This window comes from Diprion similis, chromosome 6, assembly GCF_021155765.1.
Source record: "Diprion similis isolate iyDipSimi1 chromosome 6, iyDipSimi1.1, whole genome shotgun sequence".
NCBI lineage: Eukaryota > Metazoa > Arthropoda > Insecta > Hymenoptera > Diprionidae > Diprion > Diprion similis.
Window position 1 is genome coordinate 4,281,552 of NC_060110.1, and position 72,089 is coordinate 4,353,640.

The 72,089-nt window shown below is 35.3% G+C and overlaps 5 protein-coding genes across 6 annotated transcripts in view; 1 reads left to right on the forward strand and 4 right to left on the reverse strand.

The window, feature by feature from the left end:
- The window catches only part of LOC124407633 (kielin/chordin-like protein), a 7,115-nt gene extending 2,572 nt beyond the window's left edge, over positions 1 to 4,543 (reverse strand). For both annotated transcript variants that reach the window (XM_046883945.1, XM_046883944.1), the window contains exons 1-3: positions 4,400 to 4,543; positions 739 to 979; positions 510 to 613 (exon numbers count right to left, since the gene is read on the reverse strand). In XM_046883945.1, the coding sequence (XP_046739901.1) occupies positions 510 to 613; positions 739 to 979; positions 4,400 to 4,478 (424 nt within the window). In that variant the 5' untranslated portion in view covers positions 4,479 to 4,543. The remainder of the gene's footprint in view (positions 1 to 509; positions 614 to 738; positions 980 to 4,399) is intronic.
- Positions 4,544 to 12,472: 7,929 nt separating this feature from the next.
- Positions 12,473 to 13,912, reverse strand: LOC124407634 (peptidyl-prolyl cis-trans isomerase-like 1). Its single transcript, XM_046883946.1, has 5 exons — positions 13,735 to 13,912; positions 13,497 to 13,630; positions 13,309 to 13,398; positions 13,124 to 13,231; positions 12,473 to 12,675 (listed from the first exon to the last, which is right to left on the reverse strand). Exons 1-5 carry the CDS (start codon positions 13,803 to 13,805, stop codon positions 12,560 to 12,562), a joined length of 519 nt encoding a protein of 172 aa, XP_046739902.1. The 5' UTR covers positions 13,806 to 13,912; the 3' UTR covers positions 12,473 to 12,559.
- A 9,785-nt stretch (positions 13,913 to 23,697) lies between these two features.
- LOC124406473 (SCY1-like protein 2) lies at positions 23,698 to 34,828 on the reverse strand. Its single transcript, XM_046881900.1, has 17 exons — positions 34,757 to 34,828; positions 34,011 to 34,145; positions 33,188 to 33,400; positions 31,937 to 32,057; positions 31,654 to 31,749; positions 30,521 to 30,666; positions 29,135 to 29,265; positions 28,908 to 29,022; positions 28,678 to 28,823; positions 28,414 to 28,567; positions 28,094 to 28,343; positions 27,438 to 27,606; positions 27,134 to 27,315; positions 26,765 to 26,821; positions 26,341 to 26,588; positions 25,469 to 25,615; positions 23,698 to 24,132 (listed from the first exon to the last, which is right to left on the reverse strand). Exons 1-17 carry the CDS (start codon positions 34,826 to 34,828, stop codon positions 24,106 to 24,108), a joined length of 2,409 nt encoding a protein of 802 aa, XP_046737856.1. The 3' UTR covers positions 23,698 to 24,105.
- Positions 34,829 to 62,474: 27,646 nt separating this feature from the next.
- Positions 62,475 to 66,201, forward strand: LOC124406730 (endothelial differentiation-related factor 1 homolog). Its single transcript, XM_046882286.1, has 4 exons — positions 62,475 to 62,716; positions 62,802 to 62,853; positions 64,192 to 64,352; positions 65,486 to 66,201. The coding sequence occupies exons 1-4, from the start codon at positions 62,642 to 62,644 to the stop codon at positions 65,639 to 65,641; spliced, it is 444 nt and encodes a 147-aa protein (XP_046738242.1). The 5' UTR covers positions 62,475 to 62,641; the 3' UTR covers positions 65,642 to 66,201.
- Positions 66,202 to 67,412: 1,211 nt separating this feature from the next.
- LOC124406729 (proteasome subunit beta type-1) lies at positions 67,413 to 69,437 on the reverse strand. Its single transcript, XM_046882285.1, has 4 exons — positions 69,251 to 69,437; positions 68,770 to 68,959; positions 67,834 to 68,070; positions 67,413 to 67,661 (listed from the first exon to the last, which is right to left on the reverse strand). Exons 1-4 carry the CDS (start codon positions 69,346 to 69,348, stop codon positions 67,476 to 67,478), a joined length of 711 nt encoding a protein of 236 aa, XP_046738241.1. The 5' UTR covers positions 69,349 to 69,437; the 3' UTR covers positions 67,413 to 67,475.
- Between the last annotated feature and the right edge of the window lie 2,652 nt (positions 69,438 to 72,089).

The window sequence follows — 72,089 nt, forward strand, 5'->3', positions numbered from 1 at the left end:
TTCGTGTATATCAAGTTTATCCAGAGTGTATCAAAAAGGACTGGACCTCTAAATATCACGAACAAACAACGTTTTACCAAAGATTACTGGCAATAAAATATTCAGGACTTAAGATTAGATATCAATTCTTAACATTACGTCTCAAGTCACCTTCCTTAAAATTATTGCCATTCAATATATTTAGGGCAAGTGTGCATTTCCATGTGACCTGAATGGAATTACAAAGCTGTAACGCAAGAAGGGATAATCACCCAACGACAGTTCTGCTACATCTAGCGGTGATTCTCGAAAAGTTTCTCGACAATCTCTCAAAGGTTCAAACATCTTCGTGACATATCATCTAGATACCTTCTGCTAATTGTATGGTTTTCTATAATGTGAATGGTTTTTGTAGAGTCAAGTGTATGGACACACCTGAGGTACTTCGTGCTCGTAAACTTTATACGTCTAACTTTTTGATTGTGTTCGCATCGGTATCGACGTTGTGTGTTTCGAAAATATCTACTCACGGCATACTTGAGGTCCGGGACAGCATTGATCATGCGAGTGTTTTAGATAACATCCGGGTGCCCCTCTATTGAAACAATCGACTATGGCACAACTGAACTTTGCTCTGTAAGAATGGTATTAGTGAGATAAATATCAAATATCATGAAACTAGTAAAAATAAATAGTTTGTGAATCGATCACTTTATTAACTATATATAGTAATCGGTTTGATTATGCGATTCTACTAACGGGCCTTGCCAGCCTGGCGAGCAGAAACAACCAATATCACACGGGCTTGCATCTTCTTCTCTGAGTTTTTCACCCACGTTGTATTCGCGTCCCTTATAATAGCATTTATCTATGGATCTTCCTTCGAGATGTTGACAGTTGTATCTGATGGGGCAGCAACTGTCGTTACTGCCATAGATCGGTACGCAATTTAAATCCTCGTAATATTTGAGTGGACCTTTACACTTCGATTTATCACACACTGAAATGAACACATTTTTTAATCACTACGAAACAGGCTTTCGGGCCTACAAAAACACTTCACATCAGAACATCTGTATGTGAAAAAAATTATGCTACGGATTGCATCATACATGAGCTTAATATTTTGAGCATCAGTGTCCACTAGTTTTCCACAGCTGCAAATTTTTTGGCAAATAGTTGTTCCGCCATAAAATATCCTTACCTATTCATAGTGCAAGTAAAGTGAAAAGGTATGATGTACGTTAAATGGCGAAATTCTTGAACTAATTTAGGGAGTGATCCGATAATTATTACCCAAGCCTATTTTAAAGGAGCCATTTTAAATCGAAGGATAAGGCCTCTGTAGAAATTTAAATAAATATTCTCTTTACAATATATGCTTAGAAAGTTAGATTTTCGAAGTATGTGGAGCGTGCGTGAAATGCCCCATTTCTGAAGAGTGCGGCAAACAGACGCTGACGCATGCGCTTCACTGAAATTTTCAATTTTACACCCTAGGACTTTCTTGGCGCGTGTGCACTTACGCACCGCCAGTGACATCATTGGGCTGACGTCATCCTGAAGTTTGCGTATTTAGCTTATACTTAAAGCCTGCTTCAAATGTCGGGTGTATAAATTACGTCTTATCGAAACCTTATACTGTTTTTATGCCTCGTCTCTACAATTACTCTATCGTAACAAGTTTTTTATCATTAATACTAGTTAAAAAAAACTAGATACCAGACAAGTTTCAAGATAAATGAAATATAACAAACGTGTAGCCTGAATCTATATGCTTATTATTACGTTGTGCAACATGCCTCCCACGGACGACCCCAACAACGTTCTTTACATTTCTCACTCGGTTCAAGTAACTAATTCTAAGAATATCAAAGTGAATAATATCTGACATGCGGCTCAAGCTGGAAATTTCACACTCATCGGAAATCACCCACTTTCCGCACTAGTAACGCAATATTTTATTTCACGTGTAAATTTCTTTGGACAAGTTTGAGGAGGTTCAATAGCTTTTCCGCTGCTGGAAAAGACGCCGGTTTTAGGCTCACAATCAGTCAGCCTTTCCCGCCAGCCACACTAAGCTCTGCGGAATCTGAGAACTGACACATTTGCTATATCTAATTGTGTTGATTACACACAAACGACGCAGCAATAAAGCGATTCAATTTTTTTGTGCGACTTTCTGAATATATTCTCTGTAGTCTCGATAGTTATTTGTTGAACCATCGTTTTTTAACAGATTATTTTCAATTAAAAACGCAACATTTTCATGCGATCTTCGTAAGAACCGATTCGTAAGAATTTGATTCTTTCGTATTATGATGCGACTGGTGTAGATGAAAATTCTTAAATAATTCAGGCATGTCTCTACAGTCCTGGGGAATATTGTGAAAATATTTAGAAATTTTCTCTACGTTGCCATGAAACTGATGAATCTCCTGAATCGAGTATTTTTAATAACTTCAATTTCTAACTTCACTATCGTTCACGTTTCTATCTGTGGTATACATCATGGGTCAAGGATGGTTAATCGTAGGTCGTTATCGTTATTTATTTATAATCGAACTTCCACGGTTGCGGGTAAACTGATGAAAAAAACACTTTGCCTTGATTTTTTTATAGAATAGCAAGATTACGTGATTGCACTATAGCGCGCTAGCTGTGGCATTGCAGGGGGAGATACGAGAGATTTTTATAATAATGCGGATAGATATACGCTCAGATCACACGAAGGAATTTCATCAATTTTATCAAACATGTTAAAACAATTTGAAAATTACACAGAATGTTGTTACGGTAAATAATCATTATTATTACACTACGACCTCGATTTTGTACACTCCGCCGAAGCAGTATTTGCACCTATGCTCCGGCCGCTGTCACCAGCAGTGCCGTACAATGAAGCGCGCAACTACACCCCTGTCTTTGGATCGTATATTTTGCATTAATATATATATATATATATATATATATATATATATTATAGAGTTATAGGGGGTCAATTTTTGACCCTAGATAACTTTTGAAAGAGTAGATTTATCAAAAAATGACAAGAGATCTTTTTTCTAGAGCGTTCAATTTGGCACCAAAATATGTCTATGAATTTTCTGTACGACGCGTTATTGGCTAGTCATAAAAATCAGAAAGAGCAAAATTCATTTTTTTCCGTGTTATTCTTATGGAAAATAGAAAAGTGCGATGAGAAGCATCTTAATATTAATATTAAGAGCTCAAATTTTTACAGGCTTACTTTTATACGTAAATAAAACTTTTAAGCCTGTTTCTGCAAAAAAAAAAAAATATTTTTTTGATTTTTTTCTTGGAAACAGACTTGAAAGTTTCATTTGGATATATGAAAACTCCAGTTAAAATTTGGAATTTTAATATTAATATTAAGGGGTGGCGCATCGCGCTTTTCGATTTTCCATAAGAATAACATGGGAATATTTTTTTTTTGCCTCTTCCGATTTTTATAACAAACTAACGAAGCATGGTACAAAAAATCCGAATACATATTTTTTTAGGAAATTGAATGCTCTTCAAAAAAGGTCTGTATACAAAATTTCGTAGAACAAGCTATATCAAAGATACAGCCCGTCAAACCCATCAAACGTTAAATTACGGAAAGTGCTCGAAGCGAGGGGGAAAAAAACTATTCAGATTTTCACGGAACTTAGTACTCGGGGATTTTTGGGGTCGCTGATTATGATTCCGCCTTCAAAATTTTGAAATTCCAAATTCGAATTTTTATTTTGAGTTTATTTCATTATGAATTTTAAAATGTTATGGACGAAATCGTAATTAGCGACCCCAAAAAATCCCGAGTCCTAAATTTCATGCAATTTTTCTGAATTTATGCATTTTTGTCCGCCGTTTTGGATTTGCCATTTGGAATTTTTTAAATTTAGATTTTGTATTATTCAAAATTGTAGATTTTTCGTGTGGTTTTTGCATACGTAAGAAACCAATCTTTCAATACCCTGGATACTATATTAATTCTAAATTAGTGAAAAAATATATTCCATGAAGAGTTATGTTCTACGTTTTACAATTCTTTTTTGAATACGTTACGTATTTACCATCTATGACTAACAAAAGTAGCGCCATGAATTTCACGGATTGCATCTCGTAACATAACACAATTCCAGTCCATATTGTCAGCCATTAAAATTGATCTGATCCACTACATGTGTAATTCAGCAGTCACGTATACTTTGTCTCCTTAATCATTTTTTCGTGGACACTATCACGATTTCTGCTTTGTATAATTTTCCTCGAAAAACAAGAATAGAATAAAAATGGCAAGAAACGCGAGTAACCAAGACGTGTACAAAAGTTGGTGATCGTTCGCGATCGTCACTCCTATTTATAAATTCATATCACTTTGGTTAGTCACAAAATTCAGGGTATCATCACTTACCTCCATCGACAGAAATATCATTGAATATGATAAACACATATAAGTAAATTATAGTATAGCCATATCGCAGGTTGACCATCGTAATTGCTTGGCAAGAAAATTTTCACACGCTCTGCGTAAGATTATATTACTTAACTGTGGAACTTTGTCTGTTATATAGCCTGCGAACATTCTACCGAAGTAGAGGATAATAAAAATATAGCTTTGAAGTGGGGATAACGATTTCTCGTTAATAAGAGAAGAATTATGGACGTCTACACTGTAAAGTGACTAATCGAGTACATTACTGGCTATAGATAACACGGACAAAAATAATTATTACCAATGGGGCGTTCCATTCTAAGTTGATCGTTTTAAAAAATTTTGTAGCCAAATTCGTAGCTTCGTTCTTGCACAGTTCGATGAGGAAATTTCCTTTTACTTCTGATGTCACGAAATATATTATACAGGTTAGCGGGGCCTTAACTCAATTAGCGACAAACTGTGAAGGTTGTTTTAATTAAAATCTTGTGAAAGAGTCATCGAAATTCGAAATGTTGACGTTCACAACCAGCGGCTGATCTGACGGTTATTGACCTATTTGATATCCAACGGACATTTAAAGGCAATACAGAGCTGTAATCAAATCACAATTAGTGTATCTATAAGCTACCACAAGTTTATTTTAGGCCAAAGTTCGAGTTCGCCGGTTTAGTATCGTGAACGATAATTTTTTGGTCGATAATGCAAACTCGAAATTATTCAACATTATTTCCCGCCAAAGTATTTATACCAATAGGATAAATTTTTAATAAAATACTCGATCAATATCTATCCATTTTCGAGGAACTTAGATTATAATACGTATCAAATCTGAATTTTATACATATACTATACAGACGGCTATTTAACGATATCCCCCAAACAGAGTAGAAGGTCAGTCGTGAGCGCGAGTGAAAGTATTTGTTAAGTCAAGTTGTCAATATGTATAGATTTGAAGTCTGAAAAAATTAGCCGGAATCGAAAATCATTAATGAATATTACCGTACAAAAAATAACAGCTTAAGGTGATGAAATTCCATACTTAAAGTAGCTTTTTCTGCGACAGTAGTCAGTAGACAGTAGTGGTAGAATGAATGAAAAAAGTAGAATTGAAATAAGATCTATCACTGCATAAATTTTTACAATCAAAAGTCTTTAAGGAAGTCGGAACGTTTCTGTGTACCACAGAATTCTTCTTATTTCTTCTCATTTTCCAATACTTATTAGCACTCTTCAGTTTTCAATTTCCTCGATCATTTTCTGTTCTACCGACCGCTTATCTCGCGCCCTCCCTCTAAACCGTGTTATAGTTCTCAACGTCCGTCTAAATTCTTCTATCGATCGTCATAAGCGGACGCTCTCGCTCCCGTTCATCGAGTATATAAAAATGCTCTCGTCTGGATCGACCAGTTCTCGATCAGATTCGAGAGAGCAATCAAACAAATTAGAGTCAGCCTGTCTATCGTTTACGAGTGTGTCTGAAGAGTCAAATTAGCAATCTCTCATCCACACTTCACTGTCGATCAATTCATTCACTGTGTTGTATAAAGTACCATAGATACGGTTTTGATTTGCATTCGACGGTTATCACTCAGCGAATTTTGTTTTATTTGGGTGCTTCCAGGCTAGAAACTTCTTTTTGCAGGGACTCGGTTGGTTCTCAACTTTGTTGGGTATCCGCTGGTTTACTCTGGGCCTCAAAGTTCCTTTGTAAATATCTAGAAGCATCGATAAACTGTTATATATCCAATTTTTTCTCAACCTTGCTGACTACCTTTGGTTTTCTCTCACAATCAGCCTCAAGATCTATACTCTGACGGGTATCTAGAAGATTTATATTATGGTCTTACAGTTACTTCTCAACAGTTTCTAGAGCCAACTCTCACTTGAATCTCTAAACTAAATCTTCGTGCTATTTTAAACAAAATGTGAGTTTTTTGGAAGTAGGTACAAGTGGTATAACTGATATCTCAGCATGTATGAATATTCTTCATGTACCCAGATTTCTAGATGCGATGGTCAGTTTCTTTCAAAAAACCTCACCGCAATTTCTGCTGTTTCCAAACCGTCGCTCAAGTTATAGCAACCGAATCAAGCTTTCAGATGGGACAAAGATGAGATAAAAGCACTTGAAGTTCTCGAGTGCGCGTCAATCAATACCTCGACCTGTGTCACAAAAGTTTAACTCGAAAAGAGAAACTAAATTTTAGATACGTTGATCTACGATCAGGGATAACGCGGGCAAAACATTAATGGGCCAACAAGAAACTAGGGAAATTTCAAATGATAACTTGAGAGTTACGAGTGCTATCGAAGGTCACCTTTAAGGTGCTTATAAAGACTCGTTGTACACCTTGAAAATGCGAGGATGCAAAATTCCTATACCGCTTAAACAATCAGAGTAAAACTTGGACAGTTAATGCCTTATTTTGGCAAAAAGTGGAGCGTCTTTTTACTTTTTAAAAATTTGGAAAAAAATTTTACAGATTGGTTACCACCCACAGAAATGGGCAAAATTTTCAAAGTTGCACTGAATGGATCGAACTATCCGGTATGATGCCACTCGGCGGTGATGAAACACACATTTTGAGCCCAGTCCCATGAGATTTTATGGTGAAGTGACGAAATGGCAGTTGATCTGATTTTCGATTACGAAGAACACCGAAATCTCATTTTGGTGACATTTGTCGGTAATTTTTTACCGACACTACACGCATACATTATCGGCATGCGCGTAATGTCGGTAACAAATGTCGCCAAAATGAGATTTCGGTGTTCTGCGTAATCGAAAATCAGATCAACTGCCATTTCGTCACTTCACCATCAAATCTCATGGGACTGGGCTCAAAATGTGTGTTTCATCACCGCCGAGCGGCGTCATACCGGATAGTTCGATCCATTCAGTGCAACTTTGAAAATTTTGCCGATTTCTGTGGGTGGTAACCAATCTGTAAATTTTTTTTCCAAATTTTGAAAAAGTAAAAAGACGCTCCACTTTTTTCTAAAATAAGGCATTAACTGTCCAAGTTTTACTCTGATTGTTTAAGCGGTGTAGGAATTTTGCATCCTCGCATTTTCGAGGTGTACAACGAGTCTTTATAAGCACCTTAATGCAAAAACTAGAGTCCACAATCAGTAATGCGTGCAAACGATGTGGAAAGGATGAGCACGCTTCGATAACCCCAAGAGTCATCAAGGCGTGGAAAATATGATCGCCAAATTATCTGAATACTTACTTATTTTTGTAACTCATGTTCTGATTCAAACAATGAGAGAACTCTTCAAAATATCAGCACCATTTGTTGTTTTACATTCGCATTAACTCGCGATGTGCTGTTCGTGCAAAATTTCAGATCAACGGTCGTCTTTCACACCCCAAGAGGTTGGTGAGTCAGGAATATATCGGCACTTTTTCGCTTATATTACAACAAGATAATCGAACATTAAAGATTCATCAAATTCATCAGATGTTCGTGACCTGTGAAGATTTTCCTCAAAATACAAGACGGAATTATAACCCAGAATTCAGATATCGCCTTTTCATTTCAAATCACTTTAAAGTGATCACAAATCTAACACAGATTCCTTCGACTTCATTCCACGTAACCGTATTTTGTCAATTGTTGAAAAGACTGTTCTCTACAATTTTTTGTGTGTGAAGTTGTTATCGGTAAATATTTACTTTTTCAAGATTAAACTGATATCAATTTCGAATAAAAAACAGCAACATTGTATTTGCTATTGACAAAAAAAAAAAAAAAATCAACGTTCCGATGAATAAGCCATCGCCGAATGAAATCGAACGAATCCAGTAGATTTTGAAGAATTTTAAAGCGAATTGAAATAAGAAAATTGACATCTGAGCTCCCGTTTCAAATTTGATAGGACCTCATTAAGGTTTCACTGTCTCGTAATCAAACCTACTGAAAATTTCTCTGGTTGAAATAGTTTTCCTTAAAATTGGACCTTCGGTAACGTCGTACCAAAAGGTAACTGAAATCGGTCTGAATGACTTGAGAGAAATACCTTTAAGTGAGACTTCCTCTTGAAGAAAGCAGCTTGTATTACGTACTCTGCTCCCCTCTGTCCACTCGTTCTCTGGAAAATATGCGTTCTCAGCGTCGTGTCGTAGACGAAATTATACGCAACGAGAAGAATAAAAGGGGGATGGAGGAGTAAAGCGATTCCCATTATTCGACAACAAAGGTTGACCCTGCTCAAATCTGAAAACCAGAGTATATAAAAGATGCACGGTGCAAACCGTTGTTGGTGAATAAGATTTTAGACTTGATTTAGGAAATGAAAAAAATGAAGCGAAATTAAAACCAAATGAAAGAGATTTCTTCCCTGAAAAAATAATTCCTACCTTATTTTCTCTTGCCATATACAGAATTATACGGTCGTGTTTACTTGCAACAATGCTCTACGGACATTCGTATAATGACAACAAGAGGTTTCTGAGAAGGGGGACGATATTGTATAGAATAGCCAATCATGTGCATCTAATTTTTGGCAGGATCACAAACATGGGACCTAAGGAACGTTGTTTGCCTTATTAGAATCGAAATCTTTCTATAATTACAGCAAAGCTTGAAGTATTTTGACATCCGTTAGCGATCGAGTGCAGTGCATCCCCAACTTTGAAAACTCAATTCTCGAAAGCGCTGTTTGTTCTCTTCAAACTTATGTAGATCGAGCTTTATTTGGATTTCTTTTTTTTATTAAATTCATTTGAGAGGAATCATTGTTATTGACAATAACGTCAAGTGTTTTCCTCGATGCCTATTATTTGCGGTGGTCACGATACTCACGATATATCTAAAATCCGGCTTAAACTATTAATTTAAAATTCGGAGACGGTATTTTTAGATAATTTATCATTTTTGTCTGGAATAAATTTTTTTTTGTTTTATAAGGAACATGAATTTTTTTTTTAGTTTTTTTCATGCACAAAGGAATACTGCTTAGGTGATGAACCTGTTTCTAGCGTCCAAACTATTCATAGCAGAGGATCGTGCCTCTGGACATTTCTTTTAAGAATGCCACGATCTACGACATGTGAAAAATTGAGATAATTTCACTGAAAAATTTCAACGTCAAGGCAGCATTCCTCATTTGAGCAAAATGAGAATGTATGCATGTAAGTACACGGAGGCAAAGGATTATTTGAGTCAGGTAATATTTGTTTGATGCAATTAAATTCTATAGTCAAATGTAGAGAACACAATACTTATTTGATTGAACAAAATACTTTTGATTCTTTAATCTTTTATTCAAGAGTTCAATGGTTGGAACAGGTAATGAAATTTTTTATTACAAAAATGTTTTGCATTTATTGAACATTAGAGTTATTTTCTAACTGAATAGAAATTTTTTAATTGAAATTGAAGTTATTTGGAACAAATAAGGGACACTAGATCGAAGCGAATGGACTCTAACAGAATCTATTTTGTTCTCTTCAAGAGTTCTTTTCTCTCCGTGTATACCTGTTTGCGAGTCACTGTGCGAAGTCTTTCTGTCCCAGTTATCGGATTGTTACCTGGAAATAATGATTCTGCCGCCTGCGCTTGAGGGGAACAAAGATCTGTTATAACAATCATAAGAACCTGTCCATGAAGGTATTCGGGAAAACAAGTTTTGTTACACTCATAAAATGTAATACATAGTATTATTTTTCTTTCATAATTGTAAGCTACCTTGAATGCAAAAGATTTCTACAATTTTTTACGAAAAGCTTCACGATTGCTTCGACAATTTGGATCATAGTTTTTGGATGGAATTTTTTTGTTGAACCTCGTGGTTTTCCATACACAGTTGTAAAATGGCTTGCTTTTTTGAGATAGTTTTTCGTACATCAATCATTGAAATGGACAAAATTATTTATAAAATATCGTAGTAATTCTAATTTGGAGAAACAATAATGTTTGTTTTTTTTGTACATGTTCGATGAATTATTTCGAAACATTTCTTTACACAAGAGTTCGTCGAATTTGGTTATCATTTTTACGGCGAGTTATTTGTTTTTCTTATGTCATAGAAAACTGTCAATAATTATAATTTTTCGTAGAAATTTGTTAATACTCTTTTTCTAAAATGCGTAAACTGCTAATTCAATTTTTTAGGGTATAAATTGATTATTTATTATTGTGAGGTAGAAGATTGCAGATGATTGCAATTTGTTGTGATGTTTCATTGTTTCGTACGTCATATTCAAAATAGATTTTTCATGACTATCTAGTTTTCCGTGTGTTCGTAGAATATCTTAAATTACTTTCAATACAGGATGGAGTTAAAAACCAATCTTACCAAGCTCGAATGAAATAACTTCGAGGTACTAGAATTTTTTCAATTCAAGTCAGCTATCGAATGGAATGGATTATCTAACCCCGTAATTTCCATGTCTGTCATGCATCGAGAAAACCTTAGGTAATGCTTGGTTCTCCTTCTGTCATTGATCGCGCTCTACCATTTCTAGCTCGCCATATAGTGCAACCCTTATCCAGGTGTGTGTGTGTACGATTGAGGACGATGAGACGAATCGATTGATTGTGTGTAGACTTCAATTCATTGTTTTTCCAATTGAGTGATTGATCCATCAATCGAAATACAAGCAGTTGAAAGTCCTGAATCATCGATTATTCGTAAATTGATTAACTAAATAAGCTAATTGAAATGGTCGATTGGTCGATTGATCCATAAAATGATTGATTGAAATGGCTGATTATTCGATTAAACGAAAGAAAGATTAATCAAAAGAAAAATTAATTGATAGCGTCAAACATTCGATTATTAAAAAAAAATGGTTAGTTGCAAGTACCGTTTAATTAAGGGTATACGGCAGGTAGAGTCAGCTTGAAAATGTAGTCAAAACTAAAACGTAATAAAACGAAGGCTTAGAAAATTCTACTTAAGCTAATCCAGTTATATAAACTAACTGTAAAACGGTCCGCGTGATATGGTAATAAAATTAAAAACATTGAATTATGAATGCGAATGTCTTATTATATTATCAATTTCAGAGACGTCGTAACATTCGTTTGTTTCATTCTGACTAACAATAGCTCATTCCATACGACGATGAATTTTCCAAAGATCGTCAGAGTTAAATTTTACGTAACGATAACCTGTTTGTTACTAATTTACAAATGCAAATTATAACGATTGCATTTACGTGGTGAAATTATTTCACCACCGGATAAGATCAAGAAAAAAATCTGCCCCAGACTGTTTGTACTGCATTCATTTATAAACAATCTGTGCTGTTTTTCATCAACATCGGATAAGTGATGTTGATGTTTCGGTAAAAAGTAGTAGAATAATGCAATTTTTTTCACGTTGTTAATAAAACTTATTTACTGTCGAAAGTTTTCTGGATTACGGGGATTTATTTTTATAACACATTCAACTTCATGAGTTTTAGTTTCACGTTTTGAACCTTTGTTTATTCATACCGTACTCATGTTTCGACTATTTTTTGCCCTGGCTGTACGTACCATTCGTCGTCAATATATCACTCAGATTTAATTTAGATAAATCGATCAATAGTTATATTCAAAATATAATTATTATTAATTGGCGGGTAATCGATTAGTCGCAAAGCACTTACTCTGCGAATACAAAGTCGATTATCACTGGTGTATCTACAAAAGCCACGATCATTATGCAACACCCTGAGGTTCTGATTTCAGTTTCCGTGGTATTTAAGACCTTCTTATTCCAGGCTGCTAGAGTTTAATCAAGAGAAATGTGAATTTAACCTGCGAGAGTGCCTATGTACGCATATAAGAATATCCACTTCGGACCTCTTCACTTCGATTTATCCACCGTTGTGTGGAATCGAATACAGACACGACGTGGATGGGCAACAGCCCCGATCGTCCCTACCTAGGGTAATTTTTCTTCATTTTACAACTGACGGAATTGGGGTAATTCTAGACGAGGGAATGGCTTACCGTTCATCGATCTTGCAAAGCCATTCCAATAAGTCTCCTCCAAAAACATGGGAGAATATGTGTACGCACGTGCGTGGAGTTAAAGGAAAACCAATGAATCGTCAAATAAAGATTTTTCGGTTTGCAATTTGTTTATTGTAGAAAAATTAGCATTATTTTTATGTTATATGAACAGTGCAGTAAGCAATTATGCATTCTTTACCGAACCCTTGATAATCTTAACATCGTCAATCGGACGATCATTTTTGTCTGTTTCAACAAGTCCGATTCTCTTTACTATCGTCATACCCGAGCAAATTCTTCCTGTAAATAAATCGTAAATTGTTACAATAATATAATAGTCAATTGCTAAAAAGGAACTGCATCCATTTACAGTCTTTTTCAAATATTAAACAAAAATAAATCTCATTAGTATATTATGTATCCAAAAATGCATTATGCATGGATTTTTTTTCGTTAAGTATAAAGTGCATGAGATGAATTAAGTCCCGGTCGAAATAGGTATTCACCGGTAGACCAGAAAAGGAACATTTCTTCTTACACATGCATGCAGCAATGTTTGGATCTTTCTACAGTAAGATTAATACGTTTATAATTAGGTTTATCAGTACCAAAAACTGTAATTCTACAAATTTTCCGCAATTGGCGAAAGAAGAAGATTCGAAGGGTATATTTTACAATTATGCTTCTATTTCATCATTCCCTTTGAGTTTAAATATGTGGTTAATCAATAACTGCAATATTGCAATACCAAAAATCGTATGTTTTCCATCCAGCCACTGCGTTGGGGCTAACGTTATAAAGAACTGAGATCCATTTGAGTCGGGTCCTGAATTTGCCATTGATAGTATACCTGCACCTGCAAACAAAAAAAATTAAATAGGGTTTACGAAAGATCTAGCTTTGAGAGCTTGTTCTCCTGAACGTCGTATTCACCGGTGTGTTTCAAGTCATCGTGAATTTCGTCGTCAAAACATTCTCCATATATCGACATTCCGCCTTTCCCGGTACCAGTAGGGTCGCCTCCTGAAAATGACAAACACAGCTCGTCAACGTCAATGTAAGTATTTTGGCGAAAACTAAACGAATTAGAGAATCAATGTTAAATTTATTTCAGCACTAACCTTGGATCATAAAGTCACGTATTATCCTGTGAAACTTGGTACCGTTGTAGTAGCCCCGTCTTACGAGTTCTGCAAAGTTTCTACACGTTATGGGAGCATGTTTCCAATATAACTCGATCAATATCTCTCCCATACTGAAATTGTTCAGGACGATTTTCAATTGTCAATATCTTCAAATCGGGCACAAGTATTCCCTTTTTCAAATTAATCGTTGGATATACGAATATTGATCACTTACGTAGTTTCCAAGGCGACGATATGAGGTTGCCAGTGTTTATCTGGAATTCCGGATATATTTGCCAATGCCATTTTTGATTCGATTATGCTTCAACAATTATTAATCCCACACGATATGTGCTCATATCCTTAAACTTGAGTTGGATTAAGTTAGGTTAGGATAGACCGTCAACGTTTTATAAACAAAAGACGAATTGTGAAGAAATCTCAGGCGCGTCATCTGGAAGGCATATTGCAACACAACTTAGCCGGTAAAGCTGTAGGTACAACAGATTACTGCAAGTTTCAAATTACTATCTATCTTACGAAATTACAATTATTTCCATAAAAGGCTGTGCGTAACGGTCGCTAAGAGGCACTAATCTTCCGTGAATACGAGATGAAACCGTTATACATCCGTAACCATCGAATCTTTTACCTAGAATATGATTATTCAATGTTTCGGCGATTTAATGCAGAGAAAATTTTCCTGCAATTATGCAATTCTGGCTGTCTCATGATCCACTGTCAGAGCAAGTGAGACAAAAATCGATTCGCAAAATGTATTTACGGTTGGCAAAACCGAGGCATTTTGGTAAAACGTATGTACATTGAATTACGGATTTATATTGGACGAAATTCAATTTCCCAAACCAAATTTCCACGAAATAATGCAATATACGTTCAGTCAACAGCAACACTTCAATTATAAAAGTTGTGTAACGCCGTGCGATAGGCAACTTAAAATACACGTGTGGACATTAATTCAGAGCCGGTTAGTTTTTTGGCCGAGTCGATTACGTTGGTAACGCAGATTCAGCCTGCAGTGCTACTGTCGGCCGCCCGCTACGGATTGAATCTACGTTACCGACGTGACAGACTCGGCCGAAAAACTAGCCTCGGCTCTGAGTTAAACAATGTCCACATGTGTACCAGAGATCCATTACGGAATTTGAAAAGAAACTTTACCTGATGTTCATAATTAACACACGGGTAGCATATGGGGTGATAATCTTGGGTCACCCTGTATATAACATTTATGAAAAATTTTTCTGTGACTTTGAATTAAATATCGATTTGGAATCAGTTTAACGGTACTCAAGTACTTTGATTAATATATTCTTCATGGATATTATGCTGACGGTTCAATTATTTTACTTCTTTCAACTTCTAAGGTTACTATCACGTAATTTTCTTTTTAAAAATTTGAAATTTCTCGTTTGCTAATTATAGAAGTTTGAATTTGGTCCAACCGGTAGTATTTAATGGCTCAGGACAGCTGCCGAGCGCATGATGATCGAATGACGATCCGCCGTCAGCACATTATCCAAAAATAACACGTTAATCAAATTGTATTTTAGTACCACCAAACTTATTTCAAATTGGCATTTAATCTGAAGTCATAGAAAACTGACCAGCCAAAGATGATCTCAATTTGACTAACATTGAAAATTTGGAAATGTGCAGTTGAATTGAGATATCTTTAATTAAAATATTTCTATTAGCGATATTGCAAATTCCAACAGTCGAGAATTAGACTGGTCTCTCTGATTGTTTTTTTTACAGGCATGAAACAGTGGATATTAGTACGATGAATTTTATTGCATTTTTAAAAATTATTACATGAAATAGACATTTATACGTAAGTTTATTACTTGAATGATTAATTATTACCAATGAAGAACATTTGTTATTTCTTCAATTTTGTTTGCCGATTGCGCTCTATTGAACACATAGCTTTAGCAAGAGATTTAGCATCTCACTCGCAAGTGACTGCTTGTATTCACAATTTGCTTCTATACTTCACTTTAAATCATTCTGACTATTATATTCAGACAGATATTACGAAAATTGAAAATAAAGTTTACTGTATTTAAAAAAATGGAAATTCGTGCTTCCATCTCGTGTCTACAAGTTTATCGTTCCAAAGATGACTAAATAAATATTAACAATAACGATGAACTTTCTCACGAGTTTTTTTCCAAACTCTGTTATTGTATTAACGATAATATGTCGGCATATATGAATAATTAATATAAATTTATTAATATAAATATGTTGAACTACCCACGAATAACCTCAGTTTAGTAATTTACAGAACTCTTGAAGAAATAATCAAGAGTCGTTTCTGCGTTTAGTAGTATAAACTACATCACGGATCAGAATATTTTTCAGCCCTACAAGTTTTTCGATTTTCGTAGTATATTTAACGAGGCCATTGTGAAAATCTTTTATATGCTTTGTGGAAAATACAAAATTCCTTCTCTATACACATTTGACTTTTTTTTTTTTAAGTAACACATAACATTTAACACATTTACTAAATACTAACGACTGCTAGTAATTGTAAACATTTACAATAGGAAATGTATGAAATGTTACACAGTTTTCACACATTGAAAATTGAGAAATAAATAAACGAAAACTCGGTAAATACGTATTTAACACGTATTTGCCACATGCCATACATCATACAATATTAGTCACGATCGTACAGAGACCGTGCGCGAAATTCAGTGGCGCGAAACCGACGACACACCAAATCAACCATATTTGTCCCAATCGATGGGCATTTTTCTCTGTCTACGCCAATGACTCGGCTAATCGTAAGCTTCCGTGGCGTTTTTTCGCTACAAACATTTGTTTTTTTCGGAAAAATGATGACAAATAACCGCCAGACATCTCGTCAACGTTAGTGCAAGACTCGTAGATAGTAGTGATGTAACGAATGTAAATTTTTGAGTACTCGCGAAGGCACATTAGCGCCGTTTGTATCTTATTTTGGAAATTGCCGAGCTGATCGAAATCAATCCGATTGTTTGTTTGATTATTTAACAACAAAATTGATCACAGAAACATATTAATTTTGAGGTTAGTGTGTGATTCAAACGTGAAGAAACAGTTTTATAATGAAAGTTTGTTATGAAACTAATGTTTTTTGTCTTATTTCGTATTATGAAATATTTGTGACAGTCATATTCGCAAAATATTCGCACGATTCTTGCGATTGCGGATCTCAAGAAATATGCGAATATTCGATACGGACAAATTTGGCCATTTGCGGAGCTACTCGACTCACGCTCGGTCCCCGTAAGTGTTTTGCAATAGTTGAAATAATTCGATAATTATACGTATCGCAACAATGAGCATACGTGTAAATAAATTATAAAACTCTCAATATCTCATAAAATATGTTTCAATAATATCTATCTTACTCTGAATAATAATAATAATAATAATCATAATGTATTACGTATAGATAATTTTTGCGTTATATAGATGGTATACATTTCTCTAACACTTGAAACATTAATTGAAATTGACAAACTTGTGTGGACTATGTTTATGAGATGAACGGGGATAAAAAAAGTGTACCAAATTCAAAGGATCTCTCGATCTATGAATGACGAGAAACGTACTCATATTTCACAAACCACTCAATTCTACTCTGAAAAAAAAGGAAGAAACACTTTAGAAGTAAATCACAATGAAGACCAGAAGTCAATAGATGAGGGTCGACGAGATGTTACGTAAAAATGATAATCGACATATGATAATACTTTGGTGAGATTAATTAATTGCTACATGTTACATCAAAGACGGCACAGATATTTTATGACGAAACGGAACTTACTCCATGGACCCTGAATTGCAACTAGAGTGCTTCGCAATGTAGGATGAAGTTGAAAAAGTCATCGGAATGAGTCCCATGTGGGCGATTGTCTATCGATTGTCTGTTGCGAAAAATGATGATTATATCGTTTTATGCTCCTAAGTAAATTAATGATTACGATTTGTATATGTATATATGTTGGTATTTATAAATTCAACTGGAATCAGTATAGTTGTAAAATGACACGTTCTCAAAAGTCAAAAGAAATTTCACGATAACAATCAGGTGAATACGTTCCTTCAAATATTCTTGCGAATAACCGCTGATATGTACACAACCAGGACATATGCATTAAGCGTAACCACATAAACAGTTATGTGATGATGTACGCAAGTTAATCTTTAAATTCTTCATCCTTCAATTCTTTTCTAATTAAAAACACAAATATACAGAACAAAAGTGTCGCATTTAACTGCTGACAATTAACGTGATTCCAAAAATATGGGGTCCGGATTCCTGCAGGATTTCCATTGCATTTCAAGAATTTTCACCGGGTTTCTGAGAATCGTTCTTTTATATTGTAAGATTTTGAAATGGGAAGTCCATGACGTTCTCAAATTTTTATGGAATTCTATGAGTTATGATAGATCATTTTTCTCGAAATTCTATCGTAAATTGTCTTGGTGTTGAAAAATCTCTTATTATAAGACTCCCATTTATAATTTCGTGTCTTTGCCACAGTTGCGGCAGCATTCTGTAAATATTGCAAATTTCCTACACGGCGATGGAAGTGATAATACATTATACTATATGATATACGTATACAAAAAGCTCAAAGATTGTGGAATATAAATTGATTGTCATTCACAATTGAGCTCCTAAAATGAAATATTGAAAGAGAGAAAAAAAAAAGATATTTTCCAATAAACCGTTTTCAGTTGAATTTTCGAACAATTATAACTATGCTGTTCTTAATGTTAAGGACACTTAAGTTTGTAGTTGTTTCTAAACAATAACCACATATGCTATTTAGGTAACTTTAGTGTGTATCTGCGCCTCTCTCACAATCAGTGTACAATAATACAGTAAACCATCTTGCTCTATATAATTTTAGAAGTGTAATTAGGGCAATACGTATACTTTCGCATTCGTGTAGTCATATACATTGTAAACGGTTTAAAATTCAATTACAAATCATTCTATACAATACGCACTGAACCTGAAAGACATAGTATTCAAATCTTATACATGTATCGATATCACTCCGTAAATTTGCACGACGATTAATTCTTATACCTATCATAAAAACCAGAGTCCAAACGTTAGAGTTTAGTAAATGAACAACAAAAATGAATCCTTGCTGATAAAACGATTTTCACCGCAAGAATGCATGCGGCAAAAGGAAAAAGCCAGACTCTCTGTGGTTTGATCTTCAAATACTCGTTTAAGATCTTTGGAGGATTCTAACTCGTTGCTGAGAGTATATACGCGCCTACGTAAAATCCGGAACTCTTAGAAGATTATGTATATTTGTCGAATGAGAATACGAATGAAATTTAAAACTAGTTGGATCAACAGGGTAAGAAGTCATGGTATCACAGTAAGAAGGGAATAGAAATAGGATAGCAATGGATATAGTAACAACTTGGTAATCTAAGGCCAGTACATTAACACTATATAAATACTCTATACTATATAATAATGTAATTTGATAATACTAACATTTGAAATGATATTGATATAATCTTCGTTTGCACATTGCATAAAAATATGAATTTTACAATGAGAACTGCAGGTTATATACTTGATTTTTGAAAAGTTTTGTGAACTTTAAGCAAAGCACCAAGAATTAGATGTATATATATATATATATTTTTTCGATAGCCTGATATTTTTTTACCTTGAAAAATTTGATATGAAAATTTCATTCTAATAACCTAATTATAATAGTTTATAAATCATAGAACCAACTTAAGTGAGTAGTACATTCAGCGCCATGTCTTGGATAGCGCCATGAATTCATAAACACTTTCATCTTGCATGGCAACAGCCATTATACCTAAATCCGATATTTATACTCATGTAACATCATGAGATGTACAGTATTCTTATTACATTTATTATACACTTACTAAAACATCACGAAGCGAAACATGTGCATGATACTTCACAATCTCAGGAAACTGAACAAGCATATTCTCAACCCAGCAAACGCCAAAGAATCGAAAAAGAATCGAACAGTTCGATTCCGATGAATTCCGGTAAGAATGACCAAAAATAATCTATTTTCAACTAAATGAATAATTATTTCCATCGATGCAAAAATGCATCGAGTATTTTTAGCTTGCAATTAGTAGCCATCGCTACTGGCTGTCCGGGTACCTCGGAGTGAAGCGTTGTCTCTCGCATCGGTACAGTGCTTTCAAAAAGCTTATTCCAGAGATCAGTGCCCTTTTCCTACGAGCTTTCTTTTGTCAACCATTAAGCGTGTGCGGGTGCCCGAAATTCCGGGTACTCGGAAAAACTCCGAGTAGTCCGAAAATTCCAGGTAGTCCGAAAACTTCGGGTAGTCCGAAAACTCCGGGTATTCCGAAAATTCCCGGTATTCCTAAAACTCCGGGTAGTCCGAAAACTCCGAGTAGTCTGAAAACTCCCGGTATTCCTAAAACTCCGTATAGTCCCAAAAATCCGAGTAGTCCGAAAACTTCGGGTAGTCCGAAAACTCCGGGTATTCCGAAAACTCCGAGTAGTCCGAAAACTCCGAGTAGTCCGAAAATTTCGGGTAATCCGAAAACTCGGGGTAATCCGTAAACTCCCGGTATTCCGAAAACTCCGGGTAGTCCAAGATTTTGGAAAATCTCTGTTCACTTTAAAAATCCTGGTATTTTGAGAGAAGCGAAAACAGCTGCGACTAAAATTTTCGAAAATTCAACGATTTTCGGCAAACCCGATTTTTTTGAGGATATCGGGATTTTTAGTAATACGAGATTTTCGGGTAGGTAACCCAGGATTTTCGGATAACTCGAGATTTTTAAGTACCTGAAATCTTCGGGTACACGACCCGCAAATAATCCATTTTACCCGAACTGATATTAAATTTTTGCTTAGACTGTCCCACGCATGCGCAGTAGCTAGTAGAAGAAGACAGCGCTTCACCTCCGAGCTATCGCTATCTTCGCTAGTTGAGATTTGGTAGTTGACGCGGAAAAGTTTGAGAGCTCATGTCCCGTTTCGTATAAGTTGGCAGCCATGCCTTAGGTACCTACAGACGAAAATATGCCCGCCGGCCGTACCATTTCACCGACCAATAGAGTTCATTTATCTTGCTCATGCTAGTCGGTCGCTCAGCTTGTTAACCGAGTTATGTTACGCTGAGAATTTTAGACTTTCAAAATGTGAAATTCAACATAACTTCGAAATGCCTGCGCGTATAGACAGAAGTGTTAGGCAAATTTGTGATCAATAAATTACAAATTACAATTAACAATTGTATTTTGTAACGAAGAAAATGAACTGTAAATTACAATTGTAATTGACACTTTTTTTTTAATCAATTGAAAATTAAAAAAGTACTTGACACGACTTTACGAATAAACTACAAATCAGAAAAGTGATTGACATTTTTTTCAAATCAATTACAAATCACAATAATATTTGGCACATTTGGTCGAATCAATTACAAATTACAATTGTAATTGACACTTTTTGTCGAATCAAATCGTTAGCGCATCATGTGCACAGTGGTCATCATATAGAGGTCATTCAGATAGAGGGTAAGTGGAAGTGAGTAAAGTGGCCGCACATAACTTGCATAAACTGTAGAGAAGTTGCATCTGTCTCTGTTCAATAGCGCGCGTGCGCAGTACGTAAAGTGCAGAAAACTTCAACGTCCGTGGCTGTGCGTATAAGTTCAGTGTATTCCAAACAAAACAAGCTTACTCGTTATGTTACAATCTAAATACTAAATTAATACATTAACAAAAATGAAAATTCTATTGCAGAAGCAAATATTAATCAGTCAAACGGTCTGTTAGTGTAATCTAGAAAGTAAAAAATGGTGAAGTTTTGTGACGTGTGTAAAAAAACAACACGTTCCTGGCAACCACAACTACGTTTTTCATTGGTAAGCAAAATGAAACATTCATACTTGTTAAGAGATAAAAACGTTTAATTTATCTGCGAAAAATTATACTTATTTATGCAACACGGTTATGTAATTTGGTTGGTATTGGTAAGATTCAAACCCATGCTCTACTCAAAACAGCTAACTAAGAATAATATGAGGTACGTCAACTTCTTCAATTCTCAAAAATTTGACGCTACTGCGTCTGGAGTCCAATCGAACTATCTTTATCGTTTTTGTTCAATTTGTAATTGATTCGAAAAGCGCTGTTGATTACTTTTTTGATTTGTAATTTGTAATTCGAAAAAAAAATTGCAGTTTACTTTTTTAATTTGTAATTGATTCGAAAAATGGTGTTGATTACTTTTTTAATTTGTAATTGATTTTTTTCAATTACAATTGTAATTTGTAATCTAAATGTAATTAAGGACGAAAAGTAATTGCATTCTGTCCAACACTGATTGACAGTTCGCATTACAGTCCAACCTGACAGGGTTAGCCGGCCTGTTTACATGGGGAAAAATCTGACGTTTGGACGTTCAGTTTACTGCGACTGTCACAGTTTATATGTATATCGATATATGGAATATAGGTATTTCTGCCGTTATGCCATTGAACTACATTTATGGTCTGATTTAGTTAGTCATTGAGTTGAATTCCTTCGTATTGTCCACGCATATTATATATTGAAGAAAAGCTGCTCAATTATACGTACGGTATTCTACCTACATCGTTCGCGGTAACATTCAGGAAAAATAAAAAAGGCAAATATCGGAGGACCGGATTATGCAATACATGTGCGTCACTTTGTATCGTGGATTCGAAATAGAAGATTAGTTGAATAGATTGCGAATGGTTTGAAAGGCCGTAGAGAAATAGCTGGAAATAAAAATTCAATCGCATTGAATTCAATTTTGGCTATCGAGGAATAACTTTAAAAAAATTTATATAGTATATATAGATATACTATCGTAGTGTATAGGCTATTGGTTATGAAGCTATTTTTATTATACTTTCAGCGAGCTTCGGCAGAATTGTGTATAAAATATATTGGATCTAAAAATTTAAAATGATAGTCGGTATGCGTATTGTACAATCTATATAGTATTGATTTGTAATATGTGCCGTTATATGTAAATATATAATTGTAAAATAAAAGCTTTCGCATCCTCGTTATAAAAGGAAAAATCGTATTTCCAATGTATGTATCCTGCAAGTAATAGTTAAAAAAAAATTATTTTTCGATTCTGATTTTCGTTCGAGTATACTTTCATATTAGAGCCGTAATACAAAATCTGTATTTTAACCCGTCGTATTCGTGCAAATTTATAGTTGTATAAAAGCTACCTTAAGAATTAATGATTGTTGATGCAGTAATCATAATATCATAGAATATAGCAATTGACAATACATGTATACATATTCATGGATTTCCTTTACCGCTGTTAAATGCGGATTGCGAGAAAAAACTTTGCGCGTATAATATATATATATATATATATATATATGCTATACAATATAAGAGTTCGACTAACAAGTCGAAGTTTTTGACTAGACATTTATTTTTATCTTATTCCTCACTATTAAAGCTTGAGTAATTAGGACATAATAGGCTGTGTAATAGGCCAAAGACATATTTGTGTTACACACATAACACAAATATATATAATATGTTTAGGCTTCTCACGCAGAGTTAAATGTAAGAATAAGAGACAGTCACATTGATTTATACTGAAATTGACACATTTTACTGGCAGGCTTTGGAGGGGTGTACGTAACTTTCCTGTCAGAGCATTCTCCGATAGTTCTTACTTCACGTTACTGTTAATACTACTCGCGTAACTTTCTTCTCAGATATTGAACATTTTTTTTTTTTTTTTTTTTATCAGATATAACTTACTGCAGCCAAACATATCAGTAATTGTCAAATACAATTTCCAGTAGATGAGCTAACGAAATAAGTTAGACTGTTATTCACTCTTTCTTTCCCCTATTTGAAAGACGCAGTTCTTTTAGAATTTAGATTTTTCATCTTATCAATTTATTATTTTATATGTACCATAATATGCTTATAATAAATACCTTTGTGATTCAGATCTGGATATGCATCGTCGATAGGATAAGGCTACTAGAGATATACCCCGCGATAAGAAAGTAACGCTGCACTGCTTTTGTGTAACATCCATGATTCGAAAATCCAACGTTTTTAGGCGCGATGTTCGATATTTGCTAGACAATTAAATGCCACGATAATTTTGTAAATTATGCGTTTACTTACGTTATAAAATCAATAAAACCATCGCTAGTAAGCGTACATAATTTTCTTCGGTAAATTGTCGAAATATGTAGGTAGCAACCTTATCCTACGTGTAAAAGTGATGGCAAGCACTGTCGACAAAAATCTTAAGATTAAATTGAAGTAATTATATTTCTATTCGCTCCCGATTCTTCGCTTGATAAAAAATCATGAAATAATCATACAAAACTAACTCCCGGGTATTTATCATCCGTCTCCAGGGAATCTTATATTGCTATTGCTTTATGCTATCCATTCATTTCATGCTTCAGATGTCTTACTCACATGTTGTTGTTTCGGACTTGAATTCGTATGAAATATCCATACGAATGTAACAAATAGCTGTTTGGCACGTACGTCTTTACGAACGTCCAGAGAATAGTTGATACTGAAACAAAAAAAAAGTTAACATTGAAACACTTAATGTCGTGTTAGATTTCTGAGGAGAAACTACGAACGAGTAACCATTTGAAAAAAAGAAAGTAATACCACAAATCTTACCGTACCACACTCTTTAAACTGACTGTCCGATCTAACTCCTCAAAACACAAGATATTATATATTACATTAACTAAGGACAATTATTTTGGATCGGCATATATGTACTTCGGGCTGACGTTGGTTATCGTTGTTCGTCGCATGTGCACTCGATCATCCACTTGAGGTGCTTATAAAGACCCGTTGTACACCTCGAAAACGCGGGGATGCAAAATTCCTATACCGCTCAAGCAATCCGAGTGAAACTTGGGCAGTTAATGCCTTATTTTGGCAAAAAGTGGAGCGTCTTATTACTTTTTCAAATTTTTGAAAAAAATTTTACAGATTCGTTACCACCCACAGAAAGTGGCCAAATTTTTATAGTTGCATTGAATGGATCGAACTATCCGGTATGATGCCACTCGGCGGTGATAAAACACACATTTTGAGCCCAGTCCCATGAGATTTTATGGTGAAATGACGAAATGGCAGCTGATCTGGTTTTCGCTTACGAAGTACACCGAAATCTCATTTTGGTGACATTTGTCGGTAATTTCTTACCGACATAACACGCATACATTACCGGCATGCGCGTAATGTCGGTCACAAATGTCGCCAAAATGAGATTTCGGTGTAGTTCGTAAGCGAAAACCAGATGAGCTGCCATTTCGTCATTTCACCATAAAATCTCATGGGACTGGGCTCAAAATGTGTGTTTCATCACCGCCGAGTGGCATCATACCGGATAGTTCAATCCATTCAGTGCAGCTGTGAAAATTTGGCCAATTTCTGTGGGTGGTAACCAATCTGTAAAATTTTTTTCAAAATTTTGAAAAAGTAATAAGACGCTCCACTTTTTGCCAAAATAAGGCATTAACTGCCCAAGTTTCACTCTGATCGCTTGAGCGGTTCAGGAGTTTTGCATCCCCGCGTTTTCGAGGTGTACAACGGGTCTTTATAAGCACCTTAAAAGTACGACGAAGTTAAATATCAGGGGTGCAATATTACGATGCAATATCGGGAACTCTCGTATCATAATCTCTCTGACTGTACAAATAACGAGACAGTGTTTCTGCAATAGTATCAAGGGTACAAGGGATATTCGTATAAGAAAGGTTGGCAAAGGAGCATAGAGATTCTTACACTGTAAACAAGGGTCAGTGGGAAGGCTGTCCCGATGGCTGGAGTGATGGAGTATGTGTTGGTGGCCCATTGAGGTTGAGGCAGATGGGGGGAAGTTGTCTTACCATGCCGGAGCCAAACTGGTGAAGCAGCCCGCTGCCTTGCTGCGAAGATGTCGACGACACGGATGGCCGCCGAGTGCCACGAATACTGTTCATGCTTGAACTTAGCAGATACGGAACACTACTACTTGTGATCGGCATACCACCACCCTGCAGTGTTTTCAATCAATCTCATGGTTACGTCACGCATCATTTAAGACTACCTATACCTATACTTATTTCATTTCGTATCGTAATCAGCCAATCGATTTCAAAGGAGAGGTTGCTTGTACGTGAGGTTGGACATGAATTCATGGGAAAAATTATATTACCAGTCACCATAGAAGGCATATGATTAATTCGTTTCGCATAGTTTAAAAGCTCTTAGACTTCGTGAATTCGTTATAGAAGTCACGTAAAATCATATGAAGTCGTTTAAAGTCACTTAAAGTTATTTGATTTCGATCAGAAATCACATCAATTATTCACAGGAATTCATTTAATGTTGTTTCAAGTCGTTTGAATTCTACTAAAGTCGGGATTGAACTTGGAAAAAGGTTGGTTAATTGGAATCACTGTAGAAATCACTTAAATTCATGTACGACTTTGTTCGAAGTCACTCAATGTTATTTGAACTTGATTCAAATCTTCGAACTTGATGCAATGACAATACGTGAGTTCAATTGAAATCAGGTGAATTCACTTTGCGTGGTTTGAAATCATCTGGGTTCAATGGACGTCTTTCCATTCTGGTATTGTCGATCCCCGAATGGTCAACCTCTCGATTTGAAAAAATTGACTTTTGGTGGCTTTATACGCGGCTACATTTGGCTTCACTTTGTTCATGACCAGAACATGATTATATAGTCTTTGTTCTTATATATTTTACAAATTACCGTTGGTGGTGAAAGGTTAATATTTGACCCGCGCCGCTCTTGGGGTCCGGTGCTAGAATGGCGTCGAATTGGTAAACCACCTCCCGGAGTACCACCTGGTGAACTGGCGCAAGATGGAGCGATGCGAATTTTCGGCGTCATCAGGGTGTTGTCCGACAGCCGACGGTTCGGAAAAGCGTTTGCTACGCGCAAGAAATTTCCGTCGTTTGTAGAGGACGACGAACCGAACCACCAGCTTCCAAGCATGCCTAAAGTCAGAATCCACATTTTTACACGAAGTTCGAAAAAATGGTTCGTTTTCCTTCTACTACGTGAAAGCATCAATTCGAAATAATCGATCTTCCAATGCTTAAAAAATTATGATTCAATTATTTCAGCCTTTGTATTATAAACATGTATAAATACTATGATAGTAAATATTTACCAGCCATGGAATTTTTTCGAGCCATATTTTCAGCTGACGCAGTCATCGACATTGAACCTAGGCACGAATTAATATCGTGATTAAAACCCCATAACGAAATATTAATTATATATTACAAAGCACATTTTCCGTAATTGGAAACACTTATAACAACCGATAAATGGCGGTTTGATATTTTTTTATCGATGATTTTTATGTTATTTTACGCGCCGATATCGGTAACGTCAACCAATAGAAATGAGAAAACTATTTTCGCTTTGTTGTGACTTAAAAAAGAGAATACAATTGCAAGAAGGAACACAATTGATTACAACGCGTCTGATTAACTCGTCGATGAACCGTAAATCATTGACTAACTCACAAACTTACCGATTGAGTTCTTTCTAGCCATATCTTCCGCCGATGATGTTTTTCTCTGTTCGATCCGGAGATTGGGAATGTTAAATGGAGGTGCGTGCATGTTATCAGAGCTATACTGATGGCGCAATGGACGATGTCTTTCTGGACTTGGAAGCGACAGATTGTCCAATTTCAATTTATTTCTCTGATTTCTGTTGAGATGATGAATTATATTTGAAATTATATTTACACATCGATCAAAATCGCTGTACGTCTAATATACGATACATGCTAATATAATCTTCATGCATCTAACGTGAAAAGAACATTTTACCTGTCTATATGATTCAGCATTTCTTGTAACACTTCTAGAAGGATGGTAAATTGCTCTAAATTTAAAGCAGGATTCACTGTCTGAGGCAATAAAGACGGCATTACTCGTGTTGCCATTAAATTTACTGAAAGTCCATATTTCTTGTCGTTCAACATCAGCCTATAAATGTCTGCGAAATCATATGAGCAATGAGTGTGCGGTTAATATCAACAATTTTTCGTCAACAGTTTTGGACCTCTGTGTGCAAACAACTTTATGAAATTCACCCTTCAACTTGTGAACAAAGTCTCTTTCCAACTCAGACCTTTTCCGTATGAAATAGATGAAATTCGCATAAATCGAAATGTTTGAACGTATTCAAGTGAAGATTTTGAAAATCAAACCTTTTTTACGAGGATTTAAAATAGAAAAATTTTAAAAAGGTAAAAGCAGTCAACCGGAACTCCGACCTCGACAACACCGTGGAACTAATTTCGATGATAATTCCAAATATTATTATAAAATCTTAGAACATCTTTAGCCAATACCGCTAAGAAAAAATCGCTTTCTAGTATCGAATCGTCTCGTAATTTGCAGTTCCTTCCGGAATTATAATTCGATCTGCGTATAGGTGAACATTATACAAACCCCCTTTACCAATAATATCATGCACTTACTTACAACCCGAATTGCAATTTCGGGCTCCTGAAGTTTGACCTCCCATAACAGAGGAAGCACTTCATCGATAATTTGCTGCTTGTCAAGCCGCTCCAATATGCACTCGATGCATGACAAAACGTTCGACATGATTCTGACGTCGGTTGAATTCTTCTCAAATACTCCCTTCAATTTCGGTAAAACCATCCGTCGTATGGCCATGTCATCCAGATATTCGGTCACGTTTGATACAGCGACCAAGGCTGCGGCCTAAAATGAAACATTGCGTTCAATCGAATCACGTGCAATCATGCATATTTAATCAGCGAATAAAAGCTACCTGAACTTGAGTCGTTGTACTTTCAAACGACGCGTACAGCATAGGCAAGACTTCTGATCGGATATCGTCACGCGGAGTCTTCTCCAATATTAGATGCAAATTTTCCAACAATATTACCGTAGCTTGGATCGATTTTGGAGTCGAGAAGACTGCTCTGGAATATTTATACACACCGGCATATACGTGATATTTTTTTAAAAATCGCTCTAAATCAATCGCGATACGAAGCAAGGAAGGCGACAATGATTTTATCATAATGGTTACCTGAATGTCGGTAGTATTATTGACTCGTATTCTTCAACCGTACTATCTTGAATTATGTACAGCATGGGCTGTAACACCGCGGCAAGTACCTCTTGAGACTTTGACTCCAGTTGAAGGTACGGCCAAATATGTTGGTACCATAGTTTCTGAAGCGAGGAGTACCCTTTATCAATTAAATGTGGCTGGCTCACCCAAATATTGAATAATCTAACAACGATAGAAATACGTACTCTAGGAATATATGGAAGCACTTCCTTCAGAGTATTCTTATAGAAATGAGTCTTTTGTGTAGGGTCTTTCATATTTATCACGTCGAGAAACTGAAGGGCATGGACAGATGGATCGCTGGAAGAATTAGTCAGTTTTTTAATAAAAATTAGAAATCCTTGCCGACGAGCAATCGAAAGCCAAGTGTCTGCCATCAATTATTAACTATTTTGCAGCCTATCCAACAAACCTGAAATATTTTATCAACGAGAGAAGTTGCGCTGTAGGCCGTTGCCTCCTGTCTTTGTGGAGAAGCCTGACAACAGCTTCTTGAAGAGGTACAGGAACTCGCGGTAGAATGTTGTGCACATGTTCTTCCAGCTGACAATGAGACAAATATTCATGATAATGTATGTTTGTGTGTGCACGAAATCAAAAATGTGACAAAACAAAAAGATTGCAGTGAAATTCTGGTTTATAAAGTAAAACTGGAACCAATTAAGTTGAATACAATTTGAAAAAAAAATCACTGTGATGCAGAATAAAAATTTAAAACACTGTAATTCAATTGTAAACGTCCTGGTATCCACTGTGGCAGAGAAATTACAATTATTCTACTACTTTTTAGAAAATCATCCACACAGTTCGTCCGGTTTTCATAAACAATAGCTCGTTTCATTCAGAAATAAACACTCTGCAAATGGTATGACACAGATTTTTTTCTTAGCTTTGCCATTAATGAAAAGAAAAAATCGGTATGATTTACATATTATAAAAATGTGATTCCAAAATAAATACATCATTTATATTTAAAATCTATCTCACGATCAGAGGATCTATGAAAAATCCATTGGTGAATAAAACGAGCTACTATGGATCGGAATTGAACAAGTGATGTGGATTTTCCGGTGAAAATTAACGGAATAATTGTATTTTACCGAAGTTGTTAACACAATGATATCATTATAAATTTAAAACTCAACATTCAACAAGATTTTCTATGTCACGGAGATATTTTTAATTACGTACGTGTCACAAGATTAGCTCAAGTGAACTTTTTTTAAGCCTTTGCTTTATCACCGTTTTTTTTTCAACCACCTTCGTAATCTGACTGAACATCATTTACATCCGTAAGACGCAACGGATATTATATCGTAGAACCTTTAATAAACAATAACCGAACTACGAGCAATACCAATAGATACTGAAAACGAATTGATGGCGAATAATTTCTATGGGAAATCTTATTGTCACTTCGATTCGATTGAACTTTTCTCCAAACCATAGGCCTTCAAATTTTGCATGGTATATGGGTGTTTTGTAGTAGCTAAATATGAGTTTTTAAATTTGTTGCTAGTGAAAACTTCGGAATTTCAAATTCAGCAGATTAGAATTAACAAGACTAAACAATTTACGGTAAATCATACAAGGAATGCCTTTATGCCAATGCATAAAAAAAATGTTCGTACGATATTAAAATTGGCAAGATCTGAAGCTGCCTGAGTTGACGTCAACAACCTCTCATTGTCAAATAACTATAGTACGCTAATATGAAAATAGAAATTGTTTCACTAAAAGTCTCTTGATTGCATAAAATTTAAACATACATGTTTGATAACGTAGTCTGAATACTCACGCCTTCAATTTGCTTTAAATAAGCAGAGCAGCTATGATTCGATTGAATCAAGGAACGACCTTGGTTAAATACCGCGCAGATGACCATTCCCAGGCTGAACATGTCGCTCAATATGCTGCATATTGAGTCCTGTTGAACTTCCGGAGCTAAGTGAACAAACGAATATATTTCTTCAAACATCATCACACACAGCCTTACTGCATAACGTAATTTTTATAATAATGGTCATCATCACTTTTGTCATAATCAATTAGTCAGTTACAAATTACAAGTTACAGACATATCTGTAATAACAAATTAAACGGTAACATGTAATTTGCATTTTACGTATGTACTGCGATAAGACTTGTCCCCAGTTTTGAAGTATCTAACGTGAGAAGAATTGTCTGAATGCGATTTGAGCGCCTCATACGGAAAAAGTAAAAAAAAGATGGTCGGCGATGGTAACCTATAAATCTCTGTGCTATAAACATACTTCGTAAATTCGTAAAATATGCATTTGAAGTAAGTGAAAATTGAGCAATTGCTTGTCCAATCTCAATCGACATTAAATCCGAAGAAAAGATGGCGAACAGCGAATCGTAAGATCATGGCACGAAGTGAAGGGGAGGGGGGGGGGGTACGAGTTTGCACCGCGAGGGGCGCTTAAATCGCACCTTGCCAATTCCTCTTACGTTGCCCGCAGAATTGGACCAACTTTTGAACCGAGCGCTGCTCGAGTATTGCCTTCTTCCTATTAATCCGTGGTATAACACCTCCGTTCATTTTCGTAGGCAATTCGATCGAATAAAGATATTAATTATATTGAGAAATTGTAATTGATCCAAATAAAGATGCATGCAGAAAGTATAATTAACTTGAAATTAAATAGGTACTAATTACAAATGTAATTTGTCTTTCAATCAACTATAAGTACAAAGTACAATTGTAGTTTGTGTGAGATTTTTTCCTACAGACAAAATACCAATTCAATTTGCACATCGGTTCTACCTCTTTTTTTAGTTGATGGAATTTGTGTTTTATTTTAGTCTATTTACAAATCAAGCATGCCATTCTGAATTAAAATTTGACGAATTATAAATTACAAATTGTAGTTAAGCGGTGCTCAGTATTGAGAGATTCTATCTCCTTACCAATGTAATCGAGATTAGGCTGAGCCATCTTAGGCAGCCTTGACGTCCAAGGATGGCATGTAACTGGCTCCAGACCATCAATTTCATTAACACGTTCTGCAGAATAAAAATATATATAGTTGAAGTTTGGATCGTTCATCGAACGAATTTTTTTTTTTTAATTTAAAATCGTTTCTCCTATCTTGGTAAATGTAGACAAACGTCGATTCGTCAGGAAGTAAAACTACAAAGGATTGAGTAATGCTATAAACTAAGTTGAATATTTCTTGTCTCCATATCGTACCAATAAATTCAAGACCAGCCAATTTCCAAGTGCCTTTTTTTGTTATCAAGATACTACTCGGACACACGTTCCTGTGTAGAACGTGACCGCTGTAATGGAGGAACGATAAAGCTTCTGTTATCTGAAATCAGGGTAGTATATACATTAAATATGCACACATGAAGCTACAACCTACGTGTGAAACGACGTAGCTATCAATTCAATAATAAATGTGAATTCTATGAGCACATTGGCTTCAAAACATAGCATTCGCGATTCTTCTGAAATTTTTATTCTTCTTGTCCAAGTCATCATCAATCACGTTACTTTGTTCTCGGATAAGCCTGTTCAATATATTTAATACGTTTTGAATGATACTCATTTTTATTACTTAATTTAATTTTTGCAGACGCTCAAACCTTCCGAAAATTCATTGTAGAACTTTAAAATACTTTGCTGCTCAAGAAAATGTTATTATTCAATACTTAGAAAATATAAAAATCATAGTATTTTATTTGATGTCACACGAGTCGCACGTGTGACACGCGCTATTTTTTGTAACACCTAAAGTGAAGGAAAGTTTGATTTGAAAAGCAGACGAATGAAAATTCAAGGTCGGCAAGTATAAAATATTCAATGTGTGGTTTTTCACGAATATTTGGTTGTGGAGGTACAAACCGAAATTCACCCACTTTTTTAGCCGTCTACCCATATTCACCTCTTTAATTCTTGAATTTTTTATGTGAAGAAAAATACGATTCGTCTACCATGAGAAACTGCTTGAAAAGGCAATCCAGATCTTTGAATTATCTGTGAATGCTTTGAAAGGAAAAATTCGGCGAACGTTAGCGAGTATTAGGACTGATCAAGATTTTTCTAAAAATAAATATTAAATTGATGGAATACAGAGCATTGGGACAGTAGTAAAGACAGAGTCAGAGTTTCTAAAATTTGAGTATTAGAAATATATTGATCGAACGGCTAGCTGAATTGCTTTGCCAATCAGTTTTAACCTGATCTATTCCAACATTAAAATTTATCAAGACATTTCAGTTTACTGGGAGGTTTTCTCGTGCTCAAATCTGGGTTTCGAGACGAATTAATCCGGGTACAAAACGCCTGAGATTGATAGAAAGGTACCAACTTTCAGATTATAATTAACTCTGCAGAATGCAGAGATCTCATTTTAGGGTGTACAGCATCGCATCGCGTCGATAATGCATATATAGTCAACGGTGTTATGTAATTATAATTAAATTATAAAATTCCTACCTGTAATAATCCGTATTTTAGTTCTATATCAAGCATTTCATATTCTTTCGTATACATCGGACGAGCTTGTACATTTTGCTGTGTCGTAGTTGAGGATTGTGCGTTAGCGATTGCGGTTACTTCCTGAAACGCAAGAACATTCGCGAGACTTGCCAAAACTGGTTCCGAGGCGAATGCGAGTGTCTCCGAACATTCTTCGACTGTGTGCATCACCTGATTATTAACAAAATTCATTCAATTTCAATCACATGGTTCTATTTATCCCATTTTACGCCTAATTCTATGACACTATTCAGCGTATCTATTTTCACGAGGAGTTGACAACCGCTAGTTTCCACGATTGCATGATTAGAAATTATGACACTAACTGTGTTCAAAGATTTAAATGGATGCTAAAGACGTCATAAGATTTCAAAGGATTTCAAAGGACTTCGAATCATCGTCAAAGGATTTTCATCCTATGCAAAAGGTTTCACAGAGTTTAGAGATTTGTGATATTTCACAAGATTTCATGCTGTTTCAAGATTTTCAAACGCTTTCAAAGATTTCAGAGACTTCATTATATGATTTTGTAAGATTTCTCATGATTACTGAAGATTTGAAGAATTTATGGAGACTTCAGATTTCAAGAGTGGTCAACCCCTCAGGCACTTACTTGTTATTCATGCTAAATGAAGTGCATTCTCCATAACTTTCTGCCCTCAGAATGCTGAAAGTGACGCTCTTTTACGAATCACGAGGTCGCAGTCGAAGCGAGAAGTCATTTCGTAAAAAGTTATGGAGAGTCTGTGCACGGTAATAATTAATTGAGATGGACAAATACCTGCAAGATTTTTGGATGTCGGAAACGTTCCAGCTGACGAACACCACCTCGTAAAATTTCAGTCACCGTTTCTTTTCGCTTAGGTTTGTGCAATTTTTCCGCCGATCGTTTCTCAAAAAGAAATATTGACACTTCCTGAAACGAGAGTTAATACATAATTAGAATCAAAATGGAAGTCAGGTTTAATGCGTATTCATATCAAATATACAGGGTGGTTGGATTTAATCGCCCTGGGCGAGTATATCACATACGAAAAGCTTCCTCAAATCACCAAATCATTTGTTTGACATTTTCTGACGCTGAAAAAATTCGCATCGTCTACATAACCTCATCATGACGGAATTGACAGCTGAAATTTAGGGTGGCCAGCCTGCATGAGAAGACAACAAAGCTCAAAATTGCAAAGTTTGATTTTCGAAGACTGTGCAGCATTCATAAAGTGCCATCCATTTGTGAACAGTGAGGAAAGACAACGTTTGCGCATGCGCACAACTGAAATTTCATATTTTTCACACTAGGAATTTCTTTGGCGCATGCGCACTTTCTAATAACTCAATCTTACGCGTTGTGTCGTTGAGTACAAGTTAGCTAACCTCAATTTTACTCGCTGCTAATGGTACCTCCGACGCTACACAAATCAAACTTTCCGCGCAGGTGTTGCATAAAATATCATGTGTGACACGTGCGAATAGGTAATGCCTTGCATATTTTTCGCACTTGTTACACAACATACTATTTTTCAACACCTTCAAATTCGTCTTTGATCTCATCATCAGCTGCAAAATCTCGACAATGGCACAATCTACTAGTCGACCCATATCGGCATTGAAACAAACCACTCAGCACAATATAAAGTTTATTGCAAGCTCATACAAAACTGTATAAAGTAACGTTCAACTGTATAAAGTAACCGTCATTTGGGAGCTTTAACTGGAAAGTTTTTCGGGCGTTTTGTAAATTGGTATTTTTATAGATTTCGACGTGCTGGGTGAACTTCGCTCATGCCGCCATATTGTAAAAATGGTGGCCAAAAACAGTTTTTTTTTACAATATCTCTTTTCTGACGCACTTGACGATGAAAACAGTTACGCGATAACTTAAAGTAGAGAAAATTTCCTATAATTTATATTGTAACCTTGTTTTTTTTCTTAAATAAACAGTTTCAGCGTACGAACGCCGCAGTCTACACCAACACGAAGAAACACGTATTGGCGAAAAAAAACTCATTTCCACGCCAACATGAGGTAAGCTTGCACTCTTCAGAATTCTATTCGAAATGAAAGTAAATATTCTGCATTACAGTATCGATCTCGTTTGCATACGGACTTCTTCTTTTAATTTCTCCAGTCGGTGGTGCTTGGTACAATTTTTTTATGCACAAGTTATGATACCGCACATCGACCGCGACCAAACCATCAACTTGCTCGAGGTGCTTAACAATCGCTCAACCCCATGGATCTTTACGAGCTGTAGCAATTTCTGAAATGCTGTTTTTCATCGATAATTTACGCACGCTATACACAATATTACGATCGCACAAACGCGCCTGTTCTTGTTTCGCTATAAACTCTGCTATTATCACAGCAGCGCCCAAAAATCAATGATCTCTGAATAAGAATATCCGGGGAGTAGATCGCAGTTGTGGATGAGAATGTGTGACATCGTTACCTCTACGCAAAGATGCAGAGATTAATTTCTCATTGTTATACCGTTTTCGACACACATCGTGAACCCCTATCGATTCCAGGACCCTCCAAGAGTTTGCCGTTGATACCCTTTGTTTTAACACTTGACTTACGAAATGTCCCCGATCCTTCCTCCTCCTTCGCGTCAGTCACTTCACTTCCTTGCAATGGATTTTCGCGAATAAAACAGTTTACTTCCTTGGAAGCCGAAGATTCTGCCTGAATTGTCAGTACGAGTGTATCGTTCTATGAGGAAGTGAACTGTTTTATTTTTATTAAAAAAACGAGGTTACTGCATAAATTATAGAAAATTTTCTCTAGTTTGATTTATCATATATGGCATTATTGTCAAAAAACTGTTTTTGGGCGCCATTTTTCCAATATGGTAGCGTGAACGGCAAATATACGAAGTGACAAAGTGAAAATTCGAAAAGAGCACATCGAAATCTATTATAATACCAATTTGCAAAACTCCCGGAAAACTTTCCAGGTAAGCCTCGTTTTTAGCCCCAAATGACTGCCATGTACGACGAAAAACGATAAATTGAAGACCAAAGTACGAGTCAAACCAGTTTCTTATTTCTTTTTATAGGGATATAAATTTTTCATTACAACGATTTTGAAATTATTAGCTATGTATAGGATTTTTTTCTAAATTATTATTCACTTTAGAAATATCCTGTGAAGAGTGGCCGCTAAAAAAAGTTTCTCTTCACGTGTTACTTGCGGAAAAGAATTAGTTTACAGCTTATAAATTCTGAATAAAACTAAAACGGATTGAAGTGAATAAACCAAACAAAATTAACTTGTTGAATAAAGTATGAACCATTAAAAAAGAAGAAGAAGAAGACGAAGACTTCGTGGCAAGGGTGGATATGTTGGGTCTTCAGAGTTTCAGAATTTTATATGTGGGACTCCCGAGCCACCGTTTGAAATACGATCATCATAAAACTGACAACGGAAGCACGGTTACCGCGTATACGCCTTAAGGATCTGCCGTGTAAACATTTGTATAGGACATTGCATACCAATTTCACCCGGTTTGCATGTCACCTTTTCAAACTTGGTTGAAACTGCCTTAGGTAATAGAAGTACCTTCAAAACACCCTTTTTTCTGTCAGACCATTTTCATTTCATAACTCTGAACCGCTTACATGAAAAAGAAACGAAACAAAAAGGGAGGGTCTTGGAAATGTTAATTATTAATCGAGGGATGGAAACCTGGTCGACTTGGCATGAGACGCTTCCTATTTAGGATTCACATGCAAGTCAATAAACTTGACTAAATAATTAATCTTGTATTAAAATTCTTACCAAAAGTTCACCGGATACTGTTCCAAATAATTTCAGCAGATGTAATGCTTGACAAAAGTATTGGCACACCTGAGGGTTACAAGTACAACTATTCCCAATCAATGTATGATAAGATATTTTTTGCTAATTCAAATACTGTGCTCATACTTTTGTCCAGCTGAAAGTCATCACTACTTGCTTCTTTCGAATTTTGTATAAAGTAAATATACGTACAGAATGATAATTTTTTATTATGAAATCAATATTTCTAAGGATAAGTTTATTCTAAATATTGAGCTGAAAAAATCAATACTCTGGCAATATCAATCAATCTTGACTCTTATATTGCACTAAGGAAAATTTCGTTTATTACAGTTACTAGAAAATTTTATATAAATGAAAATCTTTACAATTACAAATAGTGTTCGAATTACTAGAAAATATGGTACAGGTAACTATTAAGTGTGATATGTTACAGCTGTCAATACTACATTTTCTGATTATTGCAGCCTGACATATCAATATCAATTTGTTGTTGCACCGACATCAAATTTTAATAGTTACAAGGTAATACAGTACGAATGACCATGATAAAAAAAAATAGAAACACATACTAGACTCTCTGGTTACAGCTGCAATACTTATTTCCATTTTGTACCCGAAACTATACTTTTTCTGGCCATAAAGTTGAACTTTACGAGTACGTGGTTAACTGAACACAAGTTCAACTTTACGGCAGGAAAATGTGACGATAGTGGCATACCTTAGGGTTAATATATGAAAAAATAATCTTCGCACCCCGGCAGTAAAACTTTCCTGTATTGGTACGAAGTAATATATTACGCACTTAGGGATGGAAAGTAGGCTATTCCAAACTGCGGACAAGAACGCAGTTTGGGATAGTCTTTTTCACTCCCGTGTGACATGTACTATTTTTCACCACCCCCATCGTCGGAAAGTACAACTTCCCGTTTATACGAGGGTTCGAAAGTTGTACTTTCCGTGCTGAAAACCACTATTTCAGTTATGGTATCAAATGAAAATGCCTAAAGAGTGTATAGTAACCATAACTAGAAATCTCACTCCGCCCGGGTCAATATTTGGTCACTAGATGTCGCCGGCGTTCGGTTCTCTCGCAAGCAAAGGAAGTTGAAGAGTGAAATAATCAAGTAGAACTTGCCTCTCCGAATCACATTGGATTTTATGCAGATTCTGATTGGTTGATTAAACTTTGCAAACCAATCTCAAACTTTACTCAAGATATTCATTCATTTCAACGAATTATTCGAATGTTGGCACAACTGAGAAAATTGTTCTCGATTTCTCGTCAATGAACATGGTGAAAATAAACTGTTTAATTCACGTTCATTATGTCACATGTTTCATTCGCTAACGATCAATATCGTGTGAGGTTGTTGAACGGTACTTACTTCTTATTATTCCAAAGGTCAGTTTGTACATAGTCGCTACAGCAGCGTGGCTTTACGATGCAAAAATGAGTTTGCACGTAGCTGATCGATATTTTAACGATTAAGTATTCTATGCATAATTCTTGACTCTTTCCCGGCGAGTTTTATCCGCCCGGCTGAATTTTTTTACATTCTTCAAGAGCTCTTCTATATAGAAATGGAATTTTAACTTTGTTCCGTTTAAGTACTTCTAATCGCAAGTCGACTGTCGGTCATTATTAATTCTAGTTTACGATAAATCTTATTTCAGGCTGGTCATTTCTCCTGTATATATATATATATAATATTAGGGTGAATCGAAAATTCTGAAAACTGTTGGCTACCCTCAAAGTCAAAGGTATTCGATTTTTTCACAATATATAGGAGGCGCGTGGAACGCTCAAAAAAGCAATTTTTACCGTTAAATTTACGTAATTACTAATAAACGGAAACAGATCATTCCAAAAATTTTAATTTGATTATATGAGGTGCCCAGACATATACTATTTTAAACCCATATTTGCGAAACATTAATAAAAATGTTTCATGTCTTTGAAATAAATTTTGGAAATTCATATTTTCACTATTTTTCAATTCATTATCATTAAACACTGATTTTTGTTTCTTCTCAAACATTTTTGTATTTCTTCAATATTTTTTATTGCAAAGCTCGGTATCTGTATTGTTTCAAATGCCAAAATTACTAAAAAACGAAAATTCAATGAAATCAATGAAATATGAAAATTTCTAAAATAAATCTTCATCATTCAAGGAAAAAAAAAATTGCCATAGTAAAAGTGTATAGAATTATCTTGCGAATAATATGACTCAGTGCGGAGTAAAATCGCCCGAACGTAACAGGTTTTCCATTGTCTAGAAACCATTTGAGGTTCAAAATCATTATTTGAAGTCTTGTTTACAATTCATGGTTCATCAAAGCACATATTCAAAAGAATCGCGGTAGCTTAAGGATTCATAAATTCTATAAATACTTGATGCTTCACGATCGTGTAATAAAATTACGAAAAAAGTATTGATTTCCAACTGACAAACTACTTAAACCAATTACGGCTCAATATTCTTATGAAATTCTCATTTTATTTGTTAAAACCGTGAAATAAAACGTGACGAAGTTCAAAAGTGTCGAGTATCGATCTTTGTTAAGGGGAAGGTTTTTTTGGCTTCATTTGGAATCGTGATGGAAATGGTCTATGACAGTCGGAAATTCAAATTCGATTTTCCGAATGCTCGAACAACGGAATGCGTGATTTTCATCTCGTTTAGTTTTCATGTACATAAAAAAAAAAAAAAAAAATCTTTATCACTGGGAACAAATCACGGTCACGGCCAAGCAGTCGGACAAAAAGGGAATTTCGTCTCTGTCGCTTGGCAGCTATCCAGTTACACAGAAATGAGCTTACGCTTAGTGGTCGGTGCAAAGTTGAGGAGGATTCGCGGTAACCATTTTACTAGGTAAGGTACTGTAAACTTTGAAACGTTGTTAAAGGTGTTGGCCTAGTTAGAAATCACGAGCTTTTCCACGTGTTCCACGAAGAGATCAGGGAAAGGCTTAAGAGAGATTGGCACATTCGAGAGAGAATTAGATTCTGCTACTAAACGGGTCGGTGGAATATAAGGTGCGTGTCGACGCGGGCGGACAGTCGACGAATGGAAGTAAGCGCAAGAGAAACGCGGGAGATAACGAAAGGCGAAATAAATGCTGAGGTAAAGAAATTAAAAAAGAAAGAGAGAAGGAAAAAAGCAGCCTCCCCACGGAGAACTAGAAAATAAGAGTGATAAATCCGATTAAGAAGACAAGGGATAACGACTCAGCGATCTAAGGACTACGGAGGAAAGACTAAAGGCGGATGATAAAAGGAAAGAAGATCCTGCGGGGCCGCAGACAGGATTTAAAGCTGCAAGACGCACTATATTATTGGACAATGTGTATATTATGTATGTACATACGTTCGAAATTATGCGAGAAACAGAGAAGTAAAAAAGAAAAGAAGCGAGCTGTGTACCCTTTTCAATAACTTGAGTGCACACTGTTTGACTGTGTAAGTGCGCATATTTTAAAGTGGATGCTGAAAAAGGTAGACATAAGCAATCACTTAAAACGGTCAAATCCTCGAGTGGTAAGTAGAAGGGAAAAGTGCAGCAAGACTCTGTTGGAAAGAAAAGCAAGTGCTTTCAATCAGAGGAAAATGTTTCACGAAGCAAAAATCTAAAGGAGACATTAGGAGAAAAAAATTATGAGAAATCCTGACGAGGAAAGAAGAAATTTGGTAATTGTGATACACTGATAACATTATTTTATTGGACAAACGAACAAGGACCACCCGGGCATGACGATGGATAAAAAAAGGTGGAGAATATGTGGAAAGCAATTACCAGAAAGGATACCTCATCTAATTAATGGGCGCAAACGTCTCGGTAAGACAGCACTTATCCAAGCAAGAAGAGAAAAAGACGGAATTTGATTAGCCAAGTACGTGGTAGATAAAATGTAGCATCGTGAGGGTCTTAAGACCAATGACACTAATTGCAACAGTGAAGAGGCGGAAGATAATTCTCTGCCAGATCAAAGAATGAGCCAAGATAAAGTACAATCATATGTAGTTACATGAACTAAACTGCAATGTGAAGCTATTTGTGGACGCATAAGGTTTATTGTATGAAAAATGGACAAGTTTTCACTTATCATAGTACCCGGACAAAGGTTTTATAAAAAATATATCATAGAATAGAAGAAGATCCTTCGTTATGACTTCTGACGCGGGGTCATCATCAGACGCTATAGAACATGGCCTAACGTGTCCCACCGTAGAATCCATATGCCGATCTTCTATCTACGTAAACCCTTAAGAACTCCCAAGAAGCTTCTTAAGAACGCGAACTGCTGTTAAGGGACGTTAGTAAATTTTTAAACCCCCCGAGTGAGGAAAGGTGCAAATGTTACACTTTTACTACTTCTGGGTACTTTCGAGTCTGCGTATAGAAGTTTAAGAAAAGCAAGAATGTTTTGCAATTTTTTCTTTATTCATACCATTATCGAAGTGTTTATTATTATTATTTTTTTTTTTTCAAGAAAAGTATTTTATTGCAAATAATTAATGGAAAAATGCGGTGCTCTTAAAATAGAAGAATATTTCGTACGTTTTTGAAAAGGTAAAATAAAAATTCAAACTTGGTGTTTAATAGTCACAACAATTGGGATAACGTTTTATCTAATGCATCTATATCATTTCTCAGAAATATCGTTGCTCTACGCTTGCGTAAGGTATTTTGAAACCCGAAGTTGAAAGGAACTAGTTTTCCTTTTTTTATTAATTAAGTGCCGAGTGAAATTGCTCACTGTGTTTTACTGATGCTACAGCGCTCAGTAACGTTTCAATAGACCGTAATTAATTCATAGTGGATTCAGCTGCATTCAACAAATCGAATTAAATGTATACTGGAAAGCGTCGCGAACTAAGGAGATTTACTCTGAATATGGGCCAAGTAAGCCAGAGTCGGCTATAAACCTGCTAATGCTATGCGGTCATTTCATATACGGAACAAATTTTTAAAACCAAGCTTACTTGCTGCGTTTCGCGACAAGTGCTGCACTGCAATATCTCTCTAGGATCCATAATAGGATGATCCTTTACGTTCAGGGATCTATGAGACCTACAATCAGCCCAAAAATATTTCTATAATATAAATTAAATGTGATTTTAAAAAGTCTATGATGTAGAGAAAAAAAAATGGTAAACACTCAATTTCAACTTTGAGAATTCTATGATTAAGTCTGAAAGATAAGATTATTATAATATTTTCTAAACGAAAAAGCTGTGTAGATCTTTTCGATAATCTTTTTATCAATGAATACACCACAAATCATCTGATGTGAGACAGATTTTTTCTTAAGCTTGTGGATTATTTTTAAAAATTCGATGTGTTTCGTTCGTCATAATTTACAAGTGAAATAGCAAGAAATAAATTATTATTACCCAATATATAACTCAAACGATAAAATTCATGGTTTTGAATATTTTCTAGTCATTAAGTAATATTGCATTGATCATATTCCATCTGATTGACTTTAGAAACGAAGCTTTAACTACTTTTTCAATACTATTCACTTCACAAACTGTATGAAAGTTGACTGGTTGGAAAGATTTATTGTACCGGACTGTTTTACTGCATTCAAGAAATTATTCAATAATGTTATATGTTCGGAATTGTAAGTAATGATGGGATTGTAGTTGAATTTTACTGTGTTCCTATTTGTTTCTAGATTGAATGTTATTGTTCCAATTAAATCCAACTGGATCAACTCTAGTTGTTACTTTGGAAACTTTATTTCGTAATACAGTTCTCTGGACTTTTTCAAAATTTGGACAAAACCTACTAACTCATTAAAATGAAATCCAATTATCTGCGACTTCTGCATGCAGCAGGTTGAAAAATATTACAAACACATAAACTTTACAAATCTCACAATTTCCACAATTATCGGTGAAGTTTAATGAAATTGTGAAAATTATAAACAATACAACAAGCTGAATGCAAAGGGTGTCTTTTTTTTAAAATTGTTATCACTTACATTCAGCCATATTCAATGACACAGATTTGATTGTAAAAGCCGTTTTTAGAGAATTAAATTCTCTACAAAAGCGTTCCGTGAGAGAAATCAGTGACTTTGACAATTCAAAAGTTGTAAGCCTGGGATCAAAAATGAATGTTATGTAAAAATTATGTAAATCATCATCAAACGTCTTTAGAGAGTAAATTATTCGCTCTGCAACAAGAATTCAATAGACAAATAGTCAGGCAATTCAGTTTTCGATGAAAAATGTCTAGAAATCAAAATTTGTAACTAAAACAATTTACAAGTTATACCTTTTTATGTAAAAATTAATCTATACACGTTGTTAGTGGATAAACTCTTGATTTTACATCAGCAAGGTTTTAAATGATGTTTCTTAGAGAATTTATTCTTCTCAAAAATGCTTTCAGAATTAAATTTTATGTAATTAAATGTCGCCGACAACAAAATAGTAAGAATTAAAAAAATACCTTTCAAATTGCATGTAAGAAATATCATTCCGTAAAGATTCTTCCCTTTCTATTTACAACAACTTTTTCAGGTTGGGGTGAACAAAAAATATATATTACTTCCAAACGTAACACCCTAATAAATCAGTATAAAGACGTGTAGTTCTACAGTAGAACCCGGAGCAATTTAAATATCCCGATTTGTTTCATGTTCTTTATCCCAACGTTTGTACTTTGCATATCTGAAAGAAGAGCTACCCGTATTATTTAAATAAAACATCAACTCATACGTATATATAGGTATACGGGGATATGTTTAGTGCACAGATGCCTGTATTGTAAGTACATCTATAAGGTAAGAAGAGGTGTATAAAAATATAAATATGATGAAAAAATATTCAACCGATCAGATCGGTGCACGGCGGATCGTGGTGGAGGGCGATTTGTTTAAAACCTAAAAACACCCCACGCCGATATAAATATGCATATATATGTATATGTATATATTCAGTACTCTGAATACCCTTATGAAAATTTTGACTCGCAGAAACTCGGCCGAATCGTTACGGCGTTTGCAAATGTCCATACAGCACTCAGAATTTCAGTTATGTATACTACGTTCAATATCACAACAAAATAAGAAATGTGAAAATTCTTTACGATAGCTAGAAAGTTCTGGCAAAGATTTTATCGCTATAATAACGGTTTAAATATTTCTGGAATTACATATATGTCGATACTACGTTTTCCGCTTGTAGAAACATTGAATGCTTTTGTTTAATTGATTAAAATATTTTTTCAATTAAACATGGCCTACACATCAATTTACTGCTGCACCAGCAACACTGGTTACAAAAACATATAGAAGTAACCATAATCAGAAAGAATAGTAACACATACTAGGTCTTTTGTTACTCACACAAATAACTTGCTTTGTGGTGAAAAATGTTATAGTAAAAAATGAAAAAACTTAAGGGGGCACATGAATTTTCATCTAAAAAACGATTTGTTCGATTCCATCCGTTTTTTTTTTTTCAAGTTTATACACATGTATACATTAAGGTATATTCAGTAATTTTTTCATGAAAATTTATCCACTCGTAGCGTTGTTACAGTGTATAAAACATGTTCCGTACAGGCACGATTTGTGGTACGTAGGATTTTGGACAATAGGTTGATCTAAAATAAAAAAAATTCCAACGGGATCCTGAAATATAATATATAGCCGTTCGCTGGGTATGGATTATATTTTTTTTTTTTTTTTTTTTTTGCTAACGAAACGGTGAACAAATTTAACACCTTTTTTGAACCATAAAAAATAAATAATCGTCTTAAAAAAAAAAACAGCAAACGGACAAAGTGTACAAAAACATTTTGTCCAAATTTGGTAAAAAATTTTGGCACGGACTCGGAAACGTAGTTTTGATATAATCGAGTTTAAAGTTCGGCGAATCGGCCGCAAATAATAGAATTCTTCAAATTTCATTATGCAATTCACACACAATATTCTTCATACTTCAAACTTTTAGAAACGTGAATGAAAAGAAAATCGATTGTTAAAATATTCTACTCGGATGTGCCCCCTTAAGAATTGCTCAGTGATGATAACTTAAGGGTGGCAAGGCAAAACGGTGTAAGTGCCATAATTATGATTTGTGAGGAGAGCAAAAATACTGTCTCAAAATTTGATGAATTGATTAAAAAAAAATAAAATAAAATAGTACTTTTTAGAGTTTCTAAAGCCCTTTTAAGCGGCCTGCACCCCGATTCAGATAGCAATCCACCTTCGAAAAAATGACTCGTAAAATTTAATTTTATCCATGGCAGTGTAAGTCCGCGGTTCGTGCTAACGTTTTTTTAAACTTGGAATCTGATTAAAAACAAAATTACGATATAAAAATTACAAAACAGATATGATTCGCAAACTTGAACATTAACAAATAAGATCCAGTTGTAGATTCTCAAATTTGTAAAAAATTTTTACTATTACGGAGCCAAGTGGAGGGCGAGAGGGGGCTGGGAAACGGGGTAATTGCCAAAATAAACATAATTTGCTTACAAAATAGTGAAATTTTGATGAAAAAATAGTAGAACAGTATAGTAGCTTAATTTTTTTGCAGTAAATCCCGTTTGTACTGTTTGGCCTGAAGAGACATGGAGCGAAACATGTCAGTGAGGTCCTTTTCTTCTCAGTCCTGACGAAGCGATTTTTTAGAATAAAACCTTTCAGATTTGTAATAAGAAAACAGTAACAACTAGTTAACTTCAGGTTCTACGTGATTCCAACATATTTTGCATAGAATGATAATTGGGAAAGAATTTTTTTGAAAATATGTAATTATAAACATTGATTTTAACCGATTCAGATTTTTTTCAGTATCCAAATAAATAGAAAACAAATTCCTTCATCGTGAGACTAATCTTTGGATGATCTCAAAAAAAAAAAAAAATATTAGAAAGTTTCTCGAAAGTTTCGAAGTTGGAGAAACTTTAAGAAGTCTTGAATATTTGTAACTCAAACGTGATTGAACAAAGCAAAAATTTTGAAAAATAAATCGGGACACTCGGAGATGTTATTATAACGTAAACAAGTTTCAACAGAATTGAAACTTGTACTGATTGAAATTGGTGAAACTGCCCACTTCTTTGCAAGAAAGAAATTCGTGGATGTTATCGGCTACTCGAACTCATTGAACACGATTTCCTCTCACACTTTTCTTCTTTTCAGATACTTGACTAGATCAATTTACCTTATCAGTAGAAACTCAGTGGAGAACTTGCTTGTTTGAACTGATTTTTTCGCGAAAACTGCTATTCAAAACAGTACATTAATCGTAACGTTTTTTGGGATTCTACGGAAAATTGATTAGAACAATGAGTTCCAAACATGTTTTAAAATTAGTCTGATGTATTAAGACAATGAAATCTCCAATTTCGAATTACTATAATGATATTTAGTTTACGTGAAACAGTAGAAACAGTCACGATGTCAATTAATGCTTTGTAAATCAACTGATGCGTGTTATTATTATTATTATTATTATTGCTTGTTCCAAGTATGATATTGAGCGAAGGTTGAATAAAATATCAGAAAATCAATCACGTTTGGAGAATCATAGTAAAAATCTGTAATTCTCCAAACAATTCGAAATTGGTACATTCCTAGTAAAATAACCGTTTCAGAAATTTCAAAAAATTAATATAAATGTAACATGTGAAATGAACGTTGGAAATATCTCAATTTATAACTTATATAAAACCAATACAACGAGTTTCATAATTGTACTTTGAAGATCTTGAGCTCCTGAATTAATTTTGAGAAACGAACGGCTGCCCTCAATTTTCGAGGCACATTTTCCACTTGACCCAAACTCTATAAAACATTGAGAAAATTGGGTCGAATTGGCGCGAAAGCCACTCGAAAGCCTTCCCAAGTGCTCGAAAGTGGCTGAGCAACAATTTATTGATGTATTTTTCATACCTTTCCATCGCTCTTGCGATACGCGTCAAGGATCCGCCAAACTTGCTCCGGACCAGCAGTCGCCGATTGTTTTCCAACCTCAAAATAGTGCCATATCGGGTTTGATTCGAGAGCATTTGGTGCACTGCTACTTTTGAACTTTGAAAACATGGTACGCGCTCCCATCCAATACCAGTTTCTCGGTTTTCTGTCAAAGAATAAAAATTTCGGTTAACCATGAACGTGTAACACATCTCACTTAATACAATTTTAGGGGAAGAAATGAGGTCAAGAAATCTCCTCTGCAATAAAGAATTAAGAACCGTTTAATATACTTGGATATGTTAGTTTTTGATGTTTTAAGAGCCCACTTCAAAGGACAGTTAAATAAAAAAATTTTAAGAGGTCGCTCCAAATTTTTTAAAATGTCAAAGTTCGTCGTCAAAAAATATATATATATATTTTCGTTGTCATTTCCATTTGTTTTATTTGAACTTATTCGATATTTTTACATCACAACGATATGATTAAATGCTATCCTATCACTTTAGTAAATCGATCATTCAACTTCGAGCATGCATCACAGATGCTCGCCGAAAAGTTGTAGTATATTTATCATGTATAAGGTGTTAGGGATACAATCAGTTTGAAGCGAGGTTTAAAAGTAACTTTAAGCGTTTTTCCAGGCTAAACGTAACGTAATAATTGTTTTTGTGCGTCACGCGCGGTAAATGAAAAGGTAACTTTATTCCGAAAGAATTGAAGTTTAGGAAGCTGATTCTGTGTCCATTACGTGCATCTACCAGAGTGGACAAAGTGTTCCGCTCGCTGATAGTAAATCCGTGGCAGCGTTCTACGTGCAAAATAAGGGTAGTAATGAAATTTCTCTATCTTCTATACAACAAATTAAGTAAGCCATGTGATGCAACAAATCTAAAATTCACCCATTTGGGGCACAAATTGTCCCTTAATTGCGATTAATAATTGTGATTCCTGAGGGCGTTAATTGTGAATTTGAACCAAAATTTGATAGTTCAATATATCAGATCCAATATGGCGGATGAATATTAGAGTGGTCGAAAAAATTAAATAATTTTTTTTCAAAGTCACGTTTAATAGTTTTATTATATTGTATGAATTACAATATAAATTTGCTTAAGTTGAAAATTAATTAAATGACATGATTTTATAGCGGTTGAAATGCTTTGAAAAAAAAACCACAATATTTTGTGACAAGTCTAGTATTTTTGGTGTTAATCTTGAAATAAAGGGAATTTTTACATGGTTTCAACGTTACTTTGAATAACTTTTGAAAGAGTTGAGTTATCAAAAAATTATAACAGACCTCTTTTATAAAACATTGGATTCGACAGAGAAACATGTATCGGAAATTTATGCACAATGCCTCGTTACTGAGTTACAAAATAATTATTTGATTTGGATAAAATTTGGTAAGTACGCGGGGCTTTCTGAGGTCAATGATTACAAATCTGGAGTCAAAATTCAGCAGTACAGAATGGCTGCTCTTTGGATTCGCTATTTAAAATTTTTTGAATTTCGAGGTTAGGTTGGCAGTCGTGGCCAATGTTTGACCAAAAGTGGGAGAGAGAGAGGCTACCTGTGGATATTTATTGATTCTTAAGTTGTTGTTTGTAACCATTGCTGTCGTCCATGAGTGGGAATCAATAAATCCTATTCGAAATCCAACTTGTTTAAATAACGCGCCCTTAACCTATTTCCAAACCTATAAAATCACACGTTCTAAGCGTGGTGTGAGTATACATGCAACGGTGTGCCTAAAACTCCAACGACACGCCTCTTTCCTGGAGGTTAAAGCCTTTAAGTGAGATGTGTACCAACTGTCTAAAGAAATCCCTATATTGTTAGGGAATTATTTTTCTAGCGAACGCTACCCGCTCGGTAATGCCATCACGTGTAGTTGTGGTATGAATTACTCAAAGTCTCGCTCATTTTTTCCTCAGACAGATTCAACGTCACAACAATTAATCACCACCGATCTAGGGTGTTTTGGTGCCGTTGGTAACATCTTACCTAAGTCCAGTCCAGCGCGAGAGAGAAACTTTTTTATAGAAAGAAGCCGCTTTCCTAGACACACCATGTATACTGACACCAGGGTTCTAAGTGACGTTAACAGAAACAAAATCAGCGTTTTGGAAAACTCCCAGGTATAAAGAAGTTCCATAAAAATCATGTGACTTGTTAAATTTCTAACCGCCGTATTGGATGCCGTTATTTTGAACACTCGAAAAAATTCGTAATCAATAACGAGAAAAATCTGTAATTTTCAAATTTCAAGCAGATCGGATCTAAGAAAAAATTCATTCGTTGCAAGTTTCTCTCCTATATTTATGGTTATCACGACATTGAATCTGTTTGTTTAATTAACAACGTTTATTTAGTTCAATGATGCCTTGTCGTAAATTTATTGTGCCATCAACGTCAAGTAATCGCAATAATGAAAATAAAATATGCTACCTAAAGTAACGATAATGAAAAAAGCACAAAATGTACTTTTCGGTTATTGTAAAAAATGAACATATTTGCCACTCGTATGGTAACCACAACTAAAAATTTCTTTCGGTGGATTCGTGCTTTATGGGACACCCTGTACAGACAGTTTTCAGAAATATCGGCTGGAATACTCGATGCTTTCGGAATTGACCCCCCTTAAGAAGATATTTTAAAAATCACTTGAAAAGTGAACTTGACATTGACGTATTATATGCGTCTGGAGTAGATTGGCTCGCATCATGTGTTTTGTAGCACAATCGAGACCCTAGTGGACCTGATTTCTCCTTTCCCTTTTTTCATTACTTCTTGCTTTTTGCCAGGGCGTTTTTCGATTTCCTCCAGCTGAAGCGAGCTGAAGCCGGACAGAATTTTAAGGCTTATCGCAAATCCAATCGGTCCTAACAACTAGAAAAACAACACCAATGTATCGCCCTCGTAAAACCCCGGGGACCAGCGTGCTATCGTACTTTGCCTTTCACGCTGGAAGAAATGGGTTTTAGACGACTCTTTCGGATGTCAAATAAATTTTAATTTAGCCAAGCCGAGCCCTGTGGTATTTATTTTAACAATTTGCTCGCCTTATATCTTGTTACTTTACTTCTAATTTCGAAAAAATCAATCTTCGCTCAGAGTCTACCTTATATGTATCCTGCGGAGCGAAAAATTATAAAACTATATACGAAGAGAAATCAATACTTTTTATTCATTTTATTACGAGATAGTCGTAAATTTAATATTTAGCAAATTATTATATTTGTAAGTGATATAAATCGGTTTAAAAATACATGAATAGAATATACTAGGATTATAAACGGAAGTTTCCTCCTAAATTCTATAATAATTTTGTGACGCGAAACTTATTTCAAAATCTTATACCGCAATGAAGATGGTTTTTGATCAAGATCCGGTTGCGTTAAAATTTCAGCCGACCATATCCATTTTTCAATTTTTTAGGACAATCAGTTTAGCGTTTCATGCAGAAATTGTCAAGAAACCATAAAATTTTTATTCATGTTTTCAATTTATACTTCGCTGACTTTGGATCTGAATGAAATTTCTACGTCCATGCAGAACAAAGCCAAAAATATATTAAAAATTAATAAAACATATTTATGTACATTTGACTATGACGCATAAATCCATTGGAAATAATTTCTCGAAACTTGCTGATCTCTATTTTTCTTTGACTAAATGTTAGAAAAGCACAATTCTTTACTAGATAATAAATGATTGGCGTTTCTTTTTAACCTCACTTGTTTAAATATAATGCAAAAAATTACTGGTCACAGGAGCTTCAAAACTCTACATAGAAGACTAAAAAGTAACGTCAATAAGGTAACGGAATATCCGAAAGAAAAATAATCATTATGGAGTTTTAGAACGATTTTCTAAAAGTTCAATTTTGAAAATATGAGTATGTTTTGTTTATCACGGTAAACTAAATTTGGGCAATCCCAAATTATTTTTTAATTATTTCTCACAATCAGTAGCAACGTGAAAGTCTTGTATCGTAAAAATTCTATCATAATATTCTCAACATCTGTAACCTTCGTCGATAAAGTAACGCTTTGCCTTCGTAACTATTTTAATTAAAACCATTCCTCGTTCAGATTAACTCTTTCTCACTTTAATATTCTTCACATACTATAAATTTGCGAAAATTTCGCGCAAGCCATTGAATCAGGAATGTGACATTAACGGGCGGATCACCTGGACGTCACACAGGCGATAGATTATAGAATCCGAGAAATAGATTTTTGAATTCCTACGCTTTCCTCTTTTCAAACTGAGCGATTAACGAAAATATTCTATAGTCCGCTAGTAATCAGGATAGATTATAAATCCCGTTGCTATAATTAATATATTCATTCGGACTAATTCCAGAAATTCCAATCGCTTGTGTACTAATAAATTAGAACCGGAAGAACCCGATGAAAATACATCTTCTGATTCTTGCTTGTAATAAGAAAAAGTTGGAGGATGTTCACAAAAAGACTGACAGAGATTTAACTTGTGGAGTTGACACGACGATACGAGAAAACGATACACACAGAACGAAGGGTGAATTCCAAATCGACTGATCGTTACTCGGATCTGATATGGACGGATGCAATATTTAATAACCTCACAATATCGGAATCTCTTTTTAATTATAAATGTATACCGGAATCACTTAAAAGTTGACAACTGAAATTACACAATCTTCGTGCATTTTGCGACACGAAATTTCCTCGAAAGAATGTTCTTTTACAATCAATATATATATATATATATATATATATATATATATATACATATGAATTTTCGCATTCGCCAAATCATAGAAAACAAGGTACCTACTTCATAATATATGCATGGGACGTATGAAACCGCACTCTGACAATTCAGATGCAATTCAGAATAGTTTTCCGAGTATCTCGCTTGCATATGCATATAATATTATGCAAAGTAAATTGGGAAAACTGTGGTGTGAAAACAGCCATTACCGGGTGACGTTACCTTCTAATTTTCTCTTTAATTATTTTAAATTATGTTATACACTCAGCCAGAATATACTCGACTGTTATTTCAACGTCAGGAGCCTACAGCGGACAGTGTGCAAAGTGTAATTTTAGCTAATTATATTAGCTATTATCGTGAAACTGCTATTTCGATGATAAAACGAGGCATAAACATCCCCTTGTTGCACGTCGTATATGATATGTATAATATTACAAATTAATAATTAAGTCTTAATAGCTCTCCATATTGCCCTTTTCTCTTTCTCTACTCTAACTCCAGTCCATACTCGATAAGTTTTCTATCAGTTTCATAAATTTTACTTATCTGTTATGCATCTGTGCAAAACATTCAGATAATATGTAGAGCAAGAGAAATTTCTAGTTGCGGTTACCGTGCAATCCAATCTGTGACTAATTTTTATTCTTTTTTTTTATTTCTTACCATAACCGACAAAATATAGTACCGGTTAGAAAATGAAAAACAGTTTTTGATTACGGCCTTCATTTTTCATACATTTTCGATAGATAATTTAATATTTGTATAACAATGAATCTTATCGCATTGAAAAAATTTATCGAACTAAAGAAACTGATTCAGTTCTGTAATAAGGAGAAAATATAGTAAAAATGACTATTATAAACACACTAAATAGCAGCATGTATAAAATTTTCCTGTAATTTGAGCAGTACTGAAACTATTATTGCAACGATACCCATTTAAAATAGAATTTTTTAGCAACTAAAGCAATGAAATATTTTTTCCATGTGTTACGTATCGTTGTAATTGCCCTGCTTAACTACAATTATAATTATACACAATACGCAATACTATGGATAATAAAAATAGATACACCTATATAGATACATATATGTGAGAACATTAAACGTACAGGTACAATATACAAGCACATAGACGTGTCGATGAGTCGATATATTTGCGTTATATTGAATCGACGCGAAAGAAGTCGGCGTGAATTTGCAAAAGGTATTTAAAATTCTTGAGCCAATTCCTCACCTGTTGCCGGACAAGTAATTCGTACACTAGGGGCACATTACGTCGTCCGTTTATCGTAGACGTAGTTTGCGTCGACGAGAATATCGCAATACTGAGCGGGGATCCTGTTATCCTGTAAACAGGACGAGGCTTTCTCCCACTCCTTTGAAAATTGCGCGCGCAGTTGGCCAGGGTATAGGCTGGAGCCAAGTCTGGGCTGCAGGTAGCCCTTTGCTCCGGGGTCCCCTGTCAGCTAGAGCAGCCTGCATCAATACCGGCATCCTTCAACCCCTCCGATTTACCTAATTCCCTATTAACAATTTAGGCCAAGGTCGTGCGAATGAATGAATTTTCCGGCGCACCGAATTTCCCAGCATCGATATTTTCATATACCTGCAGATTCCTCACGCTCGACGTGTTCTTCTTCTTACATTTACTTGTTTGCCGTTTTTTCTCTAATCATCCCTGATCATCCCTGATCATTGATAGATTATTGTAGTTACATTATGGGAAATAGGAGTTATAATATCGAATATTTCTCACAATTATATTAATGATTTATCAACTTTATATATCTTTGAAAGTGCAATTATGTGCAATCAACGATCGATTACCTCAACGCACGTGTCATCGTGTGACCTGTATTTGCTCCAGGTTTATTAAATTGGGTCACCAGACCTCTGGGGTTATTATTAATAGTTATGTTTCATGTTTTACCTGAAAACACACCTCCGGAACATCTACGTGCTTATATTGCTACAGTGTTGCCTGAAGTATGTTGAGAATTTTGAAAATTTATAGTTTTAGTTTGTGTTGAACTAGTGCTTAAAACTTATAATTTGAAGAAATGTAGGAAAATTGAAATGAACTTGGAAAATTCATCTACTTGACCAAAAAAAATCAACATTCACGCAAGTGATCATTTCCAACCTGCAATAGCGCTCAAAAGTAGGTATTTTGTTAAAGATAATAATTATTGGGAATATAAACAATATTTTTTATGGAAAGAAATTCGATGTCCTACGTAATTGTAGAAAATTAAATCTCGTTCGCCAGAAAATAAAGTTAAAATAAAGAAAAATAAGAGAAATGAAGGATCAAAATAGTAACGAATTTCATATTGTCAAAATACTTTCGACCGCTATTCTTCTCCCATTTACTACCGATGTAAAGTTTTTCATTCGTAAAGTTCTAACGGACAAATAACATTTTATGTCTAAAAAGCACATCCTGATAGATGTGATTAGCAGTTAGATTACTTGCATAGGTCGTAACACTTGCGTATAAAGCAACCAAGATATCATTTTGCGTATAAATTATGCCCAACTTGTTCTAAAAAATGTACGCGCCATAAAAACGAGGCAGTAATCGTATACAGTTATGTCAACAAAACAAGTTAATTACATGACAAAACAAGTGTACGAATAATGAATGACCTGTTATAAAGACCGACTCACCAACTTTCGGCCAGCTTTTCGAGATGAATATTTTGATACGGCTGCAATGTGAATATGTTATAGTGTAGACTAAAATATGAAAATCCTCCAATTTTTAAGCTTCCGAGTCTCACCGTTTACGAGAAAGAAACACGGCAATCAATTTTATTAAATATGACCTGATGTCGTTTTTGTATAAAATAGTCTAATCTTTTCAAACATGAAATCCATTTAGAAGTGAATCTATAAAACTACCAAATAAAACAATATATTTTTTCGACATTGTAAGTCCCGTCTTTATTTTTTTACGTCACATAGCGGATTTTTCGAAGTAGACCCTGAAATTTTAAAAGTGGAATGAGAATGGGGTCAAAGTGGCATCAATACGGACAGGGTATAAAATAAATTCATAAAATTCGAAAATCAATGTTACGTAGCTATATACATAAACTAGGGTCCGCAAATTTTTGTATCGTAACGTCTCCCAAACTTGTCCCAAATCGTTTGAACATAGACTTATATATTATAGAAATTTTCAAATTGATTGGAGAGAACAAAAAATTCTCCTACGCCCTTATGATTGTGCAGAACCAAAAAGGCGTACATTTTGAGATACGCCCTTTTGGCATTATTAACGCGATACAGTATGTACATTACAAGTGTTACAAGTGCGGAAAATGGGGGATTTCCGATGAGTGTGAAGTTTGCAGTATGAGCCGCAAAGGCGAAATCGGCGGCACAAGGCGAATGACAGAGCTGCTGTCGCACGAGTTTCAGTCTGAACCATAGACTTATAGCTTGGGATATGGTCTAATGACCAATACCTGACGGCATAAAAAAAAGATTTGTAGAGACAGGCTGCACGGTCTGTGCACCGAGCTGAAGCCGTGATTAGAAACAGAGACCAACAACTGGAGTCGGACCTCTCACTCTAATCCGGGTGAAGTTATCGAAGGTTAGTAGAACTTTTGAGTTTTCCCCCACGTTTGTTGGTAACACAATTTTTTTGCAGCGCAGTCTTAAGATAGAAAAGCAAAAAAATTTCAATTGTTTGTCATTATTATAATCAATGCTACCACTATTACCTGCTAGTCAACTTTTTTTAGAACTTTTATTTTTGTTGCTGTGGTAACAGATGTCATAAGTTCTCAAATAAGAAAGTGGAAGGGGAAACTTGTGTCGTCTCGCTGGACTTATACAAATATGTCCAAGTACCTCGAATCCCCATTCCCGTTTGCTTTCCCCGCCTGGCGGCTGCTCCCCACTCTTTCGATCGTGCAACCGAGAGGTCCGGCTCCAGCTGTGCTCTCACTTTCTAATTACGGCTTCAACTCGGCGCACAGACCGCGCAGTCTGTCTCTATAAGTCGATGATCTAAGTGCACCATGAGCCAAGGCGAAGGCTGTAATGACACGAGTTAGATGACACACACAATTTTTCCCAACACTTTGAAAGGCAAGGTTGACTTGAGAAACACAGGAAGTGCCACTGAGAGCGCGGAAAATTGCGGTGAGTTGCATTGAATTGACTTATTCGGAAAAAACCCTAGTGTGGAAAATGTAGCATTTCCATTGTGCGCATGCGCCGAAATTGTTTTATACTACTGTTTGGAAATGGAGCCCTTTACGCACGTTCCGCAGGCTTTGAAAATCGAACTTTTCGAACAGGTGTTGGAGAAAATTGATTTCTGCGCTACGACCGTCAACAACTCAACCACTTTGCAGTTTTTATGAGCACTAATGCTTAGAAGTCTACTTTTAAGCATCAAAGTTGATCAATATTATTGTGCAACCGCGTGGCTTGGTACGGCTGGTTTGCCAAGAAAGATTCACGGTATAGGAATCACTGTCAAATTATGATACAGAATAAAATTCTCGCGAAAGGCTCCGCGACTGTAATCCTTTCCATTTCGCACTACGAAAATGTGTAACCTTGAAAAAATGCCAACTGACTGGTCAAGACTGGTACAAGAATGTTTTTGTGATCACTGCTGAGTTCCTTTACATTTGAGAAAGTTTCATTAACCTAAAAATAGAATGACTTAAACGTTGAAACCCTGACTTCGCTGGCTAGCGAATTTTAATGTTAATATAGAAATAGGTAAAAAATTGATTCAATAGCTAGAATTTACCAAGATTAACTAACAAGTATTTCATGTTGGGAAACCCGTTTGGCTATGCTAACAAAACCTTTGCTATTGTAGAGAAAATTTTTGCTTCAACAACTTGCATTATCATTGTCTCGACTATATTAACGCTAACAAGGAGAGTATCAGACCTCTGGATCACAGATTCCGCTGAAACTTTGGCGGGGGTGTGTGTCTCTTGGCCGAAAACATGGAGTTTCTGATGTGTAGTTCCATCCATTCAGCTTTTCGTTGCCCGACTTACAATCCATCAGGTTGTCAAAAGTTTCCACTCTATACTTTACTATGGCTCTAAAATAATAATATATCCGTTTACCCTTGAAACTGAGAACCTGTAATCGAAAATTCATGATATGATGATGAAAATAAATATTATTAGCCAAAATATACGATATATTTCGATTATTAGAGCAACGCGCTCATTAAAGTGTGATGTATTCGGGGGTCGATTCTAGAGAGTTTGTTTTTGTCAGTGAAAGTTTTTTACAAGCCGTGATCATGGATTGCAGCCAATCAAAATCATTCAAATTGAATCGCACGCGCAGGTTAGATTCTTTCAAAAAAATCTCTCGATATATTTCAAAATCACGTGAATTATCTCTTCAAACGCAGAGTTTACTTAAATTATTACAATCTGCTTTCAAAGTATTCATTTTTCGAATATTAAATTAGCATCGCTAATTCAAATGGATATAGATAAACTTTTGTCTCATCGTCAGTGAGAATGGTGAACAATAATAATCTATTACTCGTAAGTGATAATAGAGATGCAGAATGGTGTAGAGGATGTGGCTCCGTTCTAATCAATTATCCTGAAGGTATTAAACAACGCTTGATGACGCACTTGGCCTAAGTCGGGATGCTCGAGCAATTACGTAACAACTTATAATATCATTTCCGTTGGTGAGGGTAGAAACCACGAAGATGTAGGATGTAGTGGAATACCAAACGTATACCTTATTACGGCCATAGCTATAGCACGTGTATTTCTATACAAATGATTCAATTATGGTTACGAAACACGCTGATGCCCAAGATAGCACGCGATTTCCTGAAATTCGTCGTTCAAATATACCTTAAAAATGCTTCAAATAAGATTTTTTAATATTTTCAAATCAGTCGGTCGATCTGATTATTGAAACTCAAATTTTTGGATCCTTTCGGAATAGTCAGGGTATTCAGAATCGGTCTTGGGCACCACCTAATTACAATTTGTAATGATTTAGAATTTCTTATCGGGATAGGTTAAATGACTAATTAGATTCGCATTTTGTAATTAGAAAACAATTAAATGCAAATTACGTTTACAGGTATTTTGTATTAAGAGATAAATAAGATACAAATTACGTTTCTGATTATTAATTAATTTCAGATCAATGACAATTTTCAAATGCACTCGTTACCTTTATACCATCTAATTAGAATGTTTTAATGCAATCAATCATTGCATAAATAGAAAGTCAACGTGCACGTATTATATACCGGCGAAGCATCCCTGCACCGTGGCTCCGAATTATTCTTACTTACAAGAAGGCAAGTAAACTTATCCAATAACTTCATACTACCTGCTCTAAATAACTTGTGCGGCTCACCTGCACCTGAGTACCTGATCGTTAAAAAAGTTGCATTATACACATGAGGCTCTGCAATTTCTGTAGCAATATGTTCATGCCAGACTGCTAAATCGGTATAATCTTTTACGAAGGGAATGCGGCATCAGACTGCGATTATGAAAACACAAATTCGACGTTATAACTCATTACGAAACACGGGCGTTACGTATTTTAGCTATAATTTTATACCTGAGTTGAAACAGAAACGTATAAGCTGATTATTATATTGTGATGAGTATAATTATGATAATAGTAATGGCGGTAATAATTTGATTTGTTTATCGATTACCTAGTTGTAACTATAATACTTTTTGTTATAAAATTGTGTTCGTTTCCTAAGAAAATTAATACCTCTTACTACTAAAATCGCAGCTATTATTTGATATAGAAAAATTCCAAGCTTGAGAAAAGCGTAAAAATATCGATATACATTTCAAAAAAGTATTCACATTAGGGCGGGAAAAATATTGTCAGTCTCGAGACGTCGAAAATTGAAGCGCAGATTTTTTGTTACTTGAGATGCGAATGTTATTTGTTAGCCTTCATCAACGAATCGTCTGCTATAAATTAGACCTTCTTGTAGTGAAGCGTCAGTTTCTTTTATAGCCAACTTTTATAGCGTGCACAGTAAACCAGAGTGCGCTGTATTTGAAATCGGACCTGCAAAAGCGTCTGTAATTCTCTGCCTAAGCGCGGTTCTCATTTTATCAATTCTTCAAATTTTTATACTTTCGTAGACTCAGATAAACTTAAAGTACAATTTATGAAAATATGTAATAAGAATTTGTCATCAAGCAAAATGTATAGGTTTATCAGTAGAAAGAAGGAAAAAAGTATTTTAAGAAAAATTACAAATTTATTTTTCGAAAAAAAAGGATTTTTGAAAAAAAAAATTATTTATAAATAAACTCGAAAAAATGTAAACTTTCATTTAGAAAATGTAATTGAGAGGAAATGTTATAGGCTTGTTGGTAAAATATTGAAAATTGATCCATTTCCGGTAGAACCGGAAGACCAAATTAAACGGAACATGAAAATTTTTAATGCTCGTTATGCAGATGTAAATTTCTGTAAGTTTCAGATTTTTTCATCCAACCTTTTCCAAAATCATCACGGAAGTTTATCGCACAGACCGGCAAACAGATCGACATTCGTCTAAGAACCTATTTTTCAGATTCTACAGGTTGGAAAATGTAAAGATTCGTTGAAATTGGAAAAAGTGATTTTCGACCGAAACTAATACATTTCTCATATCACCAAAGGTGACGAAAAGTGAAAAGAACCTTTTACAAGTTTCACACAAATCCAGTCTTTCAATTCGCATTCATTAAAATAAAGTCAATTATTTACTGTATTATTATCATAGTCAAGCAATGACGATAATACGATAACCGGTTTTCGTCCACGATGTGTTAGGATGTATGACGTACCAACGTTCGAGGATCACTGCCAAAATCGTATGGTCGATGACGAATACCTGAGTAAGATCTGACTTCAATGGTCCTCGACTTAGTTCGTTGGTATTAATTTCATCGCAGTAACACAATGTAATAGTCAATCTTCGTCGAGGAATTTTGCTTGGTCGAGGATCACCAAGAACGTTGCATCAACGTCAATGAATATCCAGGTACAAATCAAGATGTAGGAAATGCAACCAGGTAACATTATTTACCTCTCAATGAAATATCATTATGTAATAGCCAGCCGTATCGGAAGGAAGATTGTGATTTTACCGATAGAATTCTATCAATTCAAACAAACGTTCATATTAATGTGACAAATATGTTTAAACATTCTAATCTTAACAAGTAGTATGCTAGTCCGTATAGTCAATTTGTTTGTACTGATGTAGTTATAATTTTTTTATTCAATTTACTGGATTAAATAAATCTAACTTGCCAATGTTGTGCTAATTGATTTCGTGACTTGAATGCTTCTCACGGAACATGAGTTAATTTCAATACATGCTTCTATAGCTATAGCTAAATTTATATTCCATGTGATACTTACGATAATTCATTTGTTTTTCTTACAGAATATGATATTCGAGGTAGTCTGCTAAGCGGCTCGACATCAAACCAACATATCAGAGGAACAATCAAAATGCTACTGGAAAATACGCGCTGTCTCAAGGATGTATGTATCTTTTTTTTCAAAATTAGGTTGGCAACAATACGCAAGTTTTTTATTCAGTTCAAATATCCATTGAGATTTTTATGTTATTTCACGTCAATTGTGAGGAAGAATATGCAATTTATTTAATTATTTGGAGAGAATCCTTAAAAGTTTTACATAAGTTTTTATTAGTTTTCCTAAGCAATCGACAGTGGTTCTTCGCTCGTTACTTTCGAGAATATTGAGACTGTTCGTGAAGTACATACATAAAGCTCACATAACTTATGCTTTGTGACTCTGTTGTATTAATTCCCATAGCTTAAATTTGCTTCACCAAGCATCCATCACCTAATACGCTGTTAAAAAACTTTTTGCCCATGCTAACGCTAGTTGGGATATGAAAATGTGAAAATCTATTTCACAGAATTTTTGAATGTAAAAATTCAAAAAATAGAAGAAATTCAAAATGTAGAAGTATAAAGTATAGCAACCCAAGATATGAAATGGTCAGAATCGACAAGAATATAGCATCCTAAAACTTGTAATTGCAGAATCCTGGAAATTCGTTATTTTCGCTTTTTATACTTCACGTTTCTACGATTTGACTTTTCTAGCCGCTTAGAAAAACTAACATTATCAATAAAGATTTATGTGAAACAGGATGTATGTTAATCAGTAGTAGGTGACTTCGTGGAGCGGCGAAGGAACCAGGCGAATTGACGATAACAAGTGAACACTCGAATGGGATTTGAGGGTTTTGACGTTAATGAAGAATGTGGATTTCAGCTTGATCTTTACGTTTATTCAAGATTCAAAATAGATATACAAAGAAAAATGCTCTCGGGCAGAGAACAATGTAACAGTTACAATCTTATATTAAGAAATGCTCTCGGACAGAGTAGCGAAGTATCAATTACAAACTTATATTTAAAAAATGCTCTACGAGCTCGATCTGCACCCGTTTATGTAAGGCACGATCTTCTATGCTCCTGTACAATTTGGGTGACAGATTTATTACATTGACTCACAGGCGAATTTCGGGGGGTGCTGGACACTGATTGGTTACGACCAAGGCGACCTAATTAGCGTCCCGGTTGTTACCTTATACAGTTTGCTTCCCGTATCCCGGCTAACTTCAAGCTTGCTTCTAAAGTTTGCTTTGGAATTGTTTATGATATTTGATATTGAATGTATTTCGCTTGTAGTTCATGCAATACTTGAAACCATTCTATAATTAAAAATATCCTTAATATGAAAAATGCTACGGGTTTGGTTTGACGCGGAAATTTATTCATGCTATTTAATATTTGGACGTTATCGATCAATATTTTAGCTTAGATATTCCGAAAGATTGGAATATGAATGAATAATATTTGTTTGATAATATTCCAATATCATAATATAGAAAAGAAATTAATGTATTTATATGTATATATGCAGATGCGTTTAAGCATTGGATATAAGTATAATACTCTCGGATGTGGATGCTGGTCATATCTGTGGTATTTTTACCGACCGAACTATTTCGTGTAAGACAGGATCACCTATAATACGGCGGAGTTAAGTCCATGCTCTCCTAGTAACCTTCGTCTAGGGGTTTTTCGGAGACTTCATTAGTGTTAAATAATACTTTCAACTTAAGTCCGTGCTTTCAACGGTTCAAAAAATAACTATAGTAAAGATTCCGTCGATTCCGTAAGAAGATCTCGCGACCATTAAGGTGAGTATAGCCTTTTAGTTACTGGAAAATAGTTAGATGGGGATAACTAGGTAATATCTAGTAACTTTTGGGTTATTCGCATGATTCTCATACTGAAGTTAGGCATGGTTAGTTAAGGTTCTGAAAATAGAAAAGGAAAAAACTATAGCTGAGCAGTCGGATGTTACACTACATCAGTAAAACGGCGGTACCATTTACTTGCCAATCTTATGTTCAAGATCTGTTATTAATGGGCGCTTCCCGGTTTCATCAATTTTCGAACACACATCAATACCAAGTGATTTCATTGGTTGGGTCTAACGGAATAGGCCAATGAAATCACCAAGTGTCGTGTTTTGGCAGAAAATACACGTAAATGGAAACCGCCATTATCTCTATCTGGCTGCTCCATCGGACACAGTTATCAGTTCAACGAGAACTCCACATGAGGGCGACAAATCGAATCAGATGTGGTATGAAGTCCGTTCGTATGCCCTGTAAGTGTCGTGTGGTACACAAGTTACTAGTTCATGTCTTAACGAATTGCGAGTTTTAGAACGGATACAAGAAGAAATTACTGGAACTGTGCTCGCTACAAACGTTAACGATATAACATCGTAATATTTACTCATTTCCTCCCTTAGTATACCTCGATAATTACTAATCATGTCGGATTGGGACACCGTGCCAATTACTTTGCGTAAACGCGCCCCAAAAGCAGCTACCATGAAGTCAGAACAGGTAAATCATATTGTATATGACGACCGCAAGGCTCGGTCCGTTGACAATTCTTATTTTTCGAGAGAGCTTTTTTTCTTTTTTACAGGCAGTTAATGCGGCTAGACGTCAAGGTGTTGCCGTTGACACACAATCCAAGTGTAAGTGCTGCACTACACTCTATTCGACAACTAATCCCAGGCCATCAAACTGGGGTCATTTGTGTCCATGCACTTTCTATGTCCTCTTTTAAAGCTGTTTGTATCTTGGTAAAACAGAAATATTTCAATACCGTATTTTGATAAGAGTATAATTGGTACAAAATTGTTTCAAATTTCCAGACACTTAACCAAAATGCCAATTTGATACTGTCTGGTGTTGTATCTTTACTTATCGATTGTTACAAACTTTGTCCGAGTAATTTCAAACTAATTCACTGTCAACACCGGCAAATTTCTACATGTTGCCCCACTTACAATTGATCTTCGAAGCATTAGTTGAAAGTAATAAACAGCAGATTCATTTTGTAACATAGTTCTAATTTAGAATTGAGACTGTGACATAAAGGGCTGCACCGAAAACTTTAATCAGCATTCTACTTGGAATCTTTACAACCAATGTGATGTATCATTACTTGCAGAACATCTGTATAATCAGGAACTCTAGTATTCCTGGAAATTTTGGAATTGTCAAAGAAGTTTTATAGTATTCAAGAATCAGGAAATTTGGTGAAATAAACAGAATCATACTTGTATTTTTAAGATACACTCGATGCATTAGTTAAATTCTATTTTGTAAAGGACATGTGTGAAAGACGAAACTAATGAAAGCTCACACGTTATCTACGGATACTTAGATTGATTCTGACCCCTTCGATATCCTCAGTACTTTTACGACCCTTGGTTTTGCATGAGCACTGTTGGCACCGCTGGCACTGCTGGCCGTGCGCCTCAGATGTTTTTCCGCTTGCTGCTTGGACTGAGGCCCACAGCCAGCAGTGTCAACGGTGCTCATTCGGAATCATGGGTCTCAAAATGACTGGGGATATCGTAGGAGTCAGAATCAATATAAGAGTCCATGTAATTTTCAAATAAGATTGAAGTTTGTAATTTTAACAGAGCGAAACATTTTTGTCTAATAGCTATTCCCGCAACTTCAGAATTGTCAGAAATGAGGTAAATGGTAAATTCTGGCTTTAATAAAGCTGGATTTAGTTATTCTGCAACAGCAATCACTACAAACAAATTCGAAAGCTGCTAAATAGCAATTGATTTTTAATGAGCTTAGTAAACGAATTTCAACTTTATTTTTGCCACAAAATACTCCTCAGACAAAATTCCACTGGATCTGGAGAACCTGAAAAGAAGAGAATTTAGAATCTAACTCTGCATCACCAGCTTATCAAATCTGAAATAGCTTTCATGGGAAATTGCCAGTAACGATACTTAGATGTCGTAAAATCTTCAATTCAAAAAATCAAGTTCCAAGTTCGTTTGCAGGGGGTGGAGGTGCCAACAAACAACATGTGACCACAAAAAATACAGCCAAACTCGATCGTGAGACTGAAGAACTCAAACATAACAAAGTTCCACTTGATCTTGGCAAGCTTATACAACAGGGGCGGCAAGCCAAAGGATTATCTCAAAAAGATCTCGCAACAGTAAGCTATTCACTAGGTTGAAATCCATATCATTCATCATGACAAAATAGTTTGTGATAAACTTGCTATTTCATAACTTTAAAATGACGAATAATGCAGCAAAACTATAAATCGGGACACGATTGATGCAAATCATATTCACTCTACAACTGAGACCATTCGAAATTAATTCCATAGTTTCAAAATGGTAATTTTTTTCAATGTCTAGTTACGTGATTGTTATGAATTTCTACCTCATAGCTGTTCATCTAGGCACCTTTATAATTCCTACCAACATTTCCAATATTTATGAGATGAGAGCTTTTCTAGAGACTGATTTACCTGTGAATTACTTTTCTAAATCGGCAATTTTACATACTGTAGAATCTCAAGTATTCGAATCAATTGGGAAGAGGCATAGTTTGGGTTAGCGAAAGTTTGGATAATGAGACAAAAATGTTGGATGAAACGATAATATCTACACAAATAATGTGCTGTAATACGCATCACATTATTCTAACTCTGTTCGCGTGTAAAGTTAATTAAAATATCAATAACTTTAACGTAAGACTGTCGATAGACCTTATTGGGTATCTTTTCTTAACAGCATATTTAGATCTTTTAAAATTCGTGGCTGTCATTCAGTTACTTTAGCAATGGTTTGGATAATCAAAGTTCTACTGTATTTCATTAGTTTGCATTCATTCTTACAATAACTAATACATAGAAGAGGCTTGTCCAAATTATTACTGTAGTGTTCAAGAAAAAAGATAGGTACAATAAGAGACAATATTATTTAATCACAGAACTTATCTACAATTAAACATAGCTGTGTAAACGATATCAATTAACACTGAGGGTTCTCCCGAAGCTGACAAATTGAGAAATTACATCATTTCAAACAGTTCAGGAATTTTTAAAATTGAGCCTTTTCACAACCCTGAAAATACGCACAGAAATAGAAAAAAAGTTCAGACTTCCATAAATGATAAATCTGTCTACACCCTGATGGTGTGTGCAATATTGTTAATCTATCATTTGATTATGATTTTTCCCGTGTTGGAGCTGAGCTTGTAAAATCGGTATCTAGGTGTCATTAGAAATCGTTGACATCTATACTTTGATGTTAATCAGCTTCATTCACTCCTATCCAGAAAGTGAACGAAAAACCGCAAGTCATCAACGATTACGAAGCAGGTAGAGGCATACCAAACCAATTGGTAATCGGAAAGATCGAACGTGTCCTGGGAACCAAACTACGCGGAAAAGATCGTGGCCAGCAACTGTTGCCCCCCGGGACAAAGAATTAAATCTCGGGGGAACAAATTCTCAACTTTTAGTCTTAAGGCCAGTTTTCATCCACTTATAATTAGAATTGTATATTATATGAGTTGTGAATAACTTGCAAAATAATGGTCATGTATATTCAGACGATCATCAGTTCAATTATAAAGGATGTTAAAACAACTTCCAAACATCAAGATTATTTACATTACTAGGACAACAATCACGTATATTACTTGTATGTTGTAAACTTGTATAAGTAGTCATCTTTTTGAATGGTACATCTGAGCCTTTGAAGTGAATCCAAACATTTTTACATTTCTGAAAGGTTTGTATGCCAGACGTGATTTTTTCACAATAATTACCTGATAGCTTCAAGCTTCATTATTGGTTGTGACTATAGTTGCTTGGAGCTTTTACAGATACTTGTCCTACTCCTTCCTGTTTACTTCACGATATTTTTCTTGAATTTTTATGATATTTAGCACATTGGTATATGCGTCAAATAAATTTATAATGTACAAATGCTCCGTGTGCTACATCAGTATCAAGTGGTCACTGACTCGAAGTACATTGAAGGACGAGTGAAGATGACTGTACAAAAACCATAATACTTTCCCTACATTGCGACTAGTGAGAAAATTAATTAGTCATATTATGGCCATTTATGATTGAATGAATTATGAGAAAATGCTAGTTTAAAAATAATGCTATGTCATTTCAACAAAATCTTGACAAATATTGATACTGGTGATAGAACAACTCATGATAAGTGGATGGAAATATTACTTTATACATAATTGTTTCCCTGATAAAATCTTCATGCCACCAACCACTATTCTCTGGATTGTGATTATATATACCTTTTCTTTGTCCTTGGTTATTTTGATATGGTGTATTATAAACTAGACTCTGTATTTTGTTTGTACGAGGTGATAATTGGAGAAAATTTATAAAAAAAATACATTAATAGAGTTATTTTAAATGAAATCATAATAATTGTAATAAGTGTTAATAAAGGTATGAAATAAATTCAAGCATAAAAAATGTAGATTTCCTGCAATGAAGCATGTTAAATTCTATAATTATTAATCATAAATAAAGCTTATCTTATAACTTAGAATCTGTTTTGTTGAGTCCTATGTCCCACATCACCCAACATAAATAATGAAATTCAATTTCGCAATGCAATTTCTCCATCCAATATATTATCCTTTTTCAAAGCTTTGTCTCCTTCCATTTTTCAAAAAACAGTTCTTGGCCTTAACTTACAAATTTGCGGAGAATTTGCATGCTTAACATGAGACTTGTACAATTGATGGATGGGATAAAATCATAGATTGTTAATTCTTGCTGATTTCAGGCGTCAAAGTTAACGAAATATAACTCGGCTTTGCTTGAACTTCATCAGTTGAAATAAGAACGGTTGGAATGTATATACTTTTGCTAACAGAATATAAGCTAGTTTATGCTCTTAAAATCAAAATTCGAAGCTCTAGAGTCGCGTAATTCTTTGAAAACATTGTTTGTAGCTTTGCGTATCTTGTAACCCAATTTATTTGTATAGCTATTGAATTGTCATTTGTGCAGTGTGTGACCACACATTGGGCCACAAAATTGGGCCTTTAGAACATAAACTAACTTGTATCCCATTAGCAAAAGTGTATAGATTCTAATTGTTCTTATTTCGATTAATAAAGTTCAAGCAAAGTTAATTTATGCTATGTTGAAGGTAGCGTCTGAAATTTGCAATAATTAAGTTAACAATCTAATAAAAAAAACAACGAGCTGGATTGGAATTATTAGATTTTATTATAGAACAGATATCGGCAATATGAAATTACAATACGTATTATTAAATCAATCCTTTCTAAGGTCAAACTTATCTGCCTTGATGCCATCTTTTGTAATGATATTTATAAAAATACCATCGCCAGTGTAAATGTCTCTTTCAGCAGCTGATATAAAGACATCTTTCAGAATAGCTAAAGCACGATCTTGAGGCAAAGGAGTCTTGTCAACACCCTCCTGGTTCTGGTAACCGATCTAAAAAGAAGTATCAAAATTTTAGAAACTCATTTCAATGAAATGTATTTCTACTGACTCAATAACATTTCAAATTTCATATGGAACATCCCAGTTTTCAAGCATCCGCAACCTTGTATACCTAATCTGTGAAGCAACAGAATGGGAACTCCATTGTAAAATCGAAAAGTACCTGATTATCAAGCAATGGCTGTAATAGAGCACCGGCAGAGCCACCAGCTCTGAAGTTCGATCGTTCGCAATGTCCGATAGGATCGTAGCTATACACACATCCTTTTCCATTCTCATCCAAACCAGCCAAAATGTTGCTAATATAGTAGGGAAAGAATCTCTTGTAGTACAGCATTGTAGACAACATTTGTGCGGTAGCAGGAGTTGTCAATTCCTTGTGATGCTCATGTTTGTACATCTGAAATTGGGTTATTTTCTTTTTGTTCGTGAAATATTTACAACTGGCGTAATATTGATAAACGCAGGGGTCTTATTTAAATTAGTAAAAAAAATCAAAAAGTGGATAAGGTCTGAGAATGTGGTTCATACAAGAGTATAGTGCAGATAGCAGGGTTGAAGAGCCAATAAGGCAGTGAGGAAATAATGTCCAGGAAACATTGAGATACTAATCCACATTTTAATTAGAAAGTTTTGAGATTGAAGAAAAGATGTTATTTTCTATTCTAAGCAATGTTGGTTATTTTCCCTGACCCAATTAAATCTACTAAGTTATTTTTTTTTTAAATCAACACCCAGATGCATAAAGACAGTAAAACACTATATAAACTTTCATATTAAGCACATTAAGCACATTTTTATCAAATAAGTATATATAGTATTTATATTGTTAGGATGAATCAAAATACGCAAAACTATCATATGACTATTAGTCAGCTACCTGAAAGGATTTTAAAAAATATTGAAACAGTTTATAGGATAAGCAATTTTGAATCATATTTCCCAAATTCAGCCATAGATACTAACAGGTACTAGAATCAAATTTGTTATTGAAAAAATAATGATAATTGTGTTGCAGTTGAGTAGAACCCAAAACCCCAGGTTTATTCCCACCCTAGGAACATTTGTGCGCAACCAACAGTAACTGGCAGCTAGTTACCTGCATACGAGCCTGGAGGATTCTTGTGAGCGTCAAGGTATCACACCAACAACCTGAGCAGCCCAAAACAGTTGTGTTGGAAAGTGGAAATAATTTCTGCTGCTCGCGAGTGAATATTGAGAATCCAGTACTCAATCGTGAATCTGCCGCAATGATGGCGTAATCTTCGCCAGCTATCGCCATGACGCTCCTATTAAGGACGAGATAAAGAATCACAGTATATGAGTGAATTGATAGCTTCCATCCAGATAAAACAATTTTCAATAAGTCGAGGTAATTTATATGCAAACATATAACACGAAAATGTTCTTAAGCAAAAAAGTTGTTTTGTGCATCTTCATCGTTACAAGCATCCGTATTTGAAGCTAATCACAATTCGCAGATTTAAGAAAACTTTGATTTTTTTGTAATAGTTGAGTAAGTTTGACGCAGCACCTCCAAGATATGGAAAGTTCATTTTTAGGTTATGTTAAATTCTTACCCTCCATTATCGGCGTAGGGGCTGAAGTGCACTTTCTTTGCTCCTTGAACTTCATAATCGGGGAAAGAGCCGGCCGAGTAACCGCCAAGAAGAGCCATGTTCAATTAATTAACTATACAAGTTGATTATAAGCATTCACTTCAGTCGTCGAATGACAACTCACTTTTTCAAACAAGACAAGCTGTGGCACCGTCACCACGGAGTAATGTGTATAGAGGACCAGATACGCTACCGTGCTTGGTTAACCGCAGCCACGGTAAATAACTCAGGGCTTCGCCGGAAAACAGCGCTGTCATCGTCTGAGCTGTAGGGTTTGCGAATTATACGTGCGATGATAGGTGCGATTGCCGCCTTTGTATCAATGAACGATACAAACGAATAAATTCTATTATTTGCAATTGTAGAACAACATAACAGCATGTTAACATGTATTCGAATTATTTTGAGATTCTTATTCTGCATTTCCGTGAGCTATGATTGTGAAACTTTATTCGAGCATTGAGCTATATTTTCTAGAATTACGTACTGAAATAAAAGCAAAAATTAATTGAAGACTTGTTGTCATCGCTAATTTGTTCAACAATCCCTATCCTCTTCCAAGTTTTGTGGCTTTTTCAGCAATTGAGATAGGTTCAGTAACAATTGCCGGCAAGGATTACAGTAATTTGCAAAAGGTTCCAGAATGCCGTACTGTTTTATTCCATCCTGCCATTCTGGCAATTCGAAGCTTACCAAGTAGCTAGGTCAGGACGCAACAGAAATCCCCCATAAATCAGGTACATACACACAACAATGGCAGCTACCGTTTGCGAATCTCCCTTTTCTTCGTTGGGTATGGAAACAGTTACAGAATATCAGATGGGGATCGTTGTCTTACCTCGTTTTTCCACTTATCTGTCATACAGCCTGTCCCGGTACCTGCCGATGAACTTGCCTGATTGGTCGTAAATACGAATGTCATGATTGCTGATTTAGGAAAAAGAAGGAAAGCTGGACGTAACAAGAATGCGGATTTATCTGGAATATATGAGATATACGATTCAATATCCAAAACAATGATTAACTTGACCTGTTGCTCGCAGCGTATTGGGACTGCACCCAATCGATTTCTTTTGCAAAATGACGTCAAAATAAGACGTGCGAGAATTGCTTGCGGCATTTCTTGATGTCAACGAAATTTGCGCCAAAAATTCTGAGGGGTTAGCCTTACTTTTTTTCGTGATTTTCGGAGCAGAAAATTTTCCGTCTCGGAATCGATTCGTATGACCCTTTCGGGATTATTTTGACGCGGAAGGACTCAGAAACCACGGCGAGAAAAGCGTGAAACCGACAGCAGAGAAATGACGACGATAAGACCAGCAGCCGAAGAATTGAAAAAATACGTCTTTCGTTTTTTGGCTGTAACTTTTGATCCGTTTCTCGCAGCGTATTGGGACTGCGCTCAATCGATTTCTCTCGCACATTTACGTCGGAATAGTGCCCTAAAGAATTAATTGCAGCACTTTTCAAAGTCGTCGAAATTTTCGACAAAAATCCAAAGGGGTTAACCTTACTTTTTTTGCGATTTTTGGAGCCGAAAATTTCTGGTCTCCGAATTGATTTGTACGACCGTTCCTGGGCTAATTGGAACCCCAGGAACTCAAAAAACACATCTAAAATAGCGTAGGACCAACAGCAGAGAAATGACGATGAAAATCTGCAGTTTTTCGGCTGTAACTTTTGATACGTTGCTCGCAGCGTATTGGGACTGCGCCTAATCGATTTCTCTCGCAAAATTACGTCGGAATAGTGCCCTAAAGAATTAATTGCAGCACTTTTCAAAGTCGTCGAAATTTTCGACAAAAATCCAAAGGGGTTAACCTTACTTTTTTTGCGATTTTTGGAGCCGAAAATTTCTGGTCTTCGAATTAATTTGTATGACCGTTTCTGGGCTAATTGCAACCCCAGGAACTCAAAAAACACATCTAAAATAGCGTAGGACCAACAGCAGAGAAATGACGATGAAAATCTGCAGTTTTTTGGCTGTAACTTTTGATACGTTGCTCGCAGCGTATTGGGACTGCGCCTAATCGATTTCTCTCGCAAAATTACGTCGGAATAGTGCCCTAAAGAATTAATTGCAGCACTTTTCAAAGTCGTCGGAATTTTCGACAAAAATCCAAAGGGGTTAACCTTACTTTTTTTGCGATTTTTGGAGCCGAAAATTTCTGGTCTCCGAATTGATTTGTACGACCGTTTCTGGGCTAATTGGAACCCCAGGAACTCAAAAAACACATTTAAAATAGCGTAGGACCAACAGCAGAGAAATGACGATGAAAATCTGCAGTTTTTTGGCTGTAACTTTTGATACGTTGCTCGCAGCATTTCGGGACTGCGCCCAGTCGATTTCTCTCGCAAAATTACGTCGGAACAGCGCCCTAAAGAATAAATTGCAGCACTTTTCAAAGTCGTCGAAATTTTCGACAAAAATCCAAAGGGGTTAACCTTACTTTTTTTGCGATTTTTGGAGCCGAAAATTTCTGGTCTTCGAATTGATTTGTATGACCGTTTCTGGGCTAATTGCAACCCCAGGAACTCAAAAAACACATCTAAAATAGCGTAGGACCAACAGCAGAGAAATGACGATGAAAATCTGCAGTTTTTTGGCTGTAACTTTTAATACGTTGCTCGCAGCGTATTGGGACTGCGCCTAATCGATTTCTCTCGCAAAATTACGTCGGAATAGTGCCCTAAAGAATTAATTGCAGCACTTTTCAAAGTCGTCGAAATTTTCGACAAAAATCCAAAGGGGTTAACCTTACTTTTTTTGCGATTTTTGAAGCCGAAAATTTCTGGTCTC

What these genes read in the sequence shown, in the direction of transcription:
- LOC124407634 (XM_046883946.1), bottom strand. Translation starts at nt 13,805, where the DNA reads ATGGCATTGGCAAATATATCCGGAATTCCAGATAAACACTGGCAACCT. An exon ending in CGATGACTTGAAACACACCG is followed by an intron (nt 13,232 to 13,308) that starts GTGAATACGACG and finishes TTTTGTTTGCAG; the next exon opens with GTGCAGGTATACTATCAATG. An exon ending in TGGAAAACATACGATTTTTG is followed by an intron (nt 12,676 to 13,123) that starts GTATTGCAATAT and finishes ATTTATTTACAG; the next exon opens with GAAGAATTTGCTCGGGTATG.
- LOC124406473 (XM_046881900.1), bottom strand. Translation starts at nt 34,828, where the DNA reads ATGGGTCGACTAGTAGATTGTGCCATTGTCGAGATTTTGCAGCTGATG. An exon ending in TAAAATACGGATTATTACAG is followed by an intron (nt 32,058 to 33,187) that starts GTAGGAATTTTA and finishes CCCTGATTTCAG; the next exon opens with ATAACAGAAGCTTTATCGTT. An exon ending in TGCTTCCATATATTCCTAGA is followed by an intron (nt 28,824 to 28,907) that starts GTACGTATTTCT and finishes TCCTCGCTTCAG; the next exon opens with AAACTATGGTACCAACATAT.
- LOC124406730 (XM_046882286.1), top strand. Translation starts at nt 62,642, where the DNA reads ATGTCGGATTGGGACACCGTGCCAATTACTTTGCGTAAACGCGCCCCA. An exon ending in CTACCATGAAGTCAGAACAG is followed by an intron (nt 62,717 to 62,801) that starts GTAAATCATATT and finishes TCTTTTTTACAG; the next exon opens with GCAGTTAATGCGGCTAGACG. An exon ending in CGTTGACACACAATCCAAGT is followed by an intron (nt 62,854 to 64,191) that starts GTAAGTGCTGCA and finishes GTTCGTTTGCAG; the next exon opens with GGGGTGGAGGTGCCAACAAA.
- LOC124406729 (XM_046882285.1), bottom strand. Translation starts at nt 69,348, where the DNA reads ATGGCTCTTCTTGGCGGTTACTCGGCCGGCTCTTTCCCCGATTATGAA. An exon ending in CCCTACGCCGATAATGGAGG is followed by an intron (nt 68,960 to 69,250) that starts GTAAGAATTTAA and finishes CGTCCTTAATAG; the next exon opens with GAGCGTCATGGCGATAGCTG. An exon ending in TCCTCCAGGCTCGTATGCAG is followed by an intron (nt 68,071 to 68,769) that starts GTAACTAGCTGC and finishes ACCCAATTTCAG; the next exon opens with ATGTACAAACATGAGCATCA.